General features: G+C 32.8%; 1 protein-coding gene across 6 annotated transcripts; it reads right to left on the bottom strand.

Annotated features, from left to right (window-relative positions):
• Positions 1-356: 356 nt before the first annotated feature.
• LOC126773986 (rho guanine nucleotide exchange factor 10) lies at positions 357-41,434 on the bottom strand. 6 transcript variants are annotated; one of them, XM_050495262.1, is made up of 14 exons: positions 40,953-41,434; positions 37,711-37,814; positions 28,621-28,723; positions 20,420-20,630; positions 17,113-17,289; positions 7,659-7,818; positions 7,221-7,450; positions 6,250-6,372; positions 5,193-5,342; positions 4,827-5,025; positions 4,496-4,707; positions 4,099-4,374; positions 3,714-3,890; positions 357-3,588 (listed from the first exon to the last, which is right to left on the bottom strand). In XM_050495262.1, the coding sequence occupies exons 2-14, from the start codon at positions 37,763-37,765 to the stop codon at positions 1,963-1,965; spliced, it is 3,699 nt and encodes a 1,232-aa protein (XP_050351219.1). In that variant the 5' UTR covers positions 37,766-37,814; positions 40,953-41,434; the 3' UTR covers positions 357-1,962. The 6 variants fall into 6 exon arrangements, with proteins under 6 accessions (XP_050351219.1, XP_050351218.1, XP_050351216.1 ...); XM_050495261.1 differs by lacking the exons at positions 37,711-37,814; positions 40,953-41,434 and adding an exon at positions 35,598-35,673; XM_050495259.1 differs by lacking the exons at positions 37,711-37,814; positions 40,953-41,434 and adding an exon at positions 29,377-29,565.
• Positions 41,435-60,948: the final 19,514 nt, after the last annotated feature.

Here is a 60,948-nt window from a genome sequence, read left to right as displayed (position 1 = left end):
GGTCACCAACGCTCTTAGACATTAGCATTGTAAGAAATGTCAACCATCGCTTACATATCCAATGCGCCACCAACCTTGGGAACTAAGATTTTATGTCCCTTGTGCCTGTAATTACACTGGCTCACTCACCCTTCAAACCGGAACACAACAATATCAAGTATTGCTGTTTTGCGGTAGAATATCTGATGAGTGGGTGGTACCTACCCAGACGAGCTTGCACAAAGCCCTAGCACCAGTAAAAATTACACTCTGTTAAGGTCTCGATTAGGTTACACTTATGTGCTAAGTGTTTGTTAATAATTATAAAAAATCAGAAGGGTTTTTATAGGTTTATGTAAAAAAATAAAAACACAAAGTACAGGTGTATACATATAAACTTAAAATTTATTTACACCTTATTACATACATGTTGTGACGTTTTTCAGTGTAAAGAACCATTTTTTTTAACAAAAAAAAATTGAGGTTTGCGTTACAAAATATTCGAGATAATTCTTTTCGCATCAAGATCGTTTATTGCAATTAGATAAATCAGATTTTTGGAAGAAATACATAAAAATTAAATTTTGAAATTTACATTTATAAGATAATAAAATCACTGTACATAATTTTCGGTAATATACATTTTGGCACGTAGTTTTGTTGTATACAATTTTGTCGATAAATATTTCTCACCGACTTCAGTTCTTACAAAACCGTCAACTAATTGAATGTGATTCTTTGGATTAAATGATCGATACTAAATGTTCTACTGACCAAGAACAAATATTGCAAACAACGACTAACAGTAATAAAATTGTGAGGATCAACTGTTTAATATTGAAAACTTGATAACGGTATCTTGGAGTGCATCGCATTGCGTAAGCCTAAGCTAAAATTCTTAACAAAAATCACTTTGTGACTGAACAACCTTTTGTAATATTGTGCATTAAAAATACAAAACAAGTTTTCTATTCGCAGATGTTTCGGAAATTTAGTAATAAAATATATTTGATTTGGTTAGATTCTTAAATTATCGATAATTTTCGTTCGAAGTGTCGTACATTCGGCTCATCGTTTACATTCAACTAATAATACGTTTTAACGCTAAATCAGTCTAATTCTTAAAGCGACATCATTATGTCTAACAATAAAGCTTAAACGAATGCCGTAATCAAACACTGGAAATTTACATTAGAGAAATAAGGCCACTAGATTCCCTTTTAAATACATTAAACTAATTGATTAACCAGTCGAAAAATAAAATTACAATAGAAGAATTAACGATAATTTTTACAATTATTTTTAATAATTACATTTAACAAAATTAATCTATGTTAATATGGCGGTTCATAATAAAATTAAATTACAATGCCTGAAGTAAAAAAAAAAAAAACGTTACCACCCTACACATGACCAATAAAGTAAACTGAATTTTACATTTTAAAACGTGGTAAAAGTTAATAAGTAAAAGTACATGACTGGTATACTACGAGCTTATAGCCATACCGTTATAACTAGCAAAAATACTCCCAACAACGGGGTTCGGAGACAACATTCAAAATTTATAACATTACAATAAACAATCACAAAAATAATGCACCTGCATATAATATAAGCCATACAAACTATTGTAAATATCGGGCGCAGTGGCAACTAGTCAGGACCCAATTATCCAAAAATAATTTAAAGCTTATCACATCATTTACACATTATACATTTTATTTCTCTCGTATTATAATTAATTTTATCGATTTACACCAGTCAGGAACGGATTGACGCATAAATAAAGCTTATAAGGAATTAACAACTTTCAATCAGCGCGAATCTATATAATATATATTGTATTTAGGAGCTGTTTCAAGTGACATTTACATAATTACAGATGCTCTGGTTTATTTACATTGAGAATTCATACAGTAGATATGAATAATCTTAAAATTAGTTTTCCTTGTGTGACAGATCACACGTGGTTATTATTTAGATTTACAATCGCATTTCCCATAGAATGAGATGCGCGTCTTTGGGGTTAGGGTCAGCGGCGGGAGTGGGACGCTCCGCCGCGTCAGCCGTCTGCCGCCAGTCGACGTATCCTCGACCACCCACCACCGTCACCACCGACCGTCGTGACAAGCTGTCGCCCACGATATAATCAGCACCTCGAAGGCTTCGACCTGCACTCTTACTCGTAGAACGTAATTCTGGAGCAGCATTAGCGGAGTCACTGCGGGATATCGATCGTTCGGAGGCACTTGATTTACCAGACGAAGAATCGGGCGTCGAAGCAGCCATCGGTGCCAAATTAGCGGCACCTGATGCACCAGAACTCGTTCGCGAGACTCCACGTAATGCCATGGACTCCTCGCTGCCGGACGACGTGCACAGACTCGAGGCTCGGGAGTCTACTGACCAACTAGATAGGTCCAAACTCCGCGGCCGTCCCGTTCTCATCCGTAACCGCCTATCTAGCGTACTAACGCGGAAAGGAATCGCAGCCAGCTCCGGATCACTTCGCCTAAGGGATTCACCACCCGATCCACTGACGTCAGCCTCTCCTACGCAGTCTTTTACGAACATGAGATCTCCGAATAGTCCATACACATCGCAAGCATTTAAGTTAGCGCATTTTGGTAATGTCTTACTGAGCCGCACATCGCCTGGCTTCTTCCGTCGGATGACCGCGGACTGGACGCGCTGCGGTCGGTACGGACTCAGTTCTTCCGATATTCGCCTCTCGAGTTTGTGCTTGTCGCTTTCCTCTTTACTTTCGTCCTCTTTGTACTCCTGTACGGTGTCAGCGAGAGCGCGGGCGTTTGACAGATTCCGACGAACGATATTGACATCCACCTCTCGCGTTTCGGGCGTAAGTGACAATAGGAATGTAACTGGACCCGCGTGAGCGTGATACGAGACGGCGATGTGTCCACCGATGAGCGGAAGACCTTCGAGTTTTGGCAGTGGCACAGTGACACTAACGCCGGCTGTCGTCCCGACCCATAGAAGGCCTTGTCCGGCAAGTAACGCCGATATATACGCCGGTTTACTGCCTTCCCTAGCACCAATAGTTTTCGCCACATCAGCGGCGATGTCAATATTCTGCAAATGTTCAAATGTTTCAGCGTGGTATAAACTTACATAAGTAGAGTCGGAGAAAGCCGACCAGAGTCCAACTCCGGAATGCGCTAGATATTTAACAGAGCGGTCGCCTTCGCCTTTAAGTTCAAGAATACGTATTATCTCCGCAGTGAGGGCATTGATAGCGAACACTCTTCGTGCACACGTCGCGTATATGATGCCGTCGACGGGCAGTACGCAGTGCACGGGTTTGTCGCCGAGTTCGATTGCAAGCGGCTCTTGAAGTGCCCACGTATCGTCATGATTTCTCCTGAACACTGACACTCTACCATTCGAGAGTCCCACGAACATAGAATCACAGTGATACCGAATCTGCGTGACGGTCGCGACCGTCGTCACTTCTGTCAGTTTCTCTTGTTTTTCCGGTTCTACGCCTGAAAATATGATGATCTTCTTGTCCTCAGTGCCGAGCCACACTGTGTCGCCGCACAGCGTGTTCACTTGTCGAAGTCCTTTCGCGTACTCCATTGACGTTACCTGCAGTATATAATTCGATGTTTTATACATGTATATATGACAAATAATTTAAGCCAAACTTTACGTGTTTTTTCTTTATTTTAATTGTTTTTAGGAAGGTAAATAAATGGTGGTGACTGTCTCACCTTGGTGTCGGGCAGGTCGAGCGTGACGAGCGTTTTGAGCTTGGCGGCGCGATGCGTGAGCACGGCCACGTGGCTGCCGCCGTTGCCGGCCGTGCACAACCACAGCAGCGAGCGCGCGCGACGCATGGTGGCGCCGCGCGGGCTGCCGGACGACGTGTAGAAGCAGCCGCACCGCACCTGGTGGACGTGACAATTTGGTAAATAACGATTTTGTAGTTATACATCACTCTGGTGGCGACCACAGCTTAAGTGATATTATTTTATGAATTTTGAAGTATATTTGGCATAAAACTTGAAAAAGCGGAGATAAAATAGATAAAAAGTTAACCTGGGACTAACGCAAAATGAGAGGAATATTGTAACAGTAAAATGAGTAGCGACCGACCTCCGTGAGGTGCGCGGAGGAGTAGACGGGCGTGGCGGCCACGAAGAGCGGCATCTTGTGCTGCGGCGCGTGGCTGAGCGCGTGCGGCAGCGAGGCGGGCAGGCGCCAGGCGGGGCAGTTGGCGCGCGCCTGCGCCAGCTGCGCGAGGCGCAGCTCGGTGGCCCACGCGCGCCGCGCGCCCGGCTCGGTGGCGCGGAACGTGACCGCGTCCTCGCGCCCGCGGATCGTGAGCTGCAGGCAGCACGAGTCCACCCACGCCATTTCGTCGTCCTTTTTCTAGAAGGGGAAGAAAATTTACATTAATATATAATACATTTATTTAAGAATAAACTATATGAATTCTCAGCAGTATTATTAATTAAATACAAAGCTTGGCAGAAGTTATCATACAACAGACCTGTATACTTTGCTGTATACTCTGCAGTAGTGATCTGAAGGTCTCGGGCGCTAGTTCCGGGTAGGGCGTCTTGAGGGAGGCTGCGAGGTCCGCCATCCTCGACACGGTCTCGTAGTCGTGCATGAGGGTGGACATCTCGTTGCAGAGCGAGTCGCCTGTCGACGTGCTGCAGATACTCGAGCTAGACCTCAGGCTCCCGCTACGGTTCATACCTGTGTTTGAGGAATTCGAGTCTTAAATTATATGTCTTAAATATATAGTTACTAAAGTATAATACAGAGCACATATAATTTTCTTACAAAAAATCTTTAATTGCACGAATATAATATACCTTGAGCAAGTACTCTGCTCAGTGTAGGCGAGGTCCCCGTGTCTAAAACCTCAACGTCTTGCACGGGATGCGCCCACTTGAGTCCCAGACGCTCAGTGTCGTCTCCTCCGGTCCCCACCGACACGCACACCACGAGGTCATTCAAGAGGAGCAGTCGACGAGGCTTGCATTTCGTCAACGTTCCAGATTGATTAAACTCCTACATAAGAAAGAAAACAAAATGTATTGATAACTTAATTGACTTTTTTGCAAGTATCATGTGGGCATTTGAACAAAAGTATATGCTTTTTACATATTCAATCGTTAGGAGAGGTTGAACTCCTCAGCTAAAACAGTCAAAACGGACTTGTGAGAATAACAACTAACAAGTTGCAGCAGGTCGTCCTGCCGCAGCAGGTGCCGCTTGTCGGCGCGCGAGGCGAGCAGGCGCGCGGCCCCGAAGCGCGCCGCGCCGCCGCCGCCGCCCGCGCCCGCCACGCCGCCGCGCGTCAGCCGCCGGAGCGCCGCGCGGAACGCCTGCGACACAAGTAATCAATTATTATTTCATATTATATTTAAAAAAAAAAGTAAAGCAACGGCCTTTAAACGTCCCACATTTGGGCTCTCCGTTTGAGAAGGTTAGCTTGCTGCTCGATGGATACACATGTGGCAGATTTTCATCGAACATACATTAGATGAATTTTAAACACAAATTAAGCACATGAAAATTCAGTTATTCCAAACCCACAATCTTCAAGTGTTTTTACCCCGGGGCCATTTCGAACTCTAGTCTAAGCTCGAAACACAGTAACAGTAGTTCAAGTAAAATTGGGAATAAATTTAATTAATCTATATTATTATAATAGGATGTGTGGCCGTAGTAGCGTATGACCTTGATATTATCAAAAGCAAATTATTCCATATATATCTATATTAAGGCCATTTTACAAGCACATTTGTCACTTGACACTAATTAAAATGTTTGAGAGTTTAGAATGTTAAGTAGTCATTTATTCGAAAACTAGCAAAAACTAAACTAGTTTCTAAATTAAAATTATTATTTAATTTGTCCAAATTAAATACATATATAATTATGTTTTAATTGATTTACTCATTTTATTTTCATCTTTACATAGCGCAATTTTTTTTTAAAAGTAATATAATAATTCTGATTATTGACACTAGATGGCGCTGTTTACATTCCATACTAATCGCAGTCAACAACGCTATCGAATAAGTAAAAAACTCGCAACTGGCACACTGGACTGTACTATAAGAATCCGATATTATAAGTAACAAATAGACTTTCGCACTCATAATAGTTCTTTGATGTATCAATAACATACAATTGTAAGTCAAATTAGTAATTAAATATATTTTTTACATGATAAAAGCTAATATTTACATTACAAATCGTTATTTAAAATTAACCAAAATGACATACCTGAGTCCGTTCCGCCTCGCGCTTCCTTTCATTTAAGGCTTCAGCCAAAGCTTCCAACCTGGTAAGAGCACGTTGCAGGGCCACGCGATCCAAGTGACCATGTGGCGTATGCTTTAAGAGATCCTGTAAAAAATATTATACTTTAATAAGTATTATATTTTATTTTTATTTCAGTAATAAAAATAGAAATGTCTGGAAATCATAATTGATAGAATATGAAATGAGTAAATATGAGTTATCTATTTTGAAAGAAGTTATCTAGAATGAAAAAATAAAAAAACTATATAACCATAGTGTGACATGAATACCTATAGAGAAGGCAAGAGGAATTAGGTGAATTTAAATAACTTAATCGAGAGTTAAGCTTATCAGAAATAATTAATTTTACATTTATACTTTCATTTTATATACCGACATCATCTTCATGTGTTTTTTGTGATCAAATATTTGAAAGTGAATATTTGTAAAGAAAAAAGTGCCGCGTTTTTAGAGTTAGTCACATGTACAATTTCACTGAATTTGGAGAAATCATGTATCATAAAAAAAAGGATATAAAAACAGTAAGGTGCTTATATGATACTATGATATTAATTTTACGGATTCTTAAACAGCAGGCTTAGACAAGATGTCATCGCGATTTCGTTTGTAGATGTGGATAATGTATGGAATGACATTATGTATTTGATTTATCACGTGACCAACAATTGACGGTTAAAAAATTAGGTCGATAATCGCTTATTTTTAAGCGTCTGATCTCTTACTGCCGCGCTCAGAGACTTTTACTGTTTAATTAAGATGCTGCCTAGTATAGATTTTACATGTCAAATGTATAGTAAGCAGCGATTTTTGTAACCACCGACCAATAGACAGGCGACTTATATGGAAAAATCTAATTTCTTTCGCTTCGACAAATATCGAATGCACTTAGTCTAGTCTTAATATTATATTCATAAGCGCAGGACATTATTTACCTGTAAAAACATAATAAACTGTGGAAACCGCTGCACCGGTTTCACCATGAGACCGAAGAAAGAGAGTCTATCGTGTGCGCTGATCTGTTTCACTTTGAAGAAATCAGCCAGCGCTGATTTCCTCTTCGACTCCATCTTTGCCAGTTCCATTGCGACCGAGAAGTTGTTTATGAAGTCCGAGTATACGTCCAGCACCACAGCCTTGGAAAATGCGTTTAAGAAGACCTCGCCTGAAAAAATGTAAATAAATCCGAATTACCGTACATCACAAAATAAATTGTTTAGAATAAATAGAACATTTTTGGACATTTAAATATTTAGCAGCGTAACAAATAATAAATACAATTTAAACTGTCGAAAATAAACTCAACAATATCCTAATGACCACTTTCGGTTAGGTGTGTTATATTTAATTCTAAATGTGTTGATGCAGCGTACCAATCTTTTCGTCGCGGTCCCACGTGCGCGCGCAATCCGCGAGTGCGGTGCGGAAATGCAGATGGCATTGCAGTATGTCAGGCAGTCGGTGGAATAAGGTTTGGATCTTGCTCGCGTTTAAGATAGCTGGACTACTTTCTTCTAGCGGCTTCTTGTAGTCCTGAAAATGTAGGCGTATTAATACTAAAATGGATAAAAGTTTTTTCATATAATATATATCGTACGAGCGACAGTAATTAAAATACAAATTGTGCAAGCTCGTCTGGGTAGGTATCACCCACTAATCAGATATTCTACCGCAAAACAGCAGTTCTTGGTATTGTTGTGTTCCGGTTTGAAGGGCGAGTGAGCCAGTGTAATTACAGACACAAGGGACATAACATCTTAGTTCCCAAGGTTGGTAGCGCATTGGTGATGTAAGCGATGGTTAAAATTTCTTACAATGCCAAAGTCTATGGGCGTTGGTGACCACTTACCATCAGGTGACCCATATGCTCGTTCGCCTTCCTATTCTATAAAAAAAAAAAGAATTAAGTTTTTTTCCTTATTTAAAATAGGTAGGCGGACGTTCAATTGGGCTACCTGATAGTAAATGTTCACCATCACCCGTAGAAATTGGCGCCGGAAGTAATATTAACCACAAATTTACGGCAGATTTTTTGTCATAGTTAGTTAATATGTCTAAATATTATGAGTAGTTTACTCAAGGAGAGTAGCGTTTTGTTAAAAACTCTTAAACTTGCTAAAAACTAGTAATTTTATACTTATGTTAATATGTATTATGTTATACATTTATCAATGTTTAACCAAATAAGGCATGATTTCGCAAACTACCTTGTCACAAGAATACGGAAATAAAATATCTTTTTAACTCGTCGGGTGCGTCATCTCTTAGAATAGTTGGCGTGTTTATTGACTGTAAAAACATTAGTTCTTGACTTATACATAGGGTTTCCATATATTTGCAATATATCAGGCATTTTTTAATTTCAGCGTGTATGCCTTTCAGTTTAATTCATAAATACTTTAAGTTAATTTATATTCACTTAAAGTGTGTTAAAAGTTTCACCTAATTAGTTTCATTTTACAATTGTTTTTTTTATTCTTGATGAAAAAATTATTTGACAATCATAGTAGTAGAAGTTAAATAAATTTTTGAAAAATGCTTTCGATACATTAGTCTTATGACTGGTTATATTCGAGGAACGATTCGTTTTGCTTATGGATAGTGTAATTGTCTACGAGGCGTAATTCAAATTGTTTCTATAAAACGTTTCGTTAGTTTTGTAGTCACATAAACGAGTTTGTAATGAAAAACTTATAGAAACAATTTTATCTGCTCTTAGCTCTTATTAAAATGTATCGGTTGTCGTTAAATATAGGAATTAATGCTCTTAATATCATTGAAACGAATTGTATATAGTATAATTTTAATAATTTATTGTATCATCATCATATTTATTTATATATAATTTGAACGAAATCCACAGCTTAATACATTATTAAAACGTGAAAACATCTTCTAAGAGAAGCCAATTTTAATGTTAATATTATTTATGGTTATCATTATCAGTTAAAAACTATTTAATGACACAAATATTACGTAACTTTTAAGAAAAAATTATAAAACAAAGACGGGAAAGAAAAACTATAAATAAAAGGTTTTTTTTCGTTTTGTCTCCTTGTATCTTCATAAATTATTTTATACTGGGCATAATAGACAAACGATTTTTTGAGTCAAAAATTTTTTTTTTCGTAAATAAACCGAAATAAAGATACAAGGGAACGTAAAAGAATTTATAACTGCAGCTCAAATACGTATGTTTTTTTTAAACTACTTTATTACAAAAGTTTGTTTTAATGTCTTGTCCGACAGTAAAATATAGAAGGGACTTCCTACTGTTGTTTTATGTATATCTTAAAACGTAATGTAACGTGTGTACATTTAGGACTTTGAACTCGACATTTATTATGTTAAAATTGTTATATACATTGTTTATAAGTTTTTTTTTTTATAGAATAGGTAGGCGGACGAGCATATGGGCCACGTGATGGTACGTGGTCACCAACGCCCATAGACATTGTAAGTAATGTTAACCATAGCTTACATCGCCATGCGCCACCAACCTTTGGAACTAAGATGTTATGTCCCTTGTGCCTGTAATTACACTGGCTCACTCACCCTTCAATCCGGAACACAACAATACTGCTGTTTTGCGGTAGAATATCTGATGAGTGGGTGGTACCTACCAAGACGACCTTGCAGAAAGCCCTACCTACCACCAGTAAAGTATTATTTGTAACATATTTATTTTGAATATTGTATTCACCAACCGACACTAGAGCCGAGACGAGATGGCATACTCGATAGAACACGTGGATCTTTGGATCAATTTGAATCGAAGATCGCAGTTCTAAATCTGAGCATAATTCTGTTTGCATGTAGACATGTTTATAAATAGTTTCGGGCTCGGCGGTAAAGGACAACATCCGGAGGAAACATGAATGTGTCCGACAAAATTCTGCCACATGTAAATCCAGCAACCCGCATTAAAGCAGCGTAGCGAAATAAGATCCTAAGTAAATTTCTTCATAACAACTAGTAAGGCCTTTACAGGCCTTCTTCCTGCAAAATTTCCTTCAAAATTAAAACGCCCGAACATTGTTTTAACCTTTAATTGGTTTATTTGAATTCAAATTATTTGAAAAATAAGAATAATAATAAAGTAAATCTGCTAACTTTTATTAATCAAAGTTTTTTTTTGTAAAATAGATAGACGGACGGGTATATAGGCCACCTGATGGTAAGCTCACCACTGCCCATAAGCATTGGAGCTATAAGTAATATTAACCATCCCTGACATCGTCATCGCAACCTCAAATTTGGGAACTAAGATGTTAATATGTCGCTTGTACCAATCATTAAACTGACTTATTCACTCTTTACACTAAAATATTTTCTACTGATTGATTATATATCTCATAAATCTTAATAATATAATAAGGTATAAAGTATTATACCTTATACAATTTCTCAATTGACTAATGTTGATTGGTAGGTAAAAATATACGAGTATTACCTCTAAAACGTCAAATATGACAATTGATGCGTTTAATAAAATTTCATATGAAAAAATTAGGAAGTAGGAAGTGTAAAATTATGTCAACATTTCGTCTATTAGGACAAACGGGTTGCAGTATAATAAAACAATAGGATGGCGAGCCGGTTATGGCGTGAAGCACGCGTCATTTAATACCGCGGTGACCTCGGACAGTCAACTTGCTAACAGAGCCTATTAAAACTGTCCCACTTCCTAATATGCAAATTCATAACATTCAAATTGTGAGCGAACAATGCAAGTGGGGCACATGCCATTTATCTACATGTATGTATTTATGTTACATTTTGACTTGCTCCTGTCTGTTTTAAATGCTATGCGATTTGTTTTTTTTTTGCATTTTAAACAAAATAAAGAAAGTTATTCCAAAGAAATGTAAAATTGAAAGTTATATATGAAAGAAAATCATTTGTGACTAAACTTAAAGTGAAATTAAACACTATATACTTACAATAATTATAATAGAAATGAAATAAAATAAAGGATTTTTTTTAACTAAAAAGAGAAGTATAAAAGTAATATGTAATCTTAATCGTCATATCTTATTTAAATGTTAATTTTTCGTCAAAATCATTAACGAAAATTACAGTATTTTTTTATTCTAAAGTAATTGATATATTAATTGACAAATTTATAGTCGATAAACATGACGTTGTAATTAACATTCACCGTAAATATTTCTCAGGCGCTGACATAAATTGAGCTATAAAAAAACCGTTCATATTTATCGTCTAGTACACCTTTCACCCTATAACAAATCGTCTCGAATGTGTTACGTAATAGAAATTCAGAAATCGAACGCAATAGGCCTCGGACATTATTAGATCGAGTATTAGTAATCTCATTAACGAACACGGGATTAACACATTAAGACATTTTGCAAGTGTCACCTGACGGCTTTATCGAGTTCCCTGTCAAGTAACACCATCATATGGTAATAGAAAGACTTGTAGTTCATTTGTATCGATTCAATGAATTGCTTGCGTAATACTAACCGGAGTTTGCGAGCATCAATTATAATTTGCTATCATTTTCTTGCTTCCTCTATCATCGGCAATGTCTTCGGAGCATGAGAAATGTCAACATGTTTGTTAAGTCTATCAATGTCCGAGTGCTTTCTCTTGTATTATAAGTGATTGGAACTTAAGTACTATAATATATTTTATTATTTAACTTGTATATAATTTTTTTTAGGTTTTAATTTTCATTCTCCTAACAATTTAAATTCTTTATATCGTTATTAGAGTAACAATACAATTAAAGTAGATTTAAATATCATTAACCGTCGTAGGGTTTTTTTTACTTTCACTCTGTTTCTTCAAGCAAAGTAGTAGTGTAAGAACCATTCATAAAAGCAATTTTAATATACAATTAATTTAGTATGACGTCATATTTATACAAATTCATTTCTTTAATTTAGTTTCTAATTGATTGTCAAAATAAAACTGCTAGAAGTTTTATTAATAGATTTAGAAAAATAAACGAATTAAACTTGAGAAAAAACGGTTAGACACTCAACATATTTTTAAATATTAATAGTTAGACGGTAGTCGTTACTATATTGATTAAATTATTGTGTATTTAAATGAAAATAAAATTTACCAAATTCAATCTTTACTTATATTATAAATGCAAAAGTAACTGTGTGTTACGCCTTTACGGCTATACCACTGAACTGATTTTGATAAAATTTGGAATGAAGCAAGCTTGCACCCCAAGGAGAGATATAGGCTACTTTTTACCTAATACCTGACCCTAATACTCAGGCGAAGCCGCAGGCGAAAACTAATAGGAAATATAAGTTTAAATTAATTATATTAAATGAATGGGCAACAATTAAGCAGTTTAGAGACCTTGGTAGTTTCTCGTATAATTACTTGATTTTACATAAATAAAAGCGAACAGGTTCTTATAACTGTTAACCAAATTGTGGGTGTGTTTGCAATAGCTCCGTCCATTGACAGCACTCATTTAAATTGACATTGATTGCGTAAAACAAATATCGAAGTTGGCCTTGTGATTGTTGAATATTTGCTTCTACAAGACAAACATTACAAACGTAATAATTAATTTAAATTACAATATTTATAGTACAAATATTATCTTACACGTTTATCTGTATTTGATTAATGTTACGACAAGTAATTAATAAACGTATATCATTTGTACATTGTAGGTATTTTGTTATGGCGTTTTTATTAACTTTCGTGTTTGGAGTTTACTCTATGCATGTTACATTCAATAACTAAATGTAAAGTTAAAAATACCTTTTATGTAAACCGTCAATTTCTGAAATGATGACACTACTTATCTAACAAAATACTGATCACTTATTCGCCGCCTATCGCGTTATCATCTGTCAGATGTCACTTACCAATGACCACTCTGATTTATGACAAATGAATGAACTTGACTGATCAACGTTTTAGAAACTGATGGTTATCCCGCACACGAAGAAAGTATAGTAATACTTTGAATCCTGTCAAATAATTGAGGATATTGTGTAGAACAGAATTTAATGTAAAGTATAAAGCCTGCCAAAGTGTAGATTGACTGAAGTATAACGTAATTCGATAACAGGCTGATGAAATCGTTAAATTACATCTGTTCCCGTATTAATATTCACAAATCTATAATCAATTTTCTATTCATAAAGGGCTTTGCATTATTATAGTAAGACTACGTAACCACAAGTATCATTACAAGTCATTACTATAATAATTGAATACGAAATGTAATAATAAAACGTTACGCAATTATATTAAGCAATTAACCAAAAATATGTAGATTTCTCACTTATTACGGACTTTCATGCGAGTAAAAGTACATACGTATAAAATGCTAAGTTAATTTCAAATAATTAATTTTATAAATAAAACATATTATTATTTTTAAAAAACGTTTAACTTACTCGTATATATATATATATATACGACGATTTAAAACGCTTAAACGTTAAAATTAAAAAGTATATACATTTCCAAATAATAAAATTTTGCTAATTGAAGATATTACATAACTTTAAGCGCTTTGTTTCGATGTCCGCGAATTTATCAAAATTACAGAATATATATGGACAAAATTTTAACAATTAATATTTTTTGAGTTTAAATTTTGCAAATTAATTTTTCGATACAAAAAAGCGAAAGTTTGCTTGATAGTGGAAGCACTTAAGAGTAACCGCTTCTAATCGAGAGTTATCTATACGTATAATAAAAACTGTAATTGTGTCGCTTCTGTACATTTAATACTACTTTTAAAACATCACGTCATACAAATTAATCAATCAATGTTATTCCTATTGCGATAATATACATAAAGAAAATATTTCAATCAATTGATTGATTTTTTTTAAACGTTTTTATGTGTACGTACTAGTAAACCTGCATGTGTCTAATTTCATTGAAATTATGCCACGTGTATTCTACCAACCCGCATTGGAGCAGCGTGGTGGAATAAGCTCCAAACCTGCTCCTCAAAAGGGAAGGAGGCCTTAGCCCAGCAGTGGGACATTAACAGGCTGTTACTGTTTCGAGTAAAATATTACTGACACACAAAAAGATTTTAATTCTAATACTTGTAATCAGTTAGTGCTCTTCATTTAAATAAGAAATTAAGGGTACTATAAAATCACTTTAAATTAAACCTCAATAGCATAAAGGGCTGTCAAGCGATGAACAAGCCGTAGGTTAGAGATACCCTTGTCGTATATAAACTTCCACTAAGACTGAGAACTTAAAGTGCTACTTTAGGCCTTAATTGAAGAAACTGTTAATCCTAAGCGTTTCAATTTAGCTTAATTCATTATAAAACAAATTACAGCTGAAATCAACTCATCCCTAACGAATTTCCTTATGCCTTTTTGAACATAGTAAGTTTTTCCTTGTCTCGATACTATGTAGGTACCTATTTGCTTAATACAATTTTCAATTAAACAATACATTAGGGTCCGTTCACACAGACCGGCTCGGAGAGGAGAGCAGATTTTTATCACGTTGGAAACAGTGTTTTGAGTGATTGTAGTAAAGTTTATTTTTGCATTTGCACCTTTTTTGTCATTAAAAATGCCTGAACGCGCTTCGTGTGAAGTAATAAAAGGAGCCGACCGGCTCCGCTTGCGTGCTCTTTCTCGCTCGCACCCGCTTTCAGATCTCTTCCAGCCGGTCGATGTGAAATAGTTGGCGGCTCCGCTCCGGCCAATTCCAAGCGTATACGACCCGGTCTGTGTGAAAAGAAAAAAGCAGGCCGATGCTCTCCGAGCCGGTCTGTGTGAACGGACCCTTACTCATAAAACACAACCGGAGTAATCCTACAAATACACCCCCCCCCCATATATATGACTGTTTATTGTATTGTATGATTAATTATTTTTATTGTTTAATAAGATATATTTATTATGCTTAGCATTGTTATGGTACAAATAAACATAATTTATATATAGAATTAAATAGTCATTTCAGTCATCACAGCCTCACGTAATAGTTGGAATCATATTATAAATATTGGAAAACTGTTTGTCTTGACTGACTATCAACGCATATCCAAAACTGCTGAGTCTAGAAAGCTGAAATTACGAACATAGGTAAGAATGAAATTTTGGATATTTTAACTTTTATAAGCAATGTTTCGGGATCACTGCAAGAATTATAAGTCGGTATTATAAAATATTTTTATCTAATGAAATATTGCTGATCTAATTGGACTAATAAGCAACTTACGAATTTCAATATGACTTCAAAAAGGAGGTTATCAATTCGGCCTTATTTCTTAGTGTGCATGTTCATCGATAGCTTCGCCGGTTATGAATTGATTTTGATTAAAAAAAAAATTTAGCCGGTTTTATCACAATATAATACCTTAAGATAAGTTCCATGTAAATTAAAACTGTTTCATTTGAGCATCGCTTTTAGAACGGAGTATTTGTAGTTAATATCTTAAATTTAATTTTACTGGTGGTAGGGCTTTGTGCAAGCCCGTCTGGGTAGGTACCACCCACTCATCAGATATTCTGCCGCAAAACAGCAATACTTGATATTGTTGTGTTCCGGTTTGAAGGGTGAGTGAGCCAGTGTAATTACAGGCACAAGGGACATAAAATCTTAGTTCCCAAGGTTGGTGGCGCATTGGCTATAAGCGATGGTTGACATTTCTTACAATGCCAATGTCTAAGGGCGTTTGGTGACCACTTACCATCAGGTGGCCCATATGCTCGTCCACCTTCCTATTCTATATAAAAAAAAAAACTATAACACTTATTTTATATTTAAAATAATAAAAAAAACAATTATAAATATATAGATGATGTTTACGACAACAATTACTCGTAATATATATCATAAGTGATATTCATAACATGAAAATACAATTTCCTTATGCAAAGCTAGCTGTCACTAAAATAATTTGTTTATTCACACATTCATCACACAAAACTATATAAGAACGCTCATTTGATCTACAATATATAATCTGTAGTCATTGTTAAAATGTAGATACAAATTTAGTATTCAGACTAGCTTGTAAATGTCCCACAGAAGGTAGGAGCTAATTCCACACGGTTCTTCCAATTGCTGGAACACATGTGGCAGATTATCATCTAACCCTGCAGGTTTCCTCACGTTATTTTCCTTCACAGCCGAGCAAGAGATAAATTATACACATTAATTAAGTATAAATTCAATGATGATTGACCGGATTTCAACCTACAATTACAATTTAAGATTAACGTGTTCTAACCACTGCACAATTTCAGCTAAGTATAATGTAAACGTAATAAGTATGTATAAATTAATAAATATCGACTTATTAAACAACATATTATTCTTAGGCCTATAATAATAATATATTTGTAATAAAACATGCATCGATTATTCATAAACTTGTTTTTCTGCATTTATCGTAATTTAAACGTTACGAATAGTTTATATATTTACAAAGGAATTCAATAATTCCAGCTGTATCTCGCAAGTTTTCCCACGATACTGAAGTTGGTGCTATGATAATTTTTTCTATACACTTATTACCTCTTCTAACTGTCAAAGGTGACAGGCGACTGGTTGACAACCGATAGAAAGGCGTGTAACTAGCTATAGCGTAATTATAAACACCGTTTAATGATCGGTTTTCGAAGGTAAAAAAATAATAATATTAAGACCGCCGTGAGAAAAAGTATATTATATATATAATATAAATATGTAATGTTCTGACTCTTTCTATTATACGTATTATGTAATTCGCGATAAGTAAATCGATATAATGGGAATCGGATATAAATTTTGTTCGGTATTTTTTATTCAATAGTGTGTTAGTGAATTGAATAATCGTTTATAATTACTTACGTTTATGAGCCTCTGCAACGTCGAGACGTAGGAGTTTTCGCTATGTATGATAGCGGCGACCACATGCCTACGACGGAGTTGGACTGGTGTGAGGGAGTCCGGTGGAGGGCCGAGAGAAGGCGGAGGCACCCTACCGCCTCGTACTTCTCCTCCGCAGGAGAACATATCCTCCTCCAACTGGAAACGAAACAAAAAATATACCATTTAAATAGTTTTATTATTATATATTGCTGTGGTATACAATATACATTATTATAGTAAAAGGAAGATATGTCGTTTTAGTATTGAGCAGTTAAATGAATGAATCAAAGGAAGCTACCATTTAAGGCTCTCTATATGTGGCTATATGTAAGGAAGCTATAAAAATAAATGTCTATGGTTGAAAGATACGTGATAATGGAAATATTAGGTGAAGGTGCAAAATATTATGAGCTTCTGCTATTGCTTGTCAAGAAAAGACCTAATTTCATAGAGCTGTTCTGTTTTCAAGGGTATTTTTTTTCAATCGAAAATTTAATTAAATGTTTATATGTAAGTCCTACTACTGCCCATTCATCCAAATTCGATATTCAAATGACCCTTTTGGATTAGATTGTCTGGAAGAAATAATTAGTTCTACACTTTACAATTATTCTGCACCATTTTATGTGGTGTGTATACAATAGAGCATAAAAAATAAAAAAATAAATTATTATTATACAATAGCTCTAACAAAATATTTCAGACATCACACCAAACAACAAAAACTGTCTTATGTCATGCTTAAGCAATGAAGAGCACCCACCACGAAATAAATTTAATAAAAACTACAAAATCACACTTATTTTATACTTGAAAAATATGCGTATATGTAAAATTGTAAATAGTTCTAATGCACGTTACTGAAATAATGCTATCTCTTTCTGATATATAAATTTATTATTTTCACGAGGAAAATATTATGAAAACTAATATGAGTATATAATTCCAGAGACGTGTGACAAAACTGTACAATGAATCTTTCCTTGCTGGGTTTTCGGAATTGACAAAAACATTACGTATTTTATTATTTACAATATTCAATGATATTTAAATTAATTTAAATAAACTCAAAGCAAAACGAAGAGAATAACGTAAATGATTGAATTTGTTTAACCTTGATAGCAAACATGTCTTCATTCAATTCGGTAAATAAGTTAATGTTGATGTTTAAAAGAAACACTTTATCGCTAAATGATGTGCTAAATGTGAATGCGGTATATAACGTCTTGTTTCCTTGACAGTATCCAGATGATGCGATTTCACTCGTGCATTTGTGATCGACTTAGAAACATGAGCGTGAGCATGTGATGAAATTCAGCCGGCGCGCGTCGAATCGTGCAGCGAACATATATCATGCGTGTATAAACTCGTAAAATTGCCTTTCGATCACGCTACTATATTTATACATAGGCACGAAATGAACAAAACCGGTTCATTTGGATAACGTTAACTTTGAAATTATATGACATTATGGTATATGCGTAAACGTCAAAAGCCCAAAAGCCCGTACCCGTCAAACGATCACGTGACTTACGTATACATCGAATGTTGTCATCGAGACTGAGTACACAGCCGTATCACGGAGTAGTTTAACACAGAACATTTTAATACATACGCGAATACAATCCCTCGGATAACCGGTAAGAAAAATGTGAATTCACTTTTGACATTTACGAATAACACGTTACTCATGCCGCTTCACTAAAAATATACTGAAGAAAAAAAAATTACAATTGTAAACATGTATCCACTACGGTAGCTCACTGGACAGCGATCGCACATCATTATATCACATATTTAAATAGATTATTTATTTAACAGACTAGTATGTACGCGTTGACGAGGATTCCACATCGTTACTGAGGTTTGTTGTTGAACGACGAGACAACCGCGCGTCCGATCATGATTCATCACTATATAAATGTGAATCATGTTCATAATATATTTAATTGTACAGTTCCTTGAGAAGCCGATGGAATTAAAGATGGCGTGCGAGCCAATGACGTATTTTAATTTCAGGATTATTGTCACAAGTAGCAATCGCAAAACAGTAGTACGCTGTTCATTGGGCACCACTTAGCTTTAATGAACTTAATGTTCCGATATAGTAAAACTGGCTTCATATAATAAGGAATGATAAATTAAAATTTACAATTGTCATTGGTCATAAGTGATCTAATTATGATTTGTGAATAGAAAACAATCTACAAAATGCAAATTTTGTATTGTAATTATAATTACTAAAAAACTTTAACCGTGAACTTGCTTTGAATTTCATATACTAATCTTAATATTAATGACGAGAGCTTATCATAATATGCTTTTTTTTTTAATCTACCTGCTATCGTTTTTAGTAGGTTTTGACATTGACAGTTCGGCCTTACTTATAAATGTTGTTTAGTTAAATACAGGTTCTCTCTTTCCGTCATTATTGATTCCACATTTGAAAGAAAAAGGAAATCGCATTGTTTAAGTAATCCGTTTCTAAATAACATATATAGAAAAATAAGCCTCAAAGTTTATGATTGATTGTATATTGCCGATTCTCGATTTAGTCAATAGTAACTAGGTCGAAATGCTTGCGATCTAAATGTAAAACACAAAGGAATCAATTGCTTAATTTCAAATAATTCCATACAAAAAAAAAATCTATTAAAATTTACATAATAGAATTCAGCGGAGTTATCAAAACAATCCAATGTTAGGAATGTTGCTTGCATACGACAGCTAGTTCAATATCCTGTTTCGATCTCGTACCGCTGCCGGAATACCGGACCTAAACCGGATTTGCATACAAAATGCAATAGCCGGTGCCATATGAGTATGAATGCTGCCAAAGCATGGGAATATTGAATTGTTAAATTAATTTTCGAAATAGGAGTTGGTAGAGTGAAGTATAATATAACTAATAAATGAGGTGTGTTTTCTGAAATGCAAGATTTTTTACAATGTATCTATGTACCATATTTGATTAATATAATTTTGATTCTGAATAAAATTTGCGGAACAAGAGTCTATATTATTTTTTGGGTACTTATATTTTGAGACGAAAATAAATTATCATCTACAGTTCACACACATATTGTAATATTCATCAGTGCCTAGCATAAATGCAACCGAAAGTTGTTTATCTAAAGATTTAAGACCTGAGGTTATCCTGTAAGCCCAAAGAACTAGTTTTAATGAGGAGAAAGTGGAAACTATTCCTTGATAGCAGACTACAGGTGTTGTTGCAGGGTAGGCTTAATGAGTAGAATGGTGATAAAGCTGAAAGATGAAGACTTACCTCTGGCAGTTTAGGCATTTTGTCAGTCTCGTGTGTATGCATGTCGTATTGGTGCGTGGAGCCACGGCGCACGCTGAACCAGCGTGCGAGCCGCCCCCCGCCTTCGTCTTCGGGGGGTGGTGCGGGGGGTGACGGCGTGTTGCCGCCGCTTCGCCATCGCTCGCACAACTCACGCGCACGGCTCAGGGTGTTCCGTAATTGACCGCTGCTCCTGCATGAATGAAAGTATTTGTTATTACTTTTTAAATGACAGTCGATTTCTTTAAAATTCCATATACATTAATTTGTTAGTTATAAACGAACAGAAAAGGCTAAATGGCTAGAATACGTGTATCTTTACCGAAGCTTGCGTTGGTTAAAATCCCGGCGCCAGCGCTAAGCCCACTTAGTTCTATTGCTTGATTTATAATTATGATTAATTTTGATAACATTATAAGGAAAGCAACATGTGTAAAACGACATTCTGCTATAATTGGAAACTGCCAAATCTCATTGAAGCAGCATTATTTCGTCGACAAGACCAAAGAATGCTTTTGCTTAGTTTGCACTTTACAGGCTGTTACTTGTCTACATGTAAAAATCAAAACATAAAAATGTAATTTGAAATCGTTTGTCGATTTGATCATCCTATAAATACATTTAATGGTAATGTTCCCTTGCATTCTTATCACTGACTCACTTAGGCTTAATTAACAGCATTATTGAAAGGATGTTGGCAATTACTCTTTACGGAAGAGCTTCAATTGAGAGAAAAATATCACTCAACCAATCTTATGTATCGGTGAAACTAAATAGAAACTGTACCGTACTTGTTGGATAACTTTCGGAAAATTATTTAATAGTCGCACTCCTTTGCCGTTGCCTTATATTTATAACAGAGGTAATCAATCAAACCGCTCTATTTCTAACATTTCGTTTCCTGTGAGAATCTACAGACTTAGGATATGAAGTTAGGTTTCACTGTAAATTATGAAAGAGGTTCTATAGGGAAGAGATCGCCTTTATTCGTATGGATAAAATCTGAATATGTTTTAAGCAATTCGTAATTACATCCGTTATTAAGCCACCTAAATCTACCAAATTTCAACTTTCATCGTTCAATATATCCATAGAAAATAGGGTGTAACAGACTACAGTATATTATTATTATACGGGTTCCATTTATTTTTTTTGGATATAGATGCGGGGCCTTAAAATAACTAACAAACCATTTAACTTTTTTCCTAGTGAAATACAGTTCAAACATAAACATTATAAATAAAACAGTTTTAGTAGTCGTTAATTTTATAGAGGTAACGTAAGGTATTTCGAACGATAGCAACAGGACAAGTGGCATTCTCTCGTAATGGTTAACGATTGAACTGATCGTTGTCTGATCTCTAGCGCAGTCTTGTGTTGCAAATACCTCAGTACAAAGGTTCGATTATAATGGGAGCATTGTGTACAAACAGGCGCTTGAGTACATTAGATTAAATGTCATTCCAATAAACGATATCGTCATCACCGGAGCAATTGAACTGGATGTTCGCAAATATAACAAAACGTCTCATTGACTAATGGAAGACTATTTAAATGACAATGGAACAATTAATTTAATAAAGTAATAAACATTGATCTCCCGAAGACAATAAATGATATGTTACAATAACTTTGTACTATATGATTATAGAAGGATAAATTTTAATTCAAATTCATCAATTCAATATAGAAGCATTACAATTATTAATTGATTGTCAGAGTGACCCTGACCTGGGAAGACCCGGCGAGAGGCACTCAACGAAAATTAAATAAAATCAAATCAAAACATACTTCATTCAAGTAGACGCTAACGATTGCGCCATTTTACAAGATAACATTAAATTTAAAGCTACAACCGGTTCAGGTTTAGATCGTACCAAGAATAACCGACTCGATAGATTACTCTTTTCTGATCAATCTAGTTACATAGATAATCTCACAATGGTCGCCATACTGTTTAAAACATAAACAAAATTATTTAACTTCTTAATAAATTCACGTTGCTTTTATTTGATAGTATTTACTTAAAATGTTAACATTGTTAATATTTACGCAATATTATAAACACGTTTCGTTTATATTCTACCTTGTAAGGTGCGAATACAAAAGGACAGCTAACGATTAAGCTTCGCATTATATTTATTCATCACACACTTGCAAGATAATTTTATTCTATACCGTGACAAATATGACGTAAGCGGTCATATCTATCATAGCTTTGTTATTAAGCAGTTTGATTATTCGACGACTATTTCACGAATATTTTGAATATGATTTAATGACATAATCTGTAAGTTGGATTTATACAAAATTATTAAAGGTGCGGCGACTTAATGCATTCATCATTATTATTGTTGATAACACGAAATCAAAACTTGTACGTACATTTTTTGTGTGTGCTGTCATAATGAAAATCTATTACCAATTTAGTTGTAAGACTTGCAACTTTATGTCAATATTAGTGAAAACCTCGACATTGCAAGCGTCGAATTTAGTTTATGACGAAAATCCTTCAAAATCTGCTATTTTAATATATATCATGCGTATTTTAATTATACGTGATACAAGATATTTCAATTATTAGGTAACAGCGGTAAATTAAAATAATAAAAGTATTTCTTGGTTTTAGTAGCTCGCAGAGCTATATAAACTTAAAATGAAGAAAGTAATTTTAAATCAAAAATCAATTTTATTATAATTAGACGAGCCGGTTGGCGTGGTTGGTGGATGCTTGCCTTTTACGCCGAAGGTTGTGGGTTCGATTCCCACCCAGGACAGATATTTGTGTGCATGAACATATCTATTTGTCCTGAGTCTGGATGTAATTATCTATATAAGTATGTATTTACAAAAGAAAAATAGTATATGTAGTATATCAGTTGTCTGGTTTCCATAGTACAAGCTCTGTACAAGCTTAATTTGGGATCAGATGGCCGTGTGTGAAAAATGTTCCAGGAACAAAAAAAATTATTTTATATAGATTGTAATAAATCTAAAGAACAATGTTAAAGTAATTCTTATAACAAGTAAAACAATTTTATATAAAATATTTTATAATTTGAATTTCAGTTAGTTTTATAGATTACCGTATTGTGTTCCGTTGACATAGTCGTTTGCGATTTCAAGGTAGAGTGATAAGACAGTTGAATTGTTGATTGCATTTAAGTTAATAAATAACATTATGTCGCAAGCTTTGTTGAACCTTGAGAATACAATTAAGTGGTGCGAATCGCCCACGTCCTATTGGGCTGTCACATGAACAGTATGATTAGTTATACACTAAAAATCACAATGTAGAACAACACGCGATTCTCTTCCATATAATTACGTACAATAGAATTGAAATTCCGCAAGAGATTTATAATTTGACAAGTCTTTAGTCTGTAATAAAAATTAATATATTCGCTAGGTAAATTACGAAATAATGCAATATGTATTAAATATACAATGATAAATGAGACAGACGACGTACTGTCTGAGGTCTCGTCAGCTTATCTGTTTGACCTATAGCCTGTGTCATAACGATACACAATAACATGGATGAAATATGTTCCTTTGTAAACACCATCCCCTATTTAATTTTACGTCTTATCGTTCAAAGAAATCGAAATAGTTTAAGTTTTGTATGTTAATTTAACGCTTTTGGCATTTGATATTTATCTATTATGTTAAGAAATAATAAATTATGAGTTATGAGCTCGAGTGTGTAATGTTTAGAACACCAACGTAACCGAAAATCACGGGTGCAAGCGACCACTAATATTTTACTAAATTTGTGTTTATAATTAATTTCGTATGCTGTGAAGAAAGACATCGTGAGAAAACCTACATGTTTCGGGCTTAATTACTAAACTTGTCAACCAGCTCACATTGGAGCAGCGTCAAGAAATGATTTCCAAACATCTAAAGGTTCTTAACGTTCCACATATTCACGGGCTAAAAATTTAAAGATTCAATGTGTCGAAAAACACGTAGCGCTGTGCTTGATCTTTCTACCGTCGAATCGGTTTGATCACACATTAGACAATGGCAGTGAGAGCATAGAGAGTGCAACCTGTGTTGTACGCACAATTGTACACTAAAGTGTACCCCTGCGCAGTTGGCTAGTCTTTATAAATGGACGGTGCCGATCGCATGTAATGAAAATTAATATGACGTTCATTATGCAATTACGCGTCAGATATAATTAGATTTGGAATCAATACAATTATTTGTAATCCAGATATACTTACTATAAAAATGTTCAACATATACACAAATAGATCGATAGAGAAACTTCGAAACATGACGTGAGGATATCAAAACAGCGATTTACGTCCGAGAGCAGGATTCTCCCGATTAAAAATACTAATTTAAAATTTATTTTAGATTAGGTATTTATATTTAATTTAATTATATTTTATGATTTATCTATTTTTATATTACAGCTTATTGTTAGACCGTCTATCAATGAAGATTACAAAGCTAAATTATATTTAAGGCAACGATCTTAGCAGCGAAGCAGTAACCATAAACTTCAACAAATGTACGAAAGAGACGTAATAGTTTTCGCTCGCGGCTCCGCCCGCATTTTAGGAAGCGGGGCTGTGGGCTGAGGTTTTACGTATAAAAAAATAGCCTTTCTTTCTTGGGGTTTCAAGTTTGCTTCATACCAAATTTCATCAAAATCGGTTTAATGGTTTAGCCGTGAAAGCGTAACAGGCAGACAGAGTTACTTTCGCATTTATAATATTAGTACAGCTAATCCAAAAAAAGGCGGGTCAAACCGCGAAGTACAGCTAACAACATTGTAAAACAAGAACTCAATACGGTCCATAGCATAGCACGGTCAAATAGCGTCTTATAAATACAGTTACGTTTGGTATAATCTGTAGTTAATATTAACGTACGAACGAGCATTAGGTAACGCTGACAATAGGGGCCAGAATAATTACCCCTACTACAGGTACGTATTTATCATTATCACTAACGAATATGCAAATCAAGTTTACCGCTAACCTTGACATTATTTACGTTGCTTACCTCACTGAATGTGATAAATATCAAATAAATAAAGTTACTAATTATTGCAATAACTTAAGAGACGTATGCTGAAAAATATTTAAACGCATAAAAAATGCGTAATAGCTTTCTAGAGATGTGTGTCAGTAAAGTCAGTGGTGCAGAATTTTGACAGCCTATATAAAACGTTTTATGAGTCAATTGAGAAAGTGCATGCGGTTTTTAAAAAAGAAAATGATAATATTCGCCGTTTTTAAAACGCGGATACATTCCGATGTATTGTTTGAATTATGATTAAATGAAATATAGGTCGAATTTTAGTGGATATAATATATACTTCCGAAAACGTTGATTTTCCATATTAAATCTTATTTATATAGTAGTTAAATGTGACACATTCAATACTCTCATAAAATCTGAACCAACCATGTCGTCTCGCGTCATATATTCAAGAGCAAAACAGCAATACTTGATATTGTTGTGTTCCGGTTTGAAGGGTGAGTGAGCCAGTGTAATTACAGGCACAAGGGACATAAAATCTTAGTTCCCAAGGTTGGTGGCGCATTGGCTATAAGCGATGGTTGACATTTCTTACAATGCCAATGTCTAAGAGCGTTTGGTGACCACTTACCATCAGGTGGCCCATATGCTCGTCCACCTTCCTATTCTATAAAAAAAAAAAAAAGCTCAATATCCGCAGTTTTTGTTACAAAATTTGTGTGTGTTCGTTTTTTCCTGAACTGACTAGAACTTACACATAGTAAAATTAGAAAAAAAAACCATCATCTACTTTAATTAAGGGACTTGAAGTCGAAGTCGTAATCAATTTCTACTCAAGTTATGATGAGACGATATATATATATGATACACAACACACACACCCAAAAAAAAGAGAAATATAATTTCAAATTACATAGAATAGAACTCTGAATCCTTCCAAATGGTCTATAATACGCAGTAGTTAACGTAAAAGTACCAACTAATAAAAAACGACTGTAATATAAACGACTCGAGTTATAAACAATATTGACATGAGTTATAATAAAACTAACTCAAATGCAAAAACTAACGCCGTTGAGGAAGTTACCTGTCTTCATTATTACAACCGTGTCAAGGATCACGATAATTAAGGACAGATATTACACGAGTCTATTATTTTTATTTAAAACATTATACAAATAGAATACAAATGACAACACTTTTATAATTTAAACACTATTATATATTACAAAAAAAAACATTTTATATTATATATATATATATATATATATATATATATATATATATATATATATATATATATATATATATAATATATATATATATAATATAAAATGTTTTTTTTTATGTATTTATTCAAAATCGATAAAACATCTCTTTTCAAACTAAATAAAATTGATACAATTTTATGAAGTTGTTCTAAAACGATATCTCAGATAATAGAGTTAAACGGTCATTCAGCGAGGCAGTGCCCTCTGGTGGCCCCTGCAGTTTGAACACAGGAAATTTGTGTTAATTGACCAAGCGACGAAGTTAATTGTCGAACGCGACGAGACCACACGAGTATAGAATAGGAAGTATATGAGCTAACTTGCCAACTGTCAGCTATCTAAACTTGGCACGCTTTTGGTACAATTTCATTATTGTTATTATAAAATATATATGTTGTTCTACTATTGTCTAATAATAACAGTTATTGGACTATAAAATCGTACAATGTTTATGATTAAATATATGGTGTTAAAAGGCCTGATATAAATAACTCTTAAACTTAATTTTGGTAATAAGAAGAGAAACAGTAAACAGATGTTGGTTGTTTTATATAAAACAAGCCTTACTTAGGTCCTTTTAGCACCAAGCCAAGAATTATTCTTCTTTAACCTTTCAATTTTAATTCGTTTTTTTTTTATAGAATAGGAAGGCGGACGAGCATATGTGCCACCTGGTGGTAAGTGGTAACCAACGCACATAAACATTGGCATTGTAAGAAATGTTAACAATCGCTTACATCATCAATGCGCCACCAACCTTGGGAACTAAGATGTTATGTCCCTTGTGCTTGTAATTATTATATAGTATTCGTTGTTGGAGGGCAACTGATGATTGAACAACTTTATTAATTTATCATCTATTGTGTACGAGTTGCAGATTGTCGTTAACTTTAAATATTTTATGGGTAGTAAAATTACTGAATGATAACGAATGCTACAGACGTTAAAGCTGTTCTGCTAGTAAACGTACTTATCACTTAGAAGCTCCCCCACCCATTCGACTGAATTGGTTCTAATTTCGGAATAACCATCAATCATACTTAGTAAAGACAGCCCGAGCCTATTTCCTTCGTTTAAAACGATTCGAATGTGAGGATTGAGTGGTTTTAGTGCACTTGTATATTTTAGTATTCAATGTTTATTGTTCCATAGACAATAATTCGAGTTGTCACTAGCGCCTTGTCTTTACACAGATATATGTATATATATAAGTGTCGGTAGGTAAACAAAAACGTTTTAAAAATAAAACTGTCTTATTTATCCGGATCAAAATTTAATGCTTCGAAATTTAAACAAAATTAATCTTAGCAAATGAAAAATTAAGGCAAATGTTAAAATGTAACGTCTCATCGAATGATTTAAAATTATACGAACAGCCCTGAATCCAAGCACGGCAGACTAATTTATTTGTTTTTCATTTAAAAGAAATGTTCTCTCAGAAGGTTTAATGCTATTCATATCGTAATTCAGACTCGGTGACATCTAACAAGATAAGATAAAATAATTAAATATAAATGAAAAATATTTCGAAATAAAGATTATTAGGGGCTTAATTTAAATTATAGACTATTTCACGACATAACTGAAGATGAACGATAATAGACAACTGTTTTTTTTTAATTGACGTCGAAAAACTTTCTTGGAAAGTATCTTATAACTAATATTGCAGAGAATAGTACCTAATTTCGATTTATATAAAGTAATGGTGCCGATGCTACACACATCGTAAAGAAAATACACACATATATAAGTTAGTACACATCGTGAATGAAACTACTTTAACAGGATTAAAATAATTGCTTTCTTTTTTTTTTAAATACAATATAGAAAGAGATAGCAATGTATTTTGTTTACAAAGAGAATCGGCACGAGTGTCAAGTGATGGTTAGATTTAAGTTGTTTCTATCATACCTAGAGTCCAGTGTCGAGTTGAGCCGCTGGGAGCGCCTGAGCGGAGTGTTTCGCACCGCGCTTACAGGTTCCTCCCAGCTGCCTCCCGCCGACCGGTGCTCATCTGCGGAATAAAATAAATTACTAAAATTTTTGATGTATTTTCACATAATATCAGAAGGTTATTAGCTATCTCATGCTAAAGGTTAAGCGATTTCAAATACAAATATATAAATACACTTATATTAAATCATATATCTATATTATTTTATATATAAGAAATGATATCACCGAAGATAACACACACTAATTAAAAAGTCATGCTTCGAATGTCTCTGTACTCTTTTCTAATACATTTCTAAATAGATAGGATTATAACTAAGTCAATCAAAAAAGCCTGCTATAAGGTTTTTATTATATAACTTACTCTAAGTCCATTTGTTTTCCATCATCATATGAAGCAATAAAGAAATAATTTTAAATTACCAATTGAACACAAATAATTTTATAAACATTATTTAACAGTTTTAAATACATATATATACTTATATATATATTGAGTGAAATGTTCGTAAATAACTTAGATATCCGTTACAAACCGAATTTCGAAGCTTAAAATTATGTATCTAAGGACCTTGAATGTAAAGCGTGGGCATCGAGGCGACCACGTTTTTGCAATGTTGGAAACTTATATCGTTTAATTTAAAAATGTTCGCTGCAAATAAACGGATGAATTCACAAAGCTGTCAATGTTTAATTGAAAATATATTTACGTACTCTTATATTTCTTTATCACTTTGTGTTTAATTTTAGTCAATCTGTTATCACATTTTCTTGAACGTTTCATATTAAAATTCATCACTGAATTAACCGCATCACGATAACTGTTTACGGAATTAATTGTTACATAACATTTATCTCAAGGTTTAAATTTATATGAAATTTAACACTGAACACATGTTAACACTATAAAGCCGTAAATATCACTAAACACAAAAGTGATGTATCCCACACACACATACATATATACATCCATATGTACATACATAATTATATAGTAGACGTATAATGGTGTCGGTTACTTTATCACGCACACTAATATATAATAAAATGTGATGTAGTTCACAATATTCGTTGATTTTCTTACTTATATATTGTAATTCGAAAAATAATTATAAATTTATTGAATTTACGAGAAAATATAAAACCTTATTCAAGTTTAAAATGATCATACGATAATGAGATATAGTTATTATCAAAAATTCAAGCAATTGGTTTCGAAAAAAGAATTGTTTACATTTTTCTTTTTTTATAATTTAGCACTTACCATGTGCTATTATTACATGAGCTTTGGCGCACCTTGGGAGAGGCCTATGTTCAGCAGTGGACAACGATTGGCTGTTGATTGATTGATAGATTGATGTGCTATTAATTCATAGTCCATATATAATATAGTATAAATTTTGGGAACAATAGATGGAGAGAGACTGTACTAATTATAAATATTAATCTATTATTCTATTATAAAGCTAGAGTAAATTTGTATGGTTGAATGCGCTAATTTCAGGTATTACTACCTACCAGGCCGAACTGTGTAATTGCTTAAGATAACCCATTTATTGGGGAAGGTAATGGGCTATATAATTTCACGCTTCGGCTCTAAGAAGTTGAGTAGTTATTATAAACGATAACCAATGGCTAACTCTGTAAAATAGGCATCTATAACCCAAATTAAACGCAGCATATACAAATACAACGAATAAATAATTAATAAGAAGAACATTTTTACTAATTACTTTCAAAAGACATGGACGTTTGAAGACAATATATATACATAATAATTTTGTAAATAATCTGCCTATAAAGACTTTTCAATGGTTTTGACATATTTTTAATAACTGTAATTTCATACCGTGCCAATTTTATTAGGCGCCTATAACAAATTCCAATACACAGGCGGGTTGATAATTTTACATTATTCAACAACACAGTTATTTAAAATTAAATTAACCGTGCTCAAAGTAAGCGCAACAGATCGTTTGGTTGCAATCATCTGTTAAAACAAGAAACATTTGCACAGCTGATTACTAACACTCAAGCAAGTTTAAACAGAACCATTATGTTTACAATGATTAGCAAATCAGTTAGGTAATTAGGATAATCTTCACACATATATTATACAAAAGTTTATTTTAATATTTATATAGTACGCTACAAGAACGTATCGTATCGTTTTCAGTATTTTATAAAAGTTTCATATGATGATTCTGGAATTAATTTAAACGCATTCGAAGAACTTGTAGTATTTTCTGGTGGATTTATGTATTTTATATACATATATATTTATTTGACGTCGTGGTCCCCAAACAATTGTAAGGTACAAAAGGCTTATTTCAATTCTCATGCAATGCAATTCTCTGCAAATTAACCTTTACAATCTAGTTCGAGATCGAGGACTCAAAACCTGGCAAGTTTTCATAAACTTTGTTTTTATAGGTCATGTCTTGTATCAAAAAGCAAAACATATTTTGGAAACCAATGTGTCGGAAACTTTTCTTACCCGCAATTAAGCAGCGGAGATTATGACCTGTTATCATACATTTTTATGATTGTACAATAATTAAATATGCAATAGTAGCCCGACTTTCCTTAAAATTAAATTTTGTAAAAATCCTTTTCACCAGACGCTTACGTTATAAAATTGAAACATAGGTATTTTTCAGCTTTCAAGGCTCAGTAGCCTTCGCTGTGCGTTGATTCAGTCAGGACAAACGATTTTTGAAGTATCAGATTTAATAATTTCAAGTAAATTAATTCGTGATGTAAGCTATAAAGTAAAGGCACATTGAGTTGTCCGCGTCGACATCGGACACTATTATCAATTTCAATTAGATAACGCTTCACCTTTATCTCGACCGTGTCGAAACTAATACAAGCTAATTTACTCTATACACATTCCCTATATAAATGTTATCTATATCGAGTTCGTTAAGTGTATATAGTACTAGTTGCCGGGCCGGACTTCGCGGAGACTTATATTCGATATATATATATATACATATATATATATATATATATATATATATATATATATGAGTGTTCAATATACTTATATCTACACTGAAATACTTAATATTTAACTATTCAAACCACCACTGTTTTTTTGTTCGTGACATTTTTAAAATGAACAAATTCTTTTATTGACCGATATGCTATCGTTTTGGCACAACTTGCCAGACATAACTAATTGTTGATTTAAGATATCTACGTACACATATCTAGAGTACACAGAGTTAACGGTATAATATAGGTTAGACGTATATCCATCTTGAAAGTATAAGCTATTGTGCTATTCGTATGCGAACTTGCGATGACGGTCAGATTAGTAAAATTTAAAATAAAACTAGGTGCTACTAAAAATTTTTCTGCTATTCATAAGCTAAAAAATGCAGTCAAAATGATATATTGCATAACTTTACGTTTTATTTTTGAACAAAAGATTACAATGGCAATGATGATGTCCTGGCCGACGTTACCCACGGCGGCGATTCTTAAGGAAGATTAACCAAATGCGCAGGACTTATTATAGTGCAGTGTGTGCTCAACCACGAAGCTCTATAAATTCTTTAACTTATATAATCCGATGAGCGAAAAGAGTCAAGGCGGAGGACCAACGGCTCTACGTGCCTTCCGAGGCTCGAAAATATAATAACTGCCAACTTTGAAACTTCATGCCGATATTGAGTTTTTTTTGCCATTAACTATTACAATTTTTATTGATCCCACCCGGGGGTTTAACCTAAGACCTCTTACAGTGTTATGACATAGTAAATAGGGCCAACGAGACAGTTAAGGTTGCCAATAAATTTTATACGAATTATGTACGAAATAGTTTTTAAATTTCAATTAGTAGTTATGTCTTTTCTTGTTATTGGATGATAGTTGTGGTGGATATTTCAGCCTAGAGTTTATATACTATCAATATCTCTGTCATATGAGAAAGCAGAAAGCCGTGGCATATCTTAGGTTATTTCAATCACGATGTTGTAAATCTGCTATCGTAACTGCTGGATTAAGACGTCCGTATTCTGAATAATGTCGACCCTCATTCCGCTACTGTCGATAGTCGATACGAAAACGTCGTAAATCATCACAATATTAAAGCAGCGATAACGTTTCCTAGATTGCATGATATTCCGTTTTATACGTATGCTAAGTTGTTAAGTTTCTAATTTCATTCAAAGTATACCAGTAAATAAGGTCTTTAAATAAATATACAAGCCATTTTAAAATATACCTTTGAAAGCAAGATAATTTGAAATAATAAAAAAGGAATGTAACAGCTGTGAATGTTCCACTGCTGGGCTATATACCTTACTTCCCTTTTGAGGAGAAGTTGTGCAGCTCATTCCACCACGTTGCTCTAATGCGGGTTGGTGTATACACATGTGATGGAATTTCAGTGAAATTAGACACATGCAGGTTTTCTCACGATGTTTTCCTTCACCACCGAGCACGACTTGAATTATACAAATTAATCACATGAAAATTCTATGGTTCTTGCCTGGGTTTGAACGCGCAATCGTCGGTTAAGATACACGCGTTCACGCTGGGTCATATTAATTATAATATATTATATATTCAGTGAAAGTAAAAAATAAACAAGCGTGTGTTGAACGAATATGATCCTGCAAAATGTCTAAATAACATATTGTTATCAGGAACTTTACTCGTCATTTAAAAAGTGAACACAGTTGTTCGGGGCCGATAACCTGATTAGATAGAAGGCTGACCCGCTAGGTAGTGTGAACAGCAAAATTACAGGTCCAACGCAAATCGATTTATGGACGGTCAGTACCGCTTGCCTATCTAAAGATCTCTGTACCGCATTGGTTCGAGATCAGAGCCGCCGCCCTGCACGCCCCGTCACTCATACACTCATTGTTTGAAGCTAGATCTTTATGATTCATACCGCCATATTGCAAATTTCAGATAAGAATGCAGCAAATAGGGCGTTGCAAGCAAACAATCGTGTTTGAAGAGTTATGCCTTTGACATAATTTCCATTGCGAAACCCGGTTTCTGAGATATATGGAGATAATAAAATGGAATCGCAAGTTTGTTCATATATGCTATATTATCTATTATGATTATTATAAATGCTTTGTATTTTAATGAGTTAACTTGTATTAAAACTATTTCAGATCAATTTTAACAATAAATATGTATGTTTTATGGTTTTCTTAAATGACGTCAGAAATACAAAATCGTCACAGTTTTAGCCAGAATACCACATTGAATAATACTATGGAAATCTAACCACAATGACTAATTAAATTTTGCTGTTCTATGAACAGTCTTAGTAATACTAAACCTTAAGTGTAATAACATTTCTGTAGTAAACCGTTTTTATAACTACGCTACAAAATATAAGATAATTCGATATATAAATATTTTAAAGTAGCGCATCTTAATAATATTATAAATGTGAAAGTGACTTTGTTTGTTTGTTACGCTTTCATCGCTACATCGCTTACATCGCTAATGCACCACAAACCTTGGGAACTAAGATGTTATATCCCTTGTGCCTGTAATTACACTGGCTCACTCGTCCTTCAAACCGGAACACAACAATACTAAGTACTGCTGTTTTGCGGTAGAATATCTGATAAGTGGTCGGTACCCAGACGAGTTTGCACAAAGCCCCTGGCACCACGTAAACCTACACACGATCATCTTGAAATTTTGCATACACTTGTCAGGGGTACAGAAAGAGAAGCAAGGTATTTAACAACTCCCGCTCCCCTCAAACAAAGGCGAAGCCACGTGCAGGAAGTAATTTATAATATTAGTGCAGATATCCTAATCATGGACAAAGGCTTCCTTTTGACTCTAAGATTGGAATTTATTCCACCAAACTGGTTTATGACATGAATGTATAATATGTTATATCTCATTCTTGCATTCCACATTGCTTGGAATACCACTCGAATTTTATCATTTTTTCTTAAGATTAAGAATTTTTAGTTGGACATTTCGCGTGATTAAGTCAAAATTCTATTACGCTATCTGAACAACATAAGATCAATATTATTAACCCATAGTTTCTTATACTTAAGTATTTGTTTGGTCTTTTAACTAAATTCGAATCAAATGTTAATTAGTTTTCTTTTTAATTGATACATACATATATGATTAAATCTACACGCTTGTTACTTTAGTGTTTGTAATTAGAATGTGAACAAATCACAGACAAGAAACTGACAAGATATATATAATTTTAATATGGATTTTTTTTTTATAGAATAGGAAGGTGGACGAGCATATGGGCCACCTGATGGTAAGTGGTCACCAAACGCCCTTAGACATTGGCATTGTAAGAAATGTCAACCATCGCTTATAGCCAATGCGCCACCAACCTTGGGAACTAAGATTTTATGTCCCTTGTGCCTGTAATTACACTGGCTCACTCACCCTTCAAACCGGAACACAACAATATCAAGTATTGCTGTTTTGCGGTAGAATATCTGATGAGTGGGTGGTACCTACCCAGACGGGCTTGCACAAAGCCCTACCACCAGTAAACTAATTTAAATATGTGCAAAAATATAATGAAATAATTTATTGGACCTTTCTTTACTAATACATTACTTTTATGTACAGAATTCAGCAGTCGACAGTTTTGCCGAAATTATTACGAATGTTTGGCAGTTTAACCGAATATACGGGATTAGAAAAAACACCGAATATTGGGCCTATCAATATTAATAATTGGTACGTAGAAAATAATATATACTATATACTGTATAAATAGAATATCGGAAACAATTAAATTTTAACGAACGAATATCTGTCTAACAAAATATCAATTATTATACTATCGTCTAGGAAAATGCTAAATGAATAATTCATGAATAAATGAGTGGATGATTCATCATTAAGTGTTTACATATTAATGAATTAACGGTCCATTCGAATGAATTGTCTATTATACGTACCTATACATTTGATCGGTTCCTCTGAAAGGGGACATAGTTTAACTTTGTTAACGACGATCACAAGAGTGAACTGCATTGTCGCAAACGTCGGCACAGACAAAGGCACATAAACATCAATTCTTTCAGATTACTAAAATTTGCTGAGAAATTCATTGTTCGCAACGTCCAACACACTGTAAAGTCGGTTTAGAACTAAAGCCGTGTACTCAGTTTGCATAATTGATGGTAACTATGTCAATTGCTAAGCCTACCAACAAACTGAGGAAAAAGTATAAACAGTGACGCTCATCCGTACAATTATTAAGTTCACCAAGTTAATTGTGAATGTGCGCCTCCCGCATCAATTGAGAACGGCGCGCCGGCGCAACGGGGGAACTTTCGAGGACGAATATAAACACAATACTTTAGCTATTTCTCGAAATCGCAACGTTTTAAAATCGAAAACTTATTCGCGATGAATTCTATGATAAAGAATATTTAGTTCGGAGAAAGAGCCATTGCTTTACGTAATATGTATGACCATCTGTTTCATAAAATTTATTTTATCGAAATCGAAATCAACATCAAAAATATATTTTTGAATGTCATTTAGATAGAGAAAACTTTAAGCGATTGATGTTATAATTTATTATACAATAATCGAAATGGCATTGAAATATTAAATATATTAATATAATATATATTAAATAGTAGAGACTGACAATCTGCGTAACGAATTAATTTCTGAAGCAGTGTGTTTTTAAAAACTATTTTGCTATCACGTTCAAAATACGAACTTAGGGCGTCTCCTGCCACGCACCAACTACAATGAGTTCACACTGACTACTTGACTTTTGGTTAATATTTTTGACTACATCATTTGATATCTGTCGTCATGCCGATTAGATTATAGTTTTACCAAGTGGCTTCCATGTGGAGCGTACACACACAAGACAATTTTAACAAAAAATATTTATGAACTATTTCTTAAATATACTGATGATTTTGATAATAATTAACTCATCCTTATTTTAAATCACAACATCTTGATATATCTACATAATCATGGTTTATATTATTGGTGTTTGTAAACTAAACTATGTTTATCAATACGAATTATTTTCGCATATGCAAAACATAACAGGAACAGCGAGCAAGGAGATTAAAAATGATTGAGCCAGCAAATGAACGCCGTAGACGCCGCAATGGAGATTATTCTAAAAATATCCAAGAAACTCATGGACATTAAGATGAGCGTGGATCTTAGTTAGCTCGATTTTATACGCCACGTGGTGAAATAACTCCAATTTTATATACGTAATTTTGTTTTACATTTATCTACGCGACAAAAATGTTGAATGACAGAACGTAAATGTCCCACTGTTGAGGAAAAAACCTCTCTTCTTATGGATAATACTAGAAGAAAGAATATCTTTCATTATTTTTACTATTGATGTAGCACATAAAATACTTCAAAGCTTATACATTTATGGTTGTAAGGTAATAAAGTTTGTAGATATTTAATTTATATATGACAACATATTCAATAAATGTCTATTCTATTGTTTAAAGCTTAATTTATATCCATAAAAAACCATTTATATTAATAGTTTTAATGATACAATAACGCAACAGGTTGTCCTTGGCTAACCTAAATTATAGGCGCCTTGAAAATAATTAAATTAAAGCATACAATTTTGAACGTGGGTTGAATTTAAGGTTTATTGTACGGCGTACTGCTCATCCTTTGACGTTGAAGATTATGTAACGGTTTTATATTCAAATAATAAGACTTTCATAAATCTGCATGTTATTAATAATTATAATGAACTCGCCAAAGCGAGCGATCTGCCCTTCAAGCGATAAGACTTGCCATTTAACCCCTATTTTTTTTCTGATTTCAATGTTCTCGTTCCTTTTTAACCATAAAATTATATATTAATATTAAGTGTAAATAACAACTATCTTTTGTACGACAATATTTTATGTTACTTTAGCGAATAGAACGTATAAATACGTCTGAAATAAAATACTTTTATTTTCATCTTTTCGTTTACCACATGTGTAACTTGACTATGAAGGGAAAACGTAAACGAATTAGGGGGTTGGTATCGGGTGTTAATTGGTTACTTACATTTAATGAGGACGACCGAGTCGTGGGGCTCGCACTGCACCTGGGTGGCGTTCATGGTCAGCAGCCCGCCGCTGCCGACCCCGCCACCCGCTCCGCTTGTCTCCCTAAACATGAAGAAAAATGTTAAATACAAGTTCAAATTATAAGATTATTTGATTTGTATATAAATACGATTTTTTTTTTCGAAGAAATTGATAGAACTTATATATATTTGATTAATGAAGAAAATATTAATATTAAATATTACTTGTGAATTTTACTTATGCATATTATTTGAAATAAAAGAATGGTTTTATATTCCAAAAAAATCAATGACATTAGTATACCAGTAACAAAGAAACTTGTTCAAAATATATCATACTTATTTAAATGAACAAAAAATATTAAATTTCACATAGATGAAAACAAGAACTTTCTAAATAAACGTTAGAATTACATAAGCACAGTTTGGAGGGTGCTTGAAATATTTAAAAAATGGGAAATAATGTGATGTAACATTCGATCCAATAGCTCATGGCAAAATATTTGAAAAAGGAATATGAGTGAAAGGAATTTTTCATTAAATAGTTGTGATGTAATTACAACTTTCTCTGTTTTATTTTCTTTACAACAGCATGAAAAATTGTATAGATATACTTTCTATACTGTTAGATTGATTTGATTTCATAAAAACATAGTATAATAAGAAGATAAAGATGCCTTTACTGTATGCTTTAGGTTGCATATAATAATCAAACATTAAGCAATTTTTGTGTCTTCAACTGTGTCCGATTCTAAAGAAAGTATCCACTAATTGCCCAACAAAATAACTATATTTTTGACAACGTAAAGTAACAGAAACTTTTAGCAGTTAATGAGTGTTTACATTGCAATAGTTGCCACAATTTGACATAGACATATGATTTCATTTTAAAAAAAGAACTCAAACATACATATAAGCAGTTAAAGTTAACAAAAAAAAAAAAATGCTATTTTATTCATAAAATAGAACAAATCAAGCTATTCTGAACGTAGATCGTTTTACGACAATTAATGCATTTAATAATAAATAACAGTTATTAAAGTACAAAAAGAGATATATGTTAAATTGAATAAAACGACTTTAATAATACTTGGATTACATTTTTATAATATATACAGTATGTATAGTTCAGATATTACACAATGACTGTTTAGTTTAATACATTGCTCTGTGTCAAGTTTAATTCATAATAGCCATTGTAGATTTGTCACTAATTAACAACATCCACCTTTGTAAATAGCAGAGAACTTAATCAATTCTTTTAATATTTATTCTAGTAATTTGGAAAAATGCATTACCAAATAAATATACATTATGAGAGTTTAATTTCTGATTTTAAATATGTATATGGTTTTTATATGAGAAATTATATGCTTACAAAACAATTAATACAACTTGCATCATATATGAGAATTATGAATCTAAATAATGAATTCAAATTAAAAAATAAATAATGAATGAACTGTAAAGAATTCTAAATCAAAAGTTATTTGTTTAAATCTAAACCATGCCCTTTATATTATCACTTTAAAAATAAATGTCTCTCTTGGGTAATACACGGTATTAAATAAAAATAAAACTTGATCTAGTAACAGCTATATTTAGTATTGTTCTGGCTAAAAGGGTGAGAGGCTTTCTCAGTCTTAAGCAGGTACGAGGGACATAAAATCTTAATTCCCAAGGTTGATGATGAATTGGTGATGTCAGGAATGGTAAATATTTCTTATAGCATCAGTATCTATGCGCGGTGGTGACCACTTGCTAACAGGTGGCAAATTTGCCAGTCTGCCTTCCTACAGGAAATAAAAAAAAAGAAGATGGAACATTGAATGTGTAATGAATAAAGCATTGTTGGCCTGTATCTATTTGTTGTTTACTTGTTTTCAAACATTGTTTTCCCACTGTTTTGTTTTAACACAGACTACACAATAGCATAGAATTATAATAATAAAGTTTGATGTTTATCACTATACAATTCTTTATATTTACGTATTGAATTATTTAGTATATATTTTAGCATGAATTATAAGCATTTATTATAAGAAGTTGACTTTTAATTTATATTTACAAAAAGTAATAGGTATTATTTAATTACTTCAAATGCCATTAATAATGATTACAATTGTAAGACAGTCTTATTTAAAATGAAATTATAGACATTATGAGTTTATTTGTTTGTTTTAAATTTTTATTTATTTATGTACACTTAAAGTAATATACAGAATAACTTATCCCTTAAAGATACCTCTGTTATAAACTGGTTATTTGTAGTTTTTTTATTTACTATTTTGCAAGACTGTACTTACTTATATTTTGAAATATTAATAATTATATATTCATTACCGATTGTTTAAAAACAAAATCTTCAAATATATATTTTGTTTATATCTAAACCATAGAAGCTAGTGTTATTGTATCTAAAAGTTAATGACAGCAAACATATTCCATAAAATAAAACAAAATAGAACAAAATGAAGAATGTGGGTCAGGGTAATTTTTGTTTTTAATCTTACTTCATGAAAATTAAATAGGTTTTCCAAATCAGCCTTGAACTAAAAAACTCACATAATTGAATTCATTGACCTTTTGATAAATAATTATTCAAAGATAATACTATTTTACTTTAAAGTTTATTATCTTATCATTAAATGTTTAAGGAATGATTCATTCTTACATACTTACCTTTTCTAATGTAAAAACTTGATGTATAGATGAATCTTTAAAGTAAATATTTCATTAAAGAATTCAAAATAATTCATTTGGAAGGAGTTGAGATATCATTTTATTGCTTTATTCTTTTTAGTGTTTAAAATACTAAATATCCAATGATGAAAAGCATTTAAATAAAAAATAAAAAAACATATTTACTAAGTATATTTTAAAATGTTCTAAAGATATCTGAAAAGCATGAAATTAAGTTCTAAAACGAAATAAGTAATAGGTACATATTTTTTGAAATTTGTACCATTAAAAATTGCAAAGATTAATTTGTAGCACCATTCTTTTAAACAACTATAGAAAGATTTTATTTGATATATAGCTTATACATAATATTTTTGTTTATATGGTAAGTGAAGGAAACTATGAACTACCTACCCAATTTTTTTATTCGTTAAATGCATCGTTTGACATTTGACACCGGCAAAGCTTGGACATCGGTCAAAACCGTTTACACAATTTTTAGGTCAAAGTACGATGAACTTGAGAGCGCTTTACTTACCGTAAAATGCTTATTGCCGGCACTTGCTTCCCAATGGAATGCGTGCAGGCAGGGCCCGCATTCGCTAGGAAAGCATTACCCACAGTTTTATGCACGTTTGGAAAGTTTCCTCAACGGAAACCGGCCACGACAACAATCACTGATCACACTGCTGGGTTCACAGGCGTGTAACCTGACAGGAACGTACAAAAATAGCACCACTCTTGTTTTATTCACTGTTACAGACAAAAGGCACTGGTATCCAAGTAACAACTCTGAATAGCGACACTGGTTTGGAACGTCCAATTCGGTATGTTTTCAGTCAGCTCATTACACAATCGCATCTGTGAACGTTTTTTTTCACACGCGCATATACAGAAACTTGTTTCTGTTGCTTGTTGAACGAAAGAAAATAAGAATGAAGCGTCAATCTCACTACGATAACCGAAAAACACAAGCAAGCAAGACAAACGCGCAGCTGGCTAGCCGTTGCCTCTCGCTCAGTCGCGGTCCGCGGGTGTGGTGCGGGGTGCGGAAGGGTGGAGGGGCGCGCTCCTACCGCCCCCCAACCTTCCTGCTTCGTCTCGCAAGTCATTTTCATTATTACGTTACGTTCATTTCATTTTATTTTAAAAGCTGCATGCGCTATTCGACTGTATTAAAACCATAAGGTGATGCGCTATTTTGCTATTTGTATAAATATAATAAGATTCATATTATTTTTAAAAAATATAAAATGTACACAATTTTTTTATATCAAAATTGCCGCTTGAGAGTTGAGACCGTTATTTCACAAAAAAAAATAAATAAAAATAAGTAAGATGTATTTCGATTATAGGCTTCCATATTAAAAACAGCTAGCAATAATTATAATATTATCTTATTTTTATAAAAAAAACTAACAACAAATTAATTTTTTTTGATTGGGGTATAAGATTTTTATTATGGTAGTTAACCTTTTTGGTCTATTTTTAGCAAATATGTCCTGATTATTGTTATTGCTGTTCATGTAGTAAGGAACCATTAAATTGAACATAGTTTATGTTATTATGATAATAAATTATGTTAGTTTCTTAAGAGTCTTTCATGGTATTTGATTTGTCTCTGAAATTGCTTATACATTCCATAATAAAAACGGCATTTTCACACGACACACTTTCGTTCAATTTTCGAGAAAGTAATCCATCATTGACGATCTATCAAGGAGTCTGTAAGGTTTCTCCGCGTCTTGCCGAGGGAGCTCGGACAACCCCTGTAATTACGCGCACTTTGCCGGCAGATGAGTAAATGCTTGAAATTCTTGGTTGTAGGGAAAGTGAAGTGTTAATGCGACAAGTTGATCATAGTGTATCGATTCTGTAGAATAACGAATCGGGAAGGATTCTGTGAACTTTGTATCTAACCTTTAGTGCTTTTATAATTAAGTAGGATAATTATAAAATAGTACCTAGTTTATTCTCTGTGTTAAATTACTCGCATGTTTGGATTACGGGATGAACGACATCTGCTTCTTTTTTGCTGACAACGACGGTACCTTTACTCGACTCGATGTTACCTACTGAACGGAAATGGGGTGCGGCTGGGTGCGTCCTTGAGAGAGCGATTCGAACCGGAAATATCTATTGAATGTTTTTGTTTTATTTTTGTCAATTGTACCTGAACATTTGTGAAGTTGTATGTTGTGCTTGAATGGAAATGCTATGTATTATTTCATGATTATTTATTTAAACAATATTTTATTGATAGAGGCAATATATAACACACTAACAGTGAAATAATTGCCAAAAAATGAATAACTGTTAGCATGGAAACATGGATAGGTACAAACGGATATCCTTTCTATTTATGTCCAAGGCAAATGCAAATTAAGCACCCTGCATAGTTCTGACTCCTAATATTTCGTCTCTTTGTCATCGTATTTGTGGCTTAAAATAGACACCACAGCTATTACGGCCGTAAATTGTTAAGATGTGCTGTAATTTAAAGCCGAATTTCGTGGTAAACAAATCTATATAGATATTTCAATATAAATATATATAATATAATATATTTGACTCATGAGTTTATTTTTTCGATAATGCTTAGTAATTTTTTATTACTTTAGTATATTTTCGTCCGCAAACGTTAGATTGAAACCAAATTATGTTCATAGTAAATAATAATAGATAAAAACACATGATTTGAAAGCTCTATATATTTTATTTTCTTTTCTACTGCGAACACATTCTATTCGGCTTAATTGCGGTTTACTTCAATTATGGCGTTAATTAAATTTAATTAACTTGCGGTAGTTATCTAACATAACTTTTATTCTATGTTAATGTTACATAAAAAAATATCTTTATACCTTTAAACCTTTTATAAATGTCATGTTCATTTACATTGCATTTACTTAACTTTAGTATACCCAAGTATATGTAGTGTACATAGTAGTGTTTATAGAATTACTACAGACATAAGTATATTTATTTATAGGTACGAACTACTAAGTAGATACGTCGCATGCCCAGCGCGCCTTGCTCAAAATATCGCGTCGCCCCGGCGACTTCCGTCGATTCACCGCTGGCTGTCGCCTGTGTTTTGTACTTCACCATATATGTACGTTGCACGTCATATTTAACACAAAAACTATTCGAAGTACTGAAAGAAATATATGAGTTGAAAATATAATTTATTGTTGATATTGTAATGCGCTTGGGTCCGTAAATAAATAAAATCATATCATAAAAAATTTACGTAACGCAATTTTAGCCCATTTGCTCATTTGGCCCAAATCCCACATGAAGCTTAACGAACCTTGAACTTTTATAAACAGTTTCACACGAGTTGTTTTTTTTCTATTAATGTTAAAAGGCATTATAATTTGTTTTATTTTTATAAAAAATATGAATCTAAATTTATATGTTGGTTAAAATACTGTAGAATTGTTTTTTCTGAATAAAGTAACGTAATAGCTCTACGTTTTTTATGGATGTCTTCCAAAGTTATTCGAACCCTGGGGAACTGGGCTATATAGATATCAACCCTCATGCAAGCCATCCTTGACAGGGATTGGAGAGGTTTTATTTGTGTTATATTTTATGATTGCTATTAAATATTTAGTCTAGTCTTGGAATGTTCGCTAATGTTAGCGGTGTATTAGCGGTAGTTAGATTGCTGAGCGTCATACTAAATCAATCAATACATGATCATGAATGAATAAAAATCATAAAAAAAAATATTTTAAATTAATTTTTAGGATTGTAATACCATTAACTGTTCCCAACATAGAGAGCATTTCCTGCCGTAGTACACTCTCCAAGGAAAACCAAAAATATTTTTTCACAGGATGTGTTTGTCTTATCAGTTGATAGTGCAATGGAAACAGACAGAATATTTTTTGTTAAATTTTTATGTGATCATTGTCCTGGCAGGCGGCGGACGATGAATTAAATTATCAAAACTCTGGTTGAGTTGAATGTCGGCGCTCTTATTTAATCTTAAGTTTCTTCTTTAATGCAACCTTGAAAAAAATATATTAATTGTTAGGCCTAAGCCATCATGGTCAATTATTTGTAATACAAACAGAAACAACATGGATAATTTTAACACGTTGTTTTTAATGTTCTGCTTTGTTAAAGCCACTGATATGCAACCTAATAAATCAAAATAAATCGTTTAATTCTCGCATTTCATTTATAGCGTTATTCCAGTTTAACATAACTGTCCGCAGGTACGTCATGTATGAAATTTAAATTCAATTGATGCTGCAGTCAGACAATTTGTGCCGGATACTTTTCGAATCACTCAACCAATTAAAGTGCCATTAGTGAATTGAATGGTGTGCATCAAAAGGCATTGTTATTGATCATTAGGCCACGGACCATTTGACCCGCGGTATCAGTGTGGCATGAGGTCAACGCACCTTTGCTGTTGACTTTGTTACCCACGTTATCTGGCGCTTTTTAATATTGCCGCTGTGTTTACGTTGGATGTTGCCAGAAGTAACATGTTTTTATGTTAAATAATAGGGTCATGTTTTATTATTAAACGATAGATCTGATTGATGACCCAAAAAATGTATTTAGTAAAATTTCGAAACGTGCGAAAAATAAATTTAACCTATAATACTTAAATTTTAATGTTTTTTTTTTTTTATAAAAAAATCGCATATGATTATAATTATTCTGTCATATTTAAACGTAAGCAAAATAAATATGACAGGGAAACGTATGTATAAAATAAAGCTTTTCAATGCCGACATGTACATTGGAGTACAAAAATTTCTTAATTAAAGGTATTAATTGTTTCATTAAGAGAAGGTGTTGTAAGCGGAATGACTTTTATACTTTCCTAAAGAACTTTATATAATGCGTAAATAAATCTTCCTTTACTCTTATCGACATTTTTACGCTGAATTCGAATACATCGTTAATATTTAATGTACTTTTTGCGGGAAGTTATTAAGTTAGTACTATTGTAATATGACAATCAATCACGACTTTATTTAGTAGTAATTATAACGATAACATTCTCGAAAGCAATTACAATAATGTCTCGATTATGCCTTTTAACGTATGTAATAATTGATCTGAAGTTGCCGCTGCGCTGGTGAATATGGTTTTATGTAGCATTGCCTATTTATATAGTCATTCATAGTCTTATTCATTTAAAATGGTAAGAAAATAGATATATTGTTACGAAATTAATAAAATACTAAATAGGGGTACGAAAAGGAATAGAGATTTATCGACCCATAGTCAAATAATTTGTATAAACAACAACCTAGCATGAGGAATCATGTGCTCGTACGTAATGCTATTATTGATTATTATATTATGCAACTACAACAAGGTTTTTAAAATAATTTAAAATATTAGATACTTTTATTTTAAAAATGCATTTACATCTCCGGCGTATAATCTAATTCGAATATATATTATAAAAACAAAAACGAACAAGATTGTCTGATCATAAATCATGCCTAAATGAATCGAACAAAAATGTATTTTCGAATGAAACTCGATCGAAATGTCATAATAAAATATAATTAATGTAAATCAGAATTTTCATCCAACTCATTTTGTCTGCTTTATATATCCGTCACCACCTCTCAAATCTCGTTTCAAACAAGCGGTGATTATCTCTATCACTTGATCTTTCTCACAAAACTGTAGAATAGCCTATGGGCTTCAAATTACATAAGCTCACTGTGACTGATTCCGTATGAAATTTTATTTTCTCCGTTAACTCGTCGACAACATAATATTATTCATAATTGGTTAGCTATTAACTATTATTTATGGGAGGCAAAGGTCTTTCACGTTGTCGTAGGCGGCTAGTTATGTAACGGGTCACGTTTGTTTTAAACGAGTTCGTACCAACGACTTTGTCCGCGTGTACATTGGATATGATTAGAATTTTATTTAATTTTTAATAGTAATAAATTGTTTGTGGACATAGCCATATTTTAACGATAAAGCATTTGTGATACTTTTTATCTTTTTTAAATTAATAATAATAGTCTAGCTACTTATTAATATTATTAATCTTGCTTAATTATTATTTTTGTTGCCAATATCAATGCGAATGCGGTGCTACCAGTAATTGAGGCAACATTTAATCTTGTACCATAATCTTATGTAGCTATTTCACATTTATTTAAAGGTGTGCTTTGTCAAACGAAAATGAAATAAATAAAAATAATATATCTGAAAAGTGTTTTCAGATATATTATTACTAGTGTTTTCTCCTTAATAGTATGTCACAACAGCATTTTATTAATTTATTTTTGTCTATTAAATCAGTAATATTATCTTCAATTGATTTATTTCATTACAAAAATGTATACACAGACAACGACCTGATACAATTTTATCCTATGAATAAATAACAATTTTCCCATCTTGTAGGTACAAGAGATTATGAATAATAATCTCGATAATATTATGCATTAAACTATAAACTACGATATTAAGATTATAAAGTATTTTTCTTTAAAGTAGTTTGTTTTTGTTTTATGAAGGTGGACGAACAAATGGACCACCTGATGGTAAATGGTCATCTTCTTCAATAAACCTATATTAGCGTTGCAAGAATTCACTCGTTTTATTGGGTTTTAAGAGGTTCTAGTCCGTTGTGTCTGTAGGCTGTGATTACATTAACTTTTAATTTAATAAGTAAGGTCCTCCAGATCGATTTCGGTCATGGCGGCCAATCTTAAGGGAGATTAGCCAACTGCGCAGGACATATTATAGTTCACAAGCGTGTGCGCAAACACAGTTGCACTTTCTATTCCCCAAGTATAAAAAAGTAGAAGTAAGTAAGTAGTAGAAGTAACTCTCATAATCCGAAGGGACGGCAATTCGACACGACCGGAAAGAGTTCAAGCACAGGACCAATGGCTTTACGTGCTCTCTGAGCCACGGGAGTGTACAAACTACCAACTTCCAGACTCCGAGCTGCTATTGAGAACTTTCGATTGAAAAACCCAATAACTTTTATTCGGATTTGAACTCAGGAACTCCGGGTCTGCGATTTTACCTCTAGCCACTAGACTAATGAGGCTGTAGACTTTTAATTTATGTTAATATGAAACACAGTGTGATCTGCTTAATAATTTCTGGACGTGAACGATTTAATTAGTTTATAGATTTTAGTATATGGCATATCGTTGTTAGACAAAGAAAAATAATCCAGCACTTTCTTCTTATAGGAAACGTTCTAATGTTCATAAACAACAATAGCTGAACAAGCGCGATGACAACCGCGTTGTTTTATCGAAACTCAATGGCTGACTCATCTTCTACACAATATTCTTAATTATTATAATTTTTATAGTCAAACTCATCCACTATGACTGCCCGATCGGAGTGAAAGTATTCTGGTTTCGTTAATCACACGGTCGGCCATAGACGCAAGTTCAATGCCTTGATTATGACTGTTATTCAAATTTTATTCTTTGGCTTTCATACGATGAATGGAGCTGGTTGCAGGTGCCGTAATCGACGTAAGATCAGCTTTTTACACTGGTATTACTTGTGACACATGATTTCCATTGCGATGTCAGGTATGATAGATCCGGTTGTAATTAATTAACAGAACAGACGACCCCACGTATTCTACGAAGTCTTAGTGAATGGATATGTAATTAATCTAGTATATATAATTAAGATAAACCTACGCAACTTTTATCGGTAATTTATATGAATAAAAAAAACAAACAAAAGCTTTTAACTTCACAAAAAGTTACGTAAGTATATTATATACTTGTTAACCACGAAACCAAACCTTACTGTGGGGTAGGAAATTTGCTCAAAAAATGTGCTGTTACAACAGAATATTAATGTATGTTTTGATTACTTTTTTATTATTAATAGTTAATGTTAAACTCAAATTTGTCGAAATTAAGTTGTATAGAAAGTCATCGTTAGGATGTTATAGCCACTACTGACGTTCATAAAAAATTACAAACGCTAGGCAAACTGATAACATTAACATATGTGTACATTACTAAAGTACTGAAAACGCTGTTCATCAATGTTTTCTTAAAATGTTAAGTCCGACAGTCTTCAAGCTTGCCTCCGTAGCTAAGCTTTAATTCAAGACAGTTTTGTTTTAGATTGTTAAGATTAAATCACATTGTTATTTTAAATTTAAAGAGAAGTATATCTTAAAGTTTTATTTAATGTATAGATGGAGTTTATTTACATTTAATTTCGATGGCCAATCGATAAGTTCAAAACGCATGAATTCTCTCGACTCTTTTCAAACAAAGAACTCGAAGTTTTGCATTCCGTTTCCCTGTCGGTTTTGCGTTTACTTGTAGGTACGTTATGAGAAAAGTGTGGTTTATGACTTAACGCGCTGATCGCTTTCGTTTCAATTGTTAGGAGAGTCGTGGATGTCAACTCCAGTAAAGAGTTGAAAAAGAAACAAAGCGAATAAGGTTGAAAAAGTGTTTTTAAAATAACGTGAAAAGGTTAACAGCTTGAAAATAATAAAAAAAGCTTAAAATAAAAAACATAGAGCACAATATTATATAACAAAATGAGCTAGGTATGTCAACATAAAAGTATTCGGAAGTCGCCCGAATGAGACCGAAAACTTCGTGCGTACGTCTCAAATAACCTTAACCATTGATTACATTTTAATTAGTCAATAAATACTTTTTGAAATAACTAAGATTCCTACAAAATATTATCCGATACCTTAAATTTGGATGTTAATGCTTATTAGACTGGATAAAAGTTAAAAACTGATAATAATTAGTATGTATTGTAACAACTGTCTTCTTTAGAAACATTGGGCAACATCCCAAAACCGGCTGTCAACGCAGTTCAAGATTAGATGGTGACTCCGATTGCATGTAAGTCACATGTAACGGTGTCTTTACCGACAAGCAATAGAGATAACAAGGTTAACGGAGCGCCCCCTAGGCATACGAATGCGTTTACAAAGACCATAAACACGAAAGAATGCTATGTTACGTTGGTGTTACATAGTTTATTTTATTCACGTAAATGGTAAAAGGGTATTGGTGCGATGTTCACCCAATTCCCATTTGACATGAAAGGGTTTTACCGTCGTTTTACCGTTACGGCGACGTAAACATATTTCGGTAAAACGTTACATATTTCGATTTAGAACAGAAACACTAAGTGTCACACTTTTGTTATTAAGTTAATTTGTAAATAGTAATTTATAAATATAATTTTGTAGATATAAATTATTGATTAATAACAGAAATGTATAATGTGTTATGGTACACCATAGACACGGTAAAAACGTCGGTGGAGGTGCAAATATAACATTTAAAAAATACTAATCTTACAAATATTGTTAAAATTAAATAATAACTTAATGTTATATCAAATACATACTTCTATATAAATACTATATTCTTATTCGAACAAACTCATCTAAAGCAGATGATTAAAAAAAAAATATGCTAGTTTGATCTGTAATAAACGTCCCATAATTGGAGATATAAATCATTACGACTACGAGTATTTTTTAGAACATATTCGTGTAAACAATTAGTTTCAACTGTTAACGATCAACGAAATAGTTTTACTTAAATATGCGACCTCTTTTCCTATTTAAAAACCGGTTTTAACGTTATTAAGAAATATTTAATTTTTCCCATCCTCTCCTTATTAATATGGGTCATTTGTTTTTATTGGCCGTTAAATTTTCAACAACCGGTATAGGATTTGTTTTGATAACTATTTATGCCAAAATGTGTTTATTAGCCGCAAACACAGTGACTTATATTTGTCCGAGTTTAATTTTAAATGTTGAAGAAGACCTCATTTATACAAAGCCAACTTTTTCTAATATTAGACTCTTAAAAGAAGGATATTTAAGATAAGTATTCTTTATTAATCATCGGATCAACATGACATTTGGACTCCTTTGATAAATAAAATGGATGCTGCATGTCTTAATGTCTGCTTGAAAATGAAAGATTATATTGAAAAGATAATATAATCATGTAAGGACCGTATATACATTGATTAATGACATAAATTTATGATAATATCATGGTTTATTATTTGGTTCGAACACTATACATTTTTATTTGGATAGTTGGTCTACGGTGAAAGTGTATGAACTAGGACCTGCGCCAAGTATTGTTGATTGTTGTAAGACGACGGTCACGCTTCGCTAATTTGAATGCTAATACGACGTCGGTAATAGAATAATCTTGTTAAAATACATTATATGGTGATGAGGTTCTCGGCGAACTGAACTCGTTCTGTCCCAACAAAGGCGCGGCAATTTGATATTTTATCACTAGCATGTTCATTACAAACTTAATTGAAAAACAGCGTTATGCAACTATGAAGTCACAGAGAAATCATTTCTGACCGTCTGTCCTCAGGCGGTAAAAGGCTTTAGGCATTTTTCTTTCTTCTATTGCAAGCAACGATTTATATCTAGACTTAGTTCGACGACCTTTTACGGCTGATGTAATTGAATAAATCGATATTAATCGTCATAGTTTCCTTTAAAACTGTTTGACGATCTTGTGTTAAAACACGAGGAATCGTCGTAACTGCGCTGTTTATATACCAGCAATTTGAGATATTACAAAACACCTGTGTAAAGCTATTAGATATTAATTGTCGATTTTATACCGTACAAATCGGAGTCTTCTACAAAATTTAGAGGGAAAGGCATTTAAATACAGGTTTGTTGAATGAAAATACGCGAATGTTATCGGCCATTCTAAATCTAGGTTTGCAAATTACTTGTGTGAGAAATATCTGAATTGTTTGCATTGCAAGCTTGTTACGAGCTCGTAAAGTTATTTGACTGTTGTGAAATTTATTTCACGTATTAAAATCATGATCGGTCCTGATATCACGCGAATGTCTCAAGGATGTTAGGGTCATAGTCCACTGGAGCGGACAACTCTTGCTTTTTGTTTCGATAAATGTTTTGTTCTCGTTATCGCTTAGCCTTGTTAAGGAAATTAGAATAAATCAGATACCCGTCTTTACTTGGCACGGGTAAATGACAATTATATCCCATGACATTATTTACATTATGAGATGAAATGTTATACAAATAGTACCAAATCCTGTCTATAGACTATGCTGTGCTATATCTTACTGCATGCCTCACGTTTTTTTCACATGTTAGATACAAAAATGGGTGCAAGGTAAATCACAAATTATCTATAAAAGATAGTTAGACATATTGTGATGTGGACATTTCTGTAGACATTATAGAGATATACAAATTTCCATTTAAAGTTTTCTTATATTTGTAATAATTTTGATAGCTTTTACTTGGCAATCATTTGTCAAATCTAATGACGTGGTTGATGATGATTATCAGACCTACACATCGTAGAAAATTGCATTGTGTGTATAGACTTTTTACAACAGATTGTGGTGCTTTGTGAGCTCAATATTGGAGATAATTTTTTGTAATTTTCGATACTCATTCATATAGGCAGACCTTGTTTAGGTTAAGCTCAAAAGACAAGTTTAACTAAGAAATTGAATACCTATCAAAATAAGCTTCAAAAGTGTCTGTGATAATAAAGATTAGAGTTACATACGTCAAACTGTTATTGATGACAATAAAAAGCATACTAAAACGTACGCAGGCAGCTTCGATAGCACGTAAATAATGCGTAAGCAACAGAACGTTATACTTAAAACTGAACGAGGTAATTAGTAACAAATATTCGTAACTTTAGTCTTCGAATAATTTAAAATTTTGCCTTCCGTCCATATTACTGTCTCGAATTAGTCTTTTGTTATAATATTTTTTTTAGTAGAAAGAAAAAATTATCTAAAATACTAAATATATTAAACAATTAATACTTTTAATTTACATATTTATTATTTAATTAATTAAAATGACCTAATTGCACCAAATTACCTAAAATTGGTTAGAATTCGACTCATGCCTGACATAACAAATATTTATAATACTTTTATTTTGCTATTACAGATCCAGATACCTTTGGATAATTAGTACAATTTATAAGAGATATATTTAAAACATTTCTCACGCCACTGATAACAAAACATACGTAGGCTCATACTGAACTATAGCGGGTAACTTTCACTAGATCACGATAACGCGCCAAAAAGATTGCAAATTATTTCCTTTGTGTTCTATATGTTTCAGTCACGGCGCTATAATTTATTTTGCTTGTTTACCAAGGTCAGAAAACCGGATAGCTTAACAATACTGTACTTTCATGATCGTTGGTCGAAAGTGAATCCGATACTTCCCATTTTGGAGACAACTTTCTGAGTACATGCGAACCACTTTTTGTCCTTTCCCAATCGGAATCTTGATAAACATCAATCGTACAAAACCGTTCAGGTCCACTTTCCACAGTTACATAAGCTTTCGGTAATATCATTGTTGTCGATTCGATATCGAGTCATGTGATAATGCACAGAAGAAAGGTTTGTTAATTAAGGCGTGGGTTGTTCCGACCATTCCCGGACGTATTGTTATGACAATGATACCAATTATAATTTGGTGATTCTTTATTATAATTTCAACAATTCATCGTTTAGATTGATAACAAAGCTTAAATTTTTTTATTAATATTTTAATATCAATATATTTCTGAATCAGTTTTTTTTTAAATAGCACAACGTGATTATAAAAGTCTATTCATAGTATATAGATACTATTATATAAATAAGAACTTTTTTAAGCAAATTTTTGATGGAAACATTATCTATCGGTAATTAGAATAAATCTGAAGTTGAAAGAGTAATAATAATTAATTATTTGATAACTGCGTTATTTGATATATTAGTGTAGTGTGTAGTGTAGTGAAATTATTCATAAAAGTTTTTTTAATTTAACTATCTTCTTTTTTTAAATTTCATTCAAACAATTTATGAGAAAAAAATAGTGTGTCATATGTTATTAAAAATGTACTTGAATATTAATGATATTTCTCCTTTGGAAAGTTGGGTATTAGAACGTGAGACCAAAATACTTTAAATTAATAAACCAAAAGATAAATGGCCTGGAAATGACGCGATTGTACTAGTTTAAAACATTCATTAGAGATGTTGGCTAGGATTTGGGTAAATATTTGGGAGACTAATGCAGTAGAAGCTAAATTAAACAAATGCTAGTGAGAAAAACTTGTTGAAACCAGTGTTGTTGTTTACAATTAGCGTGTATCCATTCTCTCATATTTAAAAAAAAAAAAAATCTACATTCGTAAAACGAATCGTGGTTAGATCAGGATCAATGCATTGTAACACTTCGGAACCACAATAGAAGGCCGTTAGAGGCAAATGTTAATTTGTTACAGTTTTATATTTGGCACGATACAGCAATTCATATAGGAGATCAGAGAGAACAAATTTACGTTTAACCTTGACACAATAACATTTAATTCTGGCTCAGCAATTAGGTAATTCAGACACGCAGTAGGAGCAATGATTGTATCTTGATAGATTACTACCGTCGTTATCGCGATGCAAATAAGTGATAACGCTGTCAATATTCATATGGTTTACTTTAACGTTTCGCGAGAGCCATCGCACAAAGTGTTTACATTCCGTTGTAACAGCCTGTCACACTCCGTCACGGTCATAGATTCAATAATGATCATAATTTCTAGACCTTGTCTACAATCATTTATGGGGAATGAGTTGGCCAATTTCAGCCGATTTGGTGATCGTCAAGTACCGTTAAGGCGATATCGGAGTTTACGCACAAATTTATAGTCAAAAGTAGTAGTTTTAGTAATAAAAACACACAAATAAAATCGGGTTGACCTTAAACTAAAACCTGGGGCTATAAACATGTAAAGGTCATCAGAATTAACATCGTGCGTGTCCCAGTTCGCGGATTCGCAAAATGGCAGTTGTGGGTGCGTTGAGGAGGTTTATTTTTTGTTGTTTGCAACAGTTCGGTAATCCGTGGGAGCACGTGCAAGCAAGGTCGAGGTCGCAAATAAATAATTGTTTCTGTCGGGGAGCTGTCCAGTCGCATGTTTCGTAAATAATTGCAATAGGCCGCCACCGACCGCTGCACCATCCGTATTGTAACTTATGAAATTATTATGTGTGCTGCCATTAAATTTATTTTTACGCGCAATTTATTTTCGGACCGGTAATGTCAGTTAATTATTTCGTATTTTTCACATAAATAACATCTTAATTTTATAACGAATATAACACATTGTATATAAATATTTTAATTAAATAGGTAATTAAGTAATATTTATATAGCAATTTAGAAAAATAACGGTAATCTTACAGTATGTGTGGTGAATAAAACGAAACGTACTTGTATAATATTTTTATGAGTCTACTAAATGAAAACTAATGAACATTTTGTATTAGAGTTGGGTACCGATCAAGGTGATACGGACTTTTTCCGTTTAAGTAAGTGACAAAAAATGATTAATAAAAAACCTGAACACTTCAAATGAAAATAATGGCCGTGTCCAATTTGCATAAAAACAAAGTGCAGTTTATGAATTAATTTACTTCAATTAAAAACAACGATATAAAAAAATATGTATTAGTAATGTTGTTTAAGAGGTTGTTAGTTACAGATATATTTTGCACATTATATATATATTTTAAATTTTGGTTAATTGGTAAGGTATCATTATTTAGAAATAGCTAAGATGAGCTGATTGAAGCATCTGAATTTAGTGTTCTAATGTGTATTATATATGTTTAAGATTTATATAGCATGCATAAAAGTTTAATAAAGTTTGTATTCTATTGTACTGTTTAATGATTGGTTTTTATACACATTAGAAATATTTGATTATAAATGCTTTTATCCCTTAATTAAGAGGTGTAGCTACCATAGTGCAAGGCGGTGCACAGAACAATTTAAACATTTTTATTTATTAAACAAAAAGCGGAAAAAGCCATCCACAATTGTTACACTTTTGTATGAATAACATTTGTATATTTTTTATTGAAATACCAGCATTATGCGATATCTGTTATTAAACAGTTACCTATTTGTCATTTGTTTTTTGTACAAAATGTCATATTTATACAATTATTATGTTAATAAATTAATTATGAATATAAAATAGGTGGAAAGTGGGGACGGGGGACCGAACGTAGCGTCGCACTGGGGCTTTAATCCGCTTACCTACACCACTGTTCCCATATTGATTGACTCTTATACTAACTAGTCCACTTATTAGGGTCGTAACTTGAAGTTTTATAGTATGAAACCTTCCCAAGTCTTAACTAATTTTATAAATGCGAAGGTGAATTCTTTGTTCAAACTAATTGAAACGTTTCCACGCAGGCGCGAACATCGGTAAGAATACAATTATATTATTTTTGGCTCGGTGTGGCTCTTCAGTTGGCGGGGCTATAAGCCCAGTGCCTTGTAGCCTAGGCAAAAAATCGGGCCTGCTTTCATGACTACTACTCAACCAATCATTGTGAATGCAACACAAAACAACAGGTAACATTAAAAAACTAAGGATACCTAACACCTACCCAACACACTCAAACAAAGTGACGGTACAGTACAGTAACAGCCTATAAATGTCCCACTGCTGGGCTAAGGCCTCCTCTCCCTTTTTTTTTGAGGAGAAGGTTTGGAGCTTATTCCACCACGCTGCTCCAGTGCGGGTTGGTAGAATACACATGTGGCAGAATTTCGATGAAATTAGACACATGCAGGTTTCCTCGCGATGTTTTCCTTCACCGAAAAGCACGAGATGAATTATAAACAGAAATTAAGCACATGTAAATTCAGAGGTGCTCGCCCGGGTTTGAACCCACGTTCATCGGTTAAGATTCACGCGTTCTTACCACTGGGCCATCTCGACTTTCGGACGAGTGACGGACGAAACTATTAGTCAATAAATAGATTATCCAACACAAAAATAATTATTTAAAACGGTCAAGTCTCATATTAACGAGTTATCATACATTTCCAGCTTTGTACTCGTAATATAGACTTAAAGCGACTAAAATTAAACAGCTTTTAATTTGACTCCCCGAGTATTGATTATGTGTTGTATGTTTGTACACCAGACAATATTTTTAACCGACTTCAAAAAAAGGAGTATGTTTATATTTCTAGTATATTGATTTAGTAGAAGTTTAGTAGCGGCTTTCAACCTATGACTAAACGTTTAGTTAAAGGCTCATAGTGTATTTTTAATAAACGCTAATAATAATAACCAAATAAACTGTTCTTAAGAAATCATGTGTCGAAAAGCAAGTGTTAAACAGTTGCTGGCGAATGTTAATATGCATATTGTGAGCGTAATATTTACTTTATTAGTTCAAGGATTATTTGATGTTTGCTATTTTAGTATTAAGAAATATACCTTATGTTAGGTATTTATGATTTGCTCTTTCTAAATGTTTTTATTCGAAATCATTTAGATTTTGTAAAAGCGATACCTAAGTCTTTTTCTTGTAAACATAGGTACATTATATTTTTCTATTTCATGATTTTTTTTAAACTTATTTCATATTTATTATAAATCGCTTATTGAGGATTTTATATCAATTAGAAAAGTTTCCAATAACTAGTAAATATGGAAATAATTCTATTTTCAAACAACAAAAGAACCTTAAAATCTCTAAAGCGCTATATTTTAAGTTGTAACGTAGTTATTATATGTACGATCCGTATGTTTTTAACTATATTTTAGGTTATATATCCGCCTTTATTTCTTGATGCTTTCACTCATTGTGATCCGATTTTGTTATATATGTTATTATAATGGGACCACTAAACCTACCCTCGGGACCTAACAATAGAATAAAGATTAAATCATCCCAATCGGTCGAGCGAAACATATTCCTTTTTTTGAAATCGGTTAAAAATGTTGTCTGGTATACAAACACAGCTCGTAATCAAAAATAATACTCGGGTAGTCAAAATAAAAGCTGTTTAAAGTCGTTACCGCTGTATGGTTTTGTTTTAATAATTTCGTTTGATTATTTATTATTGATGATGAAATGAAATGTGGTTCTCACAACAACGCTTTCATATATTGTTTTATATATTAATAATTATAATAATTATTTTTTATTCTAACTAAATAAATTGTATTTATGAAACTGACCAGTCAAAAAGTAACATACGTCCCTTTAATGCATACAGAATAGTTGCAAGATTAAAAAAAAATAACATAAGAAAGTACTAGTTCAATCTGAAAATATTTATTGACGTAAGTAGGTGGAGGTGTACACAGAATGCATGTTCGACAGTAATAAGTAGAGCTTATAATGAGACCTGGTTTCAATCAAGGCTAGTGTTATTTTCTACGAAAAATTGATATTTTTTTTATTTCATTAATTGTAATTACAAAAAACACGTTATGTCTTAACGATATCACAATTAAAATAGACAGTTGATTTAATTTAAGAAAAAAATGTGCGGCTTTGCTTAAATTATTTTAAGACTTTTTTGATAAAAAAAAAATTAATTAATAAATATAATAAATGATTCATAAATCGAACGTTCAATTTAAATATATTCGAGTTGCCACATCCTATAAGTACCCATATATAGATATGGATGTTGGTATATTTATTTCAATTAATAGAGTTCGACACATCTCGACCGACCGTATTACATATTTGTATTTTTTTAATGGATAAAGTTTTCATAATAGATCAGCAGCACGGCCATAACTGTAAAAAACTAATTTTTATTTCCAGAACCAGAAAATTTTCAGTGCGTCGTCTCACCTGACAGAACTTTAAAAATTATCAACAAATTTTATCGAACTGTGTCATAGTATTCGGTCAGACTTTCGGAATGTCGTTCCCTGATAGATATAAAATGCCAATAACACGTTTTTCAGAGGCCAGGAGTGTAGTTTAAAAAAATAAAAAACGAGACACAAAAAAGTATAAACCAAACCGTCAATTTACTTTTGGCACTCGTGCTATCTATACCGTTTAACAGATCACCGTAACCCGTGCCGTAATTATTCAAAGTGATGTTGAAAAATCTTTATAAAGAAGCGTTACAATTGCTTATTGATTTTCAATAATTTACTAACGGTTCGGAAATAAGCATCTCAGACCTGAAAAGAACCGGCGAAAGAAACTCAACGTTTTATATTGTTGTGTACAGACAGGACTATGTCTGCCGGGTTTTAATAGTAGTTTATTAAATGAACAAAAGTATTTAGAACATTGGTAACGATTCATTTTACTCATACTTATTACAAATTTATATAATTTTATAAAATAGATTTTCATTTTACTTGAATAGGTTTGACATAAAGAAATGTATAGGCCTTTAAATACAATAATGTTGTTACTTTAATGTTAAAATTACATCTATAATTAAAAGTTTTGCAATAAACGATTCAAGGACTAATATTTACATTTATGAATATGAAATTAAAAAACTGAAAGTAGTCTCATACATTGAATTTAATTGTATGTAATTATTTTTTTATTATTAACTTTTGAATTATATTGAACCTTTTAGTATTTAATATGTGATTATAATATTTTATTACTTGCATTTTGTAATAACAAATACGCTTCAAAACTTCGATTAATATTGTAATATATACATATTCACAGAATAAATGTTATTATTAAATAACTATCAAAACCCGCGGCTTCGCCAGCGTCAAATTCAGTTTGTGACGAAAATCCTTCAAAATCTGAACGTGAACCTGAATGTGAATCTGAACTTTTGAATTACAGTTATAAAACATAAATAGCTGTATTAAATTAAAAAGGCAGTTATTTTGAAATCACGGAGATACACTTCAATTTTATTTATTTGTAAAGTTGAAAAAATACAAAATTGATAACTTTATTAGGAAGTTCTCAATACACTAATTGAGTGGTTTTTCAAATTTAATCATTAAAAAAGTAAATCGAACATTGTTTTATTATTCAAGACAAAAATAGCTTCAGATTCGTCGGTTTTTACGAGAAGCCGATCAAAATACCGAGTAACCGCCAGAGATTCATTAGAATTTACCTGGAAAAAATTAAAGTGTTAAACACAATTTAATAGTTTCATTTTAAATATTAATCTTATAAATATTTATTGCTGGACGGAAATAATTCTTAGAACACTTGTACCTAAACGATTTTTAAATACAATTATATTAACTTGTAAATAGACTCGTTTGAATATTCATGTATTAAGGATAGCATATTCATAACGACATCCCTATGTCCAATACGTTTAACAGTAACCTTAATGAAGTGAGAGGTGCGTGCAACGAACTCAGTTACTGCATAAACGCCAACTTCTTACGGCGTCTGACGCAATAATCACCTGCAGTATATGGAACAAAACTTGATTGCTACTGCATTCCATAACCATAAACGATTAACTATTCATACTGGATTTAAGGTATTCATAATATCTTTATATACAATGGTCTTTGTTTAAAACGAGCTGATGAAAACGCGGAAATCAAGCCATTGAGAAAATCGATCAACGTTAGCAAAGACCTTGTGACCGATTGTCATCAGTTTTTAGTGTCCAAGTACACGAAAATAATTTAATCGTATTAATTTAGAAATCACATCGGGTAATAAAAAATGTAATAAACCTTTTAATGGTTCAAACGATATTTGCAATCGCAATTCTGATAAATGAATTACTTTAACATGATACTAAGCAAAAAAAGCTAATTTTTCATTAAGCCAATAATATAACCAGTATCGATCCAACTAAATGGTAGAAATAACGAGTTAAAGAGATTAATATTTGTAACCGTTTCAAAAATGACTCCATTTCATATTCGCGTGAGAAACTTCGAACGCCAATCCTCCAATATTTTCCCACGCTAGATTATACTTACTATTTTGGTAACAACCAATAAACTTTACTTTCTAGATACTTAGTCTACAAACACAATATTTCGATGTTTAATACCTTGACATTATTAAATAAATGATAAATCATCTTTATCGATACGAATTTCCGACCTCGAACAAATTGCATTGAATCAAAACTAAAGTGTCAAGCCATAAAATAAATACAGTTTCGTTAAATACTCGAAAACAATTTAACGCCAATTATTCAGAGGTCATTACCAGTTACACAGTACATTTTTATATTCATAATAGCAATAACGCGATGAGACTGGCACAGTTGAGCGAGATCGCGAAGTGTTGTACAAATATGTTTCTTCCATACACAAGCACTTGCACGTCAGAGTAAATGATAAAATCGTGATCTTGAATTTGAGATGTCTTGAGAGAACTTAACGTTCGTTATTCGACACAATAATTCAAGTGCAATGTGAATATATCGTTTTAGCGTCATTGCTCTGTGCCATTGTTTTGACTTCGCCACATTTAGATATACATAGCGAATTGAGTTGAGCGGATATGTGGTGACAGACAGCCATAAAATGGCCAAGGTTATTCCCTTTTTCTTTATAATATCTCGCATACATATGCAGATGAAATGTGAACACAGACACCTTTATATATCTATGTGTACTCTTCGCTTGCTGTAAAATGACGTTTTGAATGAAATAAGAGTTACAAGTATATAAAAATAAAAGATAATGTCCTAAAATAGGATATTCTGAGAA

Source organism: Nymphalis io, chromosome 15 (genome assembly GCF_905147045.1).
Source record: "Nymphalis io chromosome 15, ilAglIoxx1.1, whole genome shotgun sequence".
NCBI lineage: Eukaryota > Metazoa > Arthropoda > Insecta > Lepidoptera > Nymphalidae > Nymphalis > Nymphalis io.
The sequence above is the reverse complement of the archived record's forward strand: the minus strand, read 5'-3'. Positions and strand labels throughout refer to the sequence as shown.

Excerpts from the sequence above, each read along its gene's own strand:
- LOC126773986 (XM_050495259.1), bottom strand. The coding sequence starts at position 29,458 with ATGAATTTTAATATGAAACGTTCAAGAAAATGTGATAACAGATTGACT. Across the intron at positions 20,631-28,620 it reads AACTCGACACTGGACTCTAG|GAGCAGCGGTCAATTACGGA; the intron begins GTATGATAGAAA and ends TCATTCATGCAG. Across the intron at positions 7,819-17,112 it reads CGTTGCAGAGGCTCATAAAC|GACTACAAGAAGCCGCTAGA; the intron begins GTAAGTAATTAT and ends CTACATTTTCAG.